At 45.3% G+C, this 72,089-nt stretch overlaps 1 long non-coding RNA gene across 1 annotated transcript; it reads left to right on the top strand.

The window, feature by feature from the left end:
- The first annotated feature begins 43,713 nt into the window (after nt 1-43,713).
- Nucleotides 43,714-45,180, top strand: LOC123148696 (uncharacterized). The gene is made up of 2 exons (XR_006474074.1): nt 43,714-43,941; nt 44,626-45,180. It is a non-coding gene; the product is annotated as an uncharacterized lncRNA (long non-coding RNA).
- The last annotated feature ends 26,909 nt before the right edge of the window (nt 45,181-72,089 follow it).

Raw genomic sequence — 72,089 nt, 5'->3', positions numbered from 1 at the left:
TTAATGATAATCCCACTATTTTGGAAGAGTGTCAACTTTACATACATGTGGATCATGTTAATAACATGTTATGTGGTAGCTATTTTGTTGAATTTTCTTATGATCCTACATGTAATTATTATGAGAGAGGAATATATGGTTGTAGAAACTTTCATGCTATTAAATTACCTCTCGCCATGTTGAGATTGCTATTGTCTCTTTCCGCTTCCTGGCATATGGTAGTTTTTGCTTGCCTTGATTTGTTTGCCTATAAGATACCTATGCATAGGAAGTATGTTAGACTTAGATGTGTTTGTCACGTGTTTTATGATGCTCTCTTTGTGCTTCAATTCTTGTCTTTCTTGTGAGCATCATTGAAATCTCAATGCCTAGCTAAAAAGGCTTTAAAGAAAAGCGCTTGTTGGGAGGCAACCCAATATTTATCCTTGCTGGTTAGCTAGCCTCTGTTTAGATGTGGTTTTATCTTTTAATTAGTGTTTGTGCCAAGTTGGACCTATTGGATCTTCTTGGATGATAGTTATTTAATCTTGCTGTAATTTCCAGAATCTTTGTGCTCAGTGCCCGAATTGTTAAAAATCACCAGAACGTGATAAAATACTGATTACAATTGCTGCTGATCAATAAACAAATTTTCCAGGTCGTCTAAGTTTTGTAGAATTCTTTGGGTTTCAGAAGTTTGCGTTAGTTACAGATTACTACAGACTGTTCTGTTTTTGACAGATTCTGTTTTGCGTGTGTTGTTTGCTTATTTTGATGAATCTATGGCTAGTAAAATAGTTTATAGTCCATAGATAAGTTGGAATACAGTAGGTTTAACACCAGTATAAATAAAGAATGAGTTCATTACAGTACTTTAAAGTAGTCTTTTGTTTTCTTTCTCTAACGGAGCTCACGAGATTTCTATTGAGTTTCGTGTTGTGAAGTTTTCAAGTTTTGGGTAAATTCTTTTGATGGATTATGGAACAAGGAGTGGCAAGAGCCTAAGCTTGGGGATGCCAATGGCACCCCCAAGATAATCCAAGGACACCAAAAAGTCAAAGCTTGGGGATGCCCCGGAAGGCATCCCCTCTTTCGTCTACTTCCATCGGTAATTTACTTGGAGCTATATTTTTATTCACCAACATGATATGTGTTTTGCTTGGAGCGTCATGTATTATTTGAGTCTTTGATTGTTAGTTTACCACAATCATCCTTGCTGTACACACCTTTTTAGAGAGCCATATATGAATTGAAATTTGATAGAATACTCTATGTGCTTCACTTATATCTTTTGAGCTTGATAGTTTGCTCATAGTGCTTCACTTATATCTTTTTGAGCGTGATAATTTTTGCTCTAGTGCTTCACTTAGATCTTTTAGAGCACGGTGGTGGATTTGTTTTAAATAAACTTGATCTCTCATGCTTCACCTAGATTATTTTGAGAGTCGTCAATAGCATGGTAATTTGCTTAATGTTAATATACTTGATGTTCAAGATATGTGAAACTTTCTTTTGAGTGCGTTGAATACTAAGATAAGTTTGATGCTTGATAATTGTTTTGGGATATGGAGGTAATATCAAACTCATGCTAGTTGAGTAGTTGTGAATTTGAGAAATGCTTGTGTTGAAGTTAGTAAATCCCGTAGCATGCACGTATGGTTAAAGTTGTGTAACAAATTTGAAGCATGAAGTGTACCTGGCTTGTGCATCCTTATGAGTGGCGGTCGGGGACGAGCGATGGTCTTTTCCTACCAATCTATCCCCCTAGGAGCATGCGCGTAGTACTTGATTTTTGATGACTTCCAAATTTTTGCAATAAGTATATGAGTTCTTTTGACTAATGTTGAGTCCATGGATTATACGCACTTTTACCTTTCCGCCATTGCTAGCCTCTTCGGTACCGTGCATTACCCTTTCTCACATTGAGAGTTGGCGCAAACTTCGCCGGTGCATCCAAACCCCGTGATATGATACGCTCTATCACACATAAACCTCCCTATATCTTCCTCAAAACAGCCACCATACCTACCTATTATGGCATTTCCATAGCCATTCCGAGATATATTGCCATGCAACTTTCCGCCATTCCGTTCATCATTATTATGACATACATTACTTTTGTCATATTGCCATTGCATGATCATGTAGTTGACATCGTATTTGTGGCAAAGCCACCATGCATTATTTTTCATACATGTCACTCTTGATTCATTGCACCATCCTGGTACACCGCCGGAGGCATTCATATAGAGTCATAACTTGTTCTAGTTTCGAGTTGTAATCCTTATGTTGTAATCAATGGAAGTGTGATGATCATCACTATTAGAGCATTGCCCAAATAAATAAATAAAAAGAGAGAAAGGCCAAAAAAAGGCCCAAAAAAGGGCAATGCTACTATCTCTTTTTCCACACTTGTGCTTCAAAGTAGCACCATGTTCTTCATGTAATGAGTCTCATATTTTGTGCTTCAAAGTAGCACCTCGTTCTTCATGTAGTGAGTCTCATATATTGTGCTTCAAAGTAGCACCATGTTTTTCATATAGTGAGTCTCATATGTTATCACTTTCATATACTAGTGGGAATTTTTCATTATAGAACTTGGCTTGTATATTCCTACGATGAGCTTCCTCAAATGCCCTAGGTCTTCATGAGCAAGCAAGTTGGATGCACACTCACTAGTTTTCTTTTGTTGAGCATTCATAGCTCTAGTGCATCCGTTGCATGGCAATCCCTACTCCTCATATTGACATCAATTGACGGGCATCTCCATAGCCCGTTGATTAGCCTCGTCAATGTGAGACCTTCTCCTTTTTTTGTCTTCTCCACACAATCCCCATCATCATATTCTATTCCACCCATAGTGCTATATCCATGGCTCACGCTCATGTATTGCGTGAAGGTTGAAAAAGTTTGAGATTATTTAAGTATGAAACAATTGCTTGGCTTGTCATCGGGGGTATAGAAGTTGGGAACATCTTTGTGTGACGAAAATGAAGCATAGCCTAACTATATGATTTTGTAGGGATGAACTTTCTTTGGCCATGTTATTTTGAGATGACATAATTATTTTGATTAGTATGCTTGAATTATTATTATTTTTATGTCAATATGAACTTTTGTCTTGAATCTTTCGGATCTGAATCATATCACAATTAAGAAGATTTACATTGAAATTGTGCCAAAGTATCACTCCACATCAAAAATTCTCTTTTTATCATTTACCTACTCGAGGTCGAGCAGGAATTAAGCTTGGGGATGTCTGATATGTCTCCAACGTATCTATAATTTTTGATTGCTCCATGCTACTTTATCTATTGTTTTGGACTATAATGGGCTTTATTTTCCACTTTTATATTATTTTTGGGACTAACCTATTAACTGGAGGCCCAACCAAGAATTGCTGGTTTTTGCCTATTTCAGTGTTTCGAAGAAACGGAATATCAAACGGAGTCCAAACGGAATGAAACCTTCGGGAACGTGATTTTCTCACCGAACGTGATCCACGAGACTTGGACCCTACTCCAAGGAGTGCCAGAGGCGGTCACGAGGGTGGGGGGCGCGCCCCTCACCCCTGGGCGCGCCCCCCTGCCTTGTGGGCCCCCTGACGCTCCACCGACATACTCCTTCCTCCTATATATACCTACGTACCCCCAACAGATCAGGGATGGAGCCAAAAACCTAATTCCAACATCTTGGGGCTGTTGGGGAACGTTGCAGAAAATTAAAATTTTTCCTACGGTTTCACCAAGATCCATCTATGAGTTCATCTAAGCAACGAGTCATGGGAGAGAGATTGCATCTACATACCACTTTGTAGATCGCGCGCGGAAGCGTTCAAGGGAATGGTGATGATGGAGTCGTACTCGTCGTGATTCAAATCACCGATGACCAAGTGCTGAACGGACAGCACCTCCGCGTTCAACACACGTACGGAACGGACGACGTCTCCTCCTTCTTGATCCAGCAAGGGGGAAAGAGAGGTTGATGATGATCCAGCAGCACAACGGCGTGGTGGTGGATGCAGCAGAACTCCAGCAGGGCTTCGTCAAGCTGCTGCGGGAGGAGGACGAGGTGTAGCAGGGGGAGGGAGGCGCCAATGCACAGGGTGCGGCTGCCCTCCCCCTTGCCCTCCTTTATATAGGCCCCCTGGGGGGCGCCGGACCTGGGAGATGCAATCTCCCAAGGGGGGTGGCGGCCAAGGGGGGTGGAGTGCCCCCCAAGGCAAGTGGTGCCCCCCCCAGCTAGGGTTTCCAACCCTAGGCGCAGGAGGGGCCCAAGGGTGGGCGCACCAGCCCACTAGGGGCTGGTTCCCCTCCCACTTCAGCCCACGGGGCCCTCCGGGCTAGGTGGCCCCACCCGGTGGACCCCCGGGACCCTTCCGGTGGTCCCGGTACAATACCGGGTGACCCCGAAAGTTTCCCGATGGCCGAAACAGCACTTCCTATATATAATTCTTTACCTCCGGACCATTCCGGAACTCCTCGTGATGTCCGGGATCTCATCCGGGACTCCGAACAACATTCCGTTTGCTGCATACTCATATTCATACAACCCTAGCGTCACCGAACCTTAAGTGTGTAGACCCTACGGGTTCGGGAGATATGCAGACATGACCGAGACGGCTCTCTGGTCAATAACCAACAGCGGGATTTGGATACCCATGTTGGCTCCCACATACTCCTCGATGATCTCATCGGATGAACCACGATGTCTAGGATTCAAGCAACCCCATATACTATTCCCTTTGTGAGTCGGTATGTTACTTGCCCGAGACTCGATCGTCGGTATCCCAATACCTCGTTCAGTCTCATTACCAGCAAGTCACTTTACTCGTACCATAATGCATGATCCCGTGACCAGACACTTGGTCACTCTGAGCTCATTATGATGATGCACTACCGAGTGGGCCCAGTGATACCTCTCCGTTATACGGAGTGACAAATCCCAGTCTCGATCCGTGTCAACCCAACAGACACTTTCGGAGATACCTGTAGTGCACCTTTATAGTCACCCAGTTACGTTGTGACGTTTGGTACACCCAAAGCACTCCTACGATATCCGGGAGTTACACGATCTCATGGCCTAAGGAAGAGATACTTGACATTGGAAAAGCTCTAGCAAAACGAACTACACGATCTTGTGCTATGCTTAGGATTGGGTCTTGTCCATCACATCATTCTCCTAATGATGTGATCCTGTTATCAACGACATCCAAATGTCCATAGTCAGGAAACCATGACTATCTGTTGATCAACGAGCTAGTCAACTAGAGGCTTACTAGGGACGTATTGTGGTCTATGTATGCACACGTGTATTACGATTTCCGGATAATACAATTATAGCATGAATAAAAGACAATTATCATGAACAAGGAAATATAATAATAATCCTTTTATTATTGCCTCTAGGGCATATTTCCAACAGTCTCCCACTTGCACTAGAGTCAATAATCTAGTTACATTGTGATGAATCGAACACCCATAGAGTTTTGGTGTTGATCATGTTTTGCTCGCGGAAGAGGTTTAGTCAACGGATCTGCGACATTCAGATCCGTATGTACTTTGCAAATATCTATGTCTCCATCTTGAACATTTTCACGGATGGAGTTGAAGCGACGCTTGATGTGCCTGGTCTTCTTGTGAAACCTGGGCTCCTTGGCAAGGGCAATAGCTCCAGTGTTGTCACAGAAGAGTTTGATCGGCCCCGACGCATTGGGTATGACTCCTAGGTCGGTGATGAACTCCTTCACCCATATTGCTTCATGCGCTGCCTCCGAGGCTGCCATGTACTCCGCTTCACATGTAGATCCTGCCACGACGCTCTGCTTGCAGCTGCACCAGCTTACTGCCCCACCATTCAACATATACATGTATCCGGTTTGTGACTTAGAGTCATCCAGATCTGTGTCGAAGCAAGCATCGACATAACCCTTTACGACGAGCTCTTCGTCACCTCCATAAACGAGAAACATGTCCTTTGTCCTTTTCAGGTACTTCAGGATATTCTTGACCGCTGTCCAGTGTTCCTTGCCGGGATTACTTTGGTACCTTCCTACCAAACTTACGTCAAGGTTTACATCAGGTCTGGTACACAGCATGGCATACATAATAGATCCTATGGCTGAGGCATAGGGGATGACACTCATCTCTTGTTTATCTTTTGCCGTGGTCGGGCATTGAGCCGAGCTCAATCTCACACCTTGCAATACAAGCAAGAACCCTTTCTTGGACTGATCCATTTTGAACTTCTTCAAAATCTTATCAAGGTATGTGCTTTGTGAAAGACCTATGAGGCGTCTCGATCTATCCCTATAGATCTTGATGCCTAATATGTAAGCAGCTTCTCCAAGGTCCTTCATTGAAAAACACTTATTCAAGTAGGCCTTAATGCTGTCCAAGAATTCTATATCATTTCCCATCAAAAGTATGTCATCTACATATAATATGAGAAATGCTACAGAGCTCCCACTCACTTTCTTGTAAACGCAGGCTTCTCCATAAGTCTGCATAAACCCAAACGCTTTGATCATCTCATCAAAGCGAATGTTCCAACTCCGAGATGCTTGCACCAGCCCATAAATGGATCGCTGGAGCTTGCATACTTTGTTAGCATTCTTAGGATCGACAAAACCTTCCGGCTGCATCATATACAGCTCTTCCTTAAGATAACCGTTAAGGAATGCCGTTTTGACGTCCATCTGCCATATCTCATAATCATAGTATGCGGCAATTGCTAACATGATTCGGACGGACTTAAGCTTCGCTACGGGAGAGAAAGTCTCATCGTAGTCAATCCCTTGAACTTGCCGATAACCCTTAGCGACAAGTCGAGCTTTATAGATGGTGACATTACCATCCGCGTCCGTCTTCTTCTTAAAGATCCATTTGTTTTCTATCGCTCGCCGATCATCGGGCAAGTCAGTCAAAGTCCATACTTTGTTTTCACACATGGATTCTATCTCGGATTGCATGGCTTCTAGCCATTTGTTGGAATCTGGGCCCGCCATCACTTCTTCATAGTTCGAAGGTTCACCGTTGTCTAACAACATGATTTCCAAGACAGGGTTGCCATACCACTCTTGTGTGGAACGTGTCCTTGTGGACCTACGAAGTTCAGTAGCAACTTGATCTGAAGTACCTTGATCATCATCATTAATTTCCTCTCCAGTCGGTGTAGGCACCACAGGAACATTTTCCTGAGCTGCACTACTTTCCGGTTCAAGAGGTAGTACTTCATCGAGTTCTACTTTCCTCCCACTTACTCCTTTCGAGAGAAACTCTTTTTTCCAGAAAGGATCCGTTCTTGGCAACAAAGATCTTGCCATCGGATCTCAAGTAGAAGGTATACCCAATGGTTTCCTTAGGGTATCCTATGAAGACGCATTTTTCCGACTTGGGTTCGAGCTTTTCAGGTTGTAGTTTCTTGACATAAGCATCGCATCCCCAAACTTTTAGAAACGACAGCTTAGGTTTCTTCCCAAACCATAATTCATACGGTGTCGTCTCAACGGATTTAGACGGTGCCCTATTTAAAGTGAATGTAGTTGTCTCTAGAGCGTATCCCCAAAATGATAGCGGTAAATCGGTAAGAGACGTCATAGATCGCACCATATCCAATAGAGTGCGATTATGACGTTCGGACACACCGTTACGCTGAGGTGTTCCAGGTGGCGTGAGTTGTGAAACGATTCCACATTTCCTTAAGTGTGTACCAAATTTGTGACTTAAATATTCTCCTCCACGATCCGATCGTAAGAATTTTATCTTTCGGTCATGTTGATTCTCTACTTCATTTTGAAATTCCTTGAACTTTTCAAAGGTCTCAGACTTGTGTTTCATCAAGTAGACATACCCATATCTACTCAAGTCATCAGTGAGAGTGAGAATATAATGATATCCTCCGCGAGCCTCAACGCTCATTGGACCACACACATCAGTATGTATGATTTCCAATAAGTTGGTTGCTCGCTCCATTGTTCCGGAGAATGGAGTCTTGGTCATTTTGCCCATGAGGCATGGTTCGCATGTGTCAAATGATTCATAATCGAGAGACTCTAAAAGTCCATCAGCATGGAGCTTCTTCATGCGCTTGACACCAATGTGACCAAGGCGGCAGTGCCACAAGTATGTGGGACTATCGTTATCAACTTTACATCTTTTGGTATTCACACTATGAATATGTGTAACATTACGTTCGAGATTCATTAAGAATAAACCATTGACCATCGGGGCATGACCATAAAACATATCTCTCATATAAATAGAACAACCATTATTCTCTAATTTAAATGAGTAGCCATCTCGTATTAAACGAGATCCAGATACAATGTTCATGCTCAAACTTGGCACTAAATAACAATTATTGAGGTTCATAACTAATCCCATGGGTAAATGTAGAGGTAGCGTGCCGACGGCGATCACATCGACCTTGGAACCATTCCCGACGCGCATCGTCACCTCGTCCTTCGCCAGTCTCCGCTTATTCCGCAGCTCCTGCTGTGAGTTACAAATATGAGCAACGGCACCGGTATCAAATACCCAGGAGTTACTACGAGTACTGGTAAGGTACACATCAATTACATGTATATCACATATACCTTTAGTGTTGCCGGCCTTCTTGTCCGCTAAGTATTTGGGGCAGTTCCGCTTCCAGTGACCCTTCCCTTTGCAATAAAAGCACTCAGTCTCAGGCTTGGGTCCATTCTTTGACTTCTTCCCGGCAACTGGCTTACCGGGCGCGGCAACATCTTTGCCGTCCTTCTTGAAGTTCTTCTTACCCTTGCCCTTCTTGAACTTAGTGGTCTTATTGACCATCAACACTTGATGTTCTTTCTTGATTTCAACCTCTACTGACTTCAGCATAGAAAATACTTCAGGAATGGTCTTCACCATCCCCTGCATATTGTAGTTCAGCACAAAGCTCTTGTAGCTTGGTGGGAGCGACTGAAGGATTCTGTCAATGACCGCCTCGTCCGGGAGGTTGATCTCCAGCTGGGACAGGCGGTTGTGCAACCCAGACATTTTGAGTATGTGCTCACTGACAGAACTGTTTTCCTCCATCTTACAACTATAGAACTTGTCGGAGACTTCATATCTCTTGACCCGGGCATGAGCTTGAAAAACCATTTTCAGCTCCTCGAACATCTCATATGCTCCGTGTCGCTCAAAACGCTTTTGGAGCCCAGGTTCTAAGCTGGAAAGCATGCCGCACTGAACGAGGGAGTAATCATCAGCACGTGATTGCCAAGTGTTCATAATGTCTTGGTTCTCTGGGATGGGTGCTTCACCTAGCGGTGCATCTAGGACATAATCTTTCTTGGCTGCTATGAGGATGATCCTCAGGTTCCGGACCTGGTCCAAATAGTTGCTGCCATCATCTTTCAGCTTGGTTTTCTCTAGGAACGCGTTGAAGTTCATGTTGACATGAGCGTTGGCCATTTGATCGACAAGACATATTTTGCAAAGGTTTTAGACTAAGTTCATGATAATTAAGTTCATCTAATCAAATTATTCAATGAACTCCCACTCAGATTGACATCCCTCTAGTCATCTAAGTGTTACACGATCCGAGTCGACTAGGCCGTGTCCGATCATCATGTGAGACAGACTAGTCATCATCGGTGAACATCTCCATGTTGATCGTATCTTCTATACGACTCATGTTCGACCTTTCGGTCTCTTGTGTTCCGAGGCCATGTCTGTACATGCTAGGCTCGTCAAGTTAACCCTAAGTGTTTCTGCATGTGTAAAACTATCTTACACCCGTTGTATGTGAACGTAAGGATCTATCACACCCGATCATCACGTGGTGCTTCGAAACGACGAACTTTAGCAACGGCGCACAGTTAGGGGGAACACTTTCTTGAAATTATTATAAGGGATCATCTTATTTACTACCGTCGTTCTAAGTAAACAAGATGCATAAACATAATAAACATCACATGCAATTATATAATAGTGACATGATATGGCCAATATCATATAGCTCCTTTGATCTCCATCTTCGGGGCTCCATGATCATCTTCGTCACCGGCATGACACCATGATCTCCATCATCATGATCTCCATCATCGTGTCTTCATGAAGTTGTCACGCCAACGACTACTTCTACTTCTATGGCTAACGCGTTTAGCAATAAAGTAAAGTAATTTACATGGCGTTCTTCAATGACACGCAGGTCATACAAAAATAAAGACAACTCCTATGGCTCCTGCCGGTTGTCATACTCATCGACATGCAAGTCGTGATTCCTATTACAAGAACATGATCTCATACATCACAATATATCATTCATCATTCATCACAACTTCTGGCCATATCACATCACATGACAATTGCTGCAAAAACAAGTTAGACGTCCTCTAATTGTTGTTGCATCTTTTACGTGGCTGCAATTGGGTTCTAGCAAGAACGTTTTCTTACCTACGAATAACCACAACGTGATTTTGTCAACTTCTATTTACCCTTCATAAGGACCCTTTTCATCTAATCCGCTCCAACTAAAGTAGGAGAGACAGACACCCGCTAGCCACCTTATGCAACTAGTTCATGTCAGTCGGTGGAACCTGTCTCACGTAAGCATACGTGTAAGGTCGGTCCGGGCCGCTTCATCCCACAATACCGCTGAAGCAAGAAAAGACTAGTAGCGGCAAGCAAGTTGACAAGATCTACGTCCACAACAAAATTGTGTTCTACTCGTGCAATAGAGAACTACGCATAGACCTAGCTCATGATGCCACAGTTGGGGAACGTTGCAGAAAATTAAAATTTTTCCTACGGTTTCACCAAGATCCATCTATGAGTTCATCTAAGCAACAAGTCATGGGAGAGAGATTGCATCTACATACCACTTTGTAGATCGCGCGCGGAAGCGTTCAAGGGAACGGTGATGATGGAGTCGTACTCGCCGTGATTCAAATCACCGATGACCAAGTGCTGAACGGACAACACCCCCGCGTTCAACACACGTACGGAACGGACGACGTTTCCTCCTTCTTGATCCAGCAAGGGGGGAGGATAGGTTGATGATGATCCAGCAGCACAACAACGTGGTGGTGGATGCAGCAGAACTCCAGCAGGGCTTCGCCAAGCTGCTGCGGGAGGAGGACGAGGTGTAGCAGGGGGAGGGAGGCGCCAATGCACAGGGTGCGGCTGCCCTCCCCCTTGCCCTCCTTTATATAGGCCCCTAGGGGGGCGCCGGCCCTGGGAAATGCAATCTCCCAAGGGGGGCGGCGGCCAAGGGGGGTGTAGTGCCCCCCAAGGCAAGTGGTGCGCCCCCCCCCCCCACCTAGGGTTTCCAACCCTAGGCGCAGGAGGGCCCGGGGGGGCGCACCAGCCCACTAGGGGCTGGTTCCCCTCCCACTTCAGCCCACGGGGCCCTCCAACATAGGTGGCCCCACCCGGTGGACCCCCGGGACCCTTCTGGTGGTCCCGGTACAATACCGGGTGACCCCGAAACTTTCCCGATGGCTGAAACAACACTTCCTATATATAATTCTTTACCTCCGGACCATTCCGCTACTCCTCGTGATGTCCGGGATCTCATCCGGGACTCCGAACAACATTCCGTTTGCTGCATACTCATATTCATACAACCCTAGCGTCACCGAACCTTAAGTGTGTAGACCCTACGGGTTCGGGAGATATGCAGACATGACCGAGACGGCTCTCCGGTCAATAACCAACAGCGGGATCTGGATACCCATGTTGGCTCCCACATACTCCTCGATGATCTCTTCGGATGAACCACGATGTCGAGGATTCAAGCAACCCCGTATACTATTCCCTTTGTCAGTCGGTATGTTACTTGCCCGAGACTCGATCGTCGGTATCCCAATGCCTCATTCAGTCTCATTACCGGCAAGTCACTTTAGTCGTACCGTAATGCATGATCCCGTGACCAGACACTTGGTCACTCTGAGCTCATTATGATGATGCACTACCGAGTGGGCCCAGTGATACCTCTCCGTTATACGGAGTGACAAATCCCAGTCTCGATCCGTGTCAACCCAACAGACACTTTCGGAGATACCTGTAGTGCACCTTTATAGTCACCCAGTTATGTTGTGACGTTTGGTACACCCAAAGCACTCCTACGGTATCCGGGAGTTACACGATCTCATGGTCTAAGGAAGAGATACTTGACATTGGAAAAATTCTAGCAAAACGAACTACACGATCTTGTGCTATGCTTAGGATTGGGTCTTGTCCATCACATCATTCTCCTAATGATGTGATCCCATTATCAACGACATCCAAATGTCCATAGTCAGGAAACCATGACTATCTGTTGATCAATGAGCTAGTCAACTAGAGGCTTACTAGGGACGTATTGTGGTCTATGTATTCACACGTGTATTACGATTTCCGGATAATACAATTATAGCATGAATAAAAGACAATTATCATGAACAAGGAAATATAATAATAATCCTTTTATTATTGCCTCTAGGGCATATTTCCAACAGGGGCATGTTCCGGAGCTCCGCCGGAGGGGGCATCCACCACGGAGGGCTTCTACATCATCACCATAGCCCCTCCGATGAAGTGTGAGTAGTTTACTTTAGACCTTCGGGTCCATAGTTAGTAGCTAGATGACTTCTTCTCTCTTTTTGGATCTCAATAGAATGTTCTCCCCCTCTCTCGTGGAGATCTATTCGATGTAATCTTCTTTTTGCAGTGTGTTTGTTGAGACCGATGAATTGTGGGTTTATGATCCAGCTTATCTATGGAAAATATTTGATTCTTCTCTGAATTCTTTTATGTATGATTAAGTTATCTTTGCAAGTCTCTTCGAATTATCCATTTGGTTTGGCCAACTAGATTGGTAGTTCTTGCAACGGGAGAAGTGCTTAGCTTTGGGTTCAATCTTACGGTGACCTTACCCAGTGACAGAAAGGGTTGCAAGGCACGTATTGTATTGTTGCCATCGAGCGTAACAAGATGGGGTATTTATCATATTGCATGAATTTATTCCTCTACATCATGTCATCTTGCTTAAGGTGTTACTCTATTTTTAACTTAATACTCTAGATGCATGCTGGATAGCGGTCGATGAGTGGAGTAATTGTAGTAGATGCAGAATCATTTCGGTCTACTTGTCACAGACGTGATGCCTATATACATGATCATTACCTGGATAACCTCATAACTATGCTCAATTCTGTCAATTGCTCAACAGTAATTTGTTCACCCATCGTAGAATATCTATGCTCTTGAGAGAAGCCACTAGTGAAACCTATGGCCCCCGGGTCTATTCTCATCATATTAATCTCCATCACTTCATTTACTTGCTTTGCTTTTACTTTTCACTTTGCATCTTTATACCAAAAATACCAAAAATATTATCTCTATCAGATCTCACTCTCGTAAGTGACCGTCAAGGGATTGACAACCCCTAATCACGTTGGTTGCGAGTAGCTATCATTTTGTGCAGGTACGAGGGACTTGCGCGTAGCCTCCTACTGGATTGATACCTTGGTTCTCAAAAACTGAGGGAAATACTTACGCTACTTTGCTGCATCATCCTCTCCTCTTCAGGGAAATCCAACGCAGTGCTCAAGAGGTAGCAGGTTGGCAGGAATCGAGACTGGGATTTGTCACTCCGTATGACGGAGAGGTATCTCTGGGCCCACTCGGTAATGCATCATCATAATGAGCTCAATGTGACTAAGTAGTTAGTCACGGGATCATGCATTACGGAACGAGTAAAGTGACTTTCCAGTAACGAGATTGAACGAGGTATTGGGATACCGACGATCGAATCTCGGGCAAGTAACGTGACAAAGGGAATTGTATACGGGATTGATTGAATCCCCGACATCGTGGTTCATCCGATGAGATCATCGTGGAACATGTGGGAGCCAACATGGGTATCCAGATCCCGCTGTTGGTTATTGGCCGGAGAGCTGTCCGGTCATGTCTACAGGATTCCCGAACCCGTACACTACTAGGAAAAAGCTTATAGACAGTCGCTTACTAGTAGCACGCTATATTTCCCCGCGCTACTGCTACTTACTAGTAGCGCGGTACATTTACCCGCGCTGCTAGTAAATATTACTGGTAGCGTGTGACAAAAAAATACACGCTACTACTAAATATCTCCAACTGTGCCACACGAACAAGCCGTAGTAGTAGCGCGGGTTGTAAAACATGCGCTACTACTATATGGATAGCCGTAGCGCAGGTGAAACACGCTCGCTACTACTAATACTTGCACACCAACCACCCCCGCGGATTCACTCCCACCCCACCCACCCACCCCCCCCCCCCCCCCCGCCTGTCTAAAAAAAGGGTTAATTATCCTTTTGCCCTCAGTGGTGTCTCTGTGCTCAGTTTTGCCCTCAGATGCAAATTGTGCTCAGTTTTGCCCCTAGTCCATGCACAGCTACTATGACGAGGCCAAACGGCCATATTTTGAGTCCATTCCGTCCGCCAGCGTTAGTGGTTGTGGGTCCAGAGCTTACACGTGGGACCGCGTGGACGTGGGTCCGGAGCTGACATGTAGGCCCGTGCAACTAAATCCCCAAATCATTCATAGCTCACTCTGCCCATCTGCTTCCCCGCCGACCAGCTGACCTGCGCTGCCGTTGGCACTTGTGCCGCGGCCAGCACCTGCCCCACCACCAGCTGCACACCTACTCCACCGCTACCTTTCTGCGCCTACGCTCCACGGCTACCTGCGCCACCCGCCACCTTCTTGTGACGCCACGGGTGGGGCGCCCGCCACCTGCTCGACCCGCGGCGCGGCCTCCTTCCGTGCGCCCGGCCGGAGCGCTCAAAGGTGGGGGGCTGCTGGAGCTATTTGAACTAGGAGGAAGAACCCTAGGGTGAAATGGAGAGCAGTGGCGACCCCAGAGTACTTGGCGAGGCTGGCATCGGGCCAGAGATCCGCCGCGTCCACGACTGGGTTCCCGAGGGGTAAGTCTTGCCTCCTGTTTAGATTGAGCTTAGTTGTGCATTTGAACACTCGATTCGAGTAGGTTTGCCCAATTAGTGTGCTGATTGCGTCTCTGTTTTTCGCCAGTTAGGATGGAGTTGCGGTTTGCTTTCTTGATGCACATTAGAAGGGACCGATACACGTTCGATGCAAAGGATCGGAAGAAATACCAAGGAGGTTTTGATTATCGGTTGCCAATGGCTAGTAATAGGAGTTTCAGACAATTTGGGGAGGTAATTTGTAGCCAATATCCTTGGGGTTTGCTTGATGAAGTGGTATACAAATACTATGACGGGGAAAAGAAATGGGTGATAGTTAGTACTGATGAAGAGCTAGCTACCATGTTTGTTAGGCATAAAGAGAAAGATAATTTTCATGTGAGGCTGCAAGTTGATGTGCTTGAGCAGGCATTTGGACCTAGGATGATGGGTGCAACATCTCGGGGAGAACCAAGTCGTCGTAATGGCATCTCTAGCCAGAACAGTTCAGTTGGTGCACGACGACGTGGTGGCTCGACAAGTGTAGGCAACAGCAATAGGGTCCCCCTTGAAGTGGAGCCTGATGACTACAATTCTGGGGTTGATGAAAAGAAGCTATATTCTGATGTTATTCGGAATTTACGACGGGCACCTCGGGCTGATAACCAAGATGAGGCTCACAATGCAGTCTGTGTGGATGATGACGCGGTGGGTGAGGACGAAGACCTTGCAGCTGTTGAATGGGACCCTTTGAACCCTCATTTGGAAGAAGGTATAGTTTTTGCATCCATGAATGAGTGTAGAAATGCACTTGTGACATACTTCATCAAGGTAGAACGTACTTTCAAAGTTGACAAGAGTGATCAAGTACGTTACAGAGTGCACTGTCCGACTGAGGCTTGTCCATGGAGGCTGCTCGCATCTAAAATGCGAAATAGCACTAATGTTCAGGTCAAAGTGAACCCTTTTAAGCACACATGCCAGGAATCAACCCTTAGAAAGGATACAATCAGTAGAGCCAAGTCAAGATGGGTGGCAGAAGAAGTAAAGAAGTGGGTGAAAGAAAACCAACAAGTGGGTCCAAAGGAATTGCAGAAGAACATCAAAGATAAATTCAAGATAGATTTACCATGCATGAGGTTGTTCAATGGTAAACAACATGCTATGGATTCTATTTATGGTAACTGGCAAGAAAGTTTCAATTGTTGTATTCATTCAAAGGTGAAGTGGAGAGGACAAGCCCAGGTAGTATTGTAGATATTGATCACCACACCGTGGAGTACACATTCAGGGGAGTGACAAAGACCAAGGAATGCTTTAGGAGGCTTTTTGTCTGCTTTGAGGCTTGTCGCCGGGGCTTTTTGGCAGGTTGCAGGCCTTATTTGGCTATTGATGCCACTTTTCTCACATGGAGGTTTAAAGGACAGTTAGTAGTAGCTTGTGCAGTTGATGCACACAGTTTTGTATTTCCGGTTGCCTATGGTGTGCTGGAGACAGAGTCTGAGGAGAGCTGGACTTGGTTTTTGCATAATCTGCGCCGGGCTATTGCACATCCCAATGGGTTGGTCATTCATACAGATGCCTGCAAAGGTTTAGAAGTGACCGTGGACAATGTGTTCCCTGGAGTAGAGCATAAGGAATGCATGCGTCACCTTGCTGCAAATTTCATGAAGAAATTCAAAGAAAGGTGTATACCGACAATTTATGGCCAACATCTTTGACTTGCAGTGTGAAGAAGCACAACTACCACTTGAGGCAGTTATACATGAATCCCAAAGTGAAAGAATACTTGGAAACACACCACTCCAAGTTATGGGCCAGAAGCCAATTCAGTGAACTGAGCAAAGTTGACTATGTGCACAATAATCTAGCAGAGTCTTTCAACTCAACAATCTGGAAACTAAAGGGTCATTATATGGTGGATTTGCTGGACAGGATAAGGATAGAATACATGCAGAAATTTCATTATCATGCAGGAATAGCTGAGGCAAAATTCATGGGCCACATTATCATCCCTACCGTGATGAATGAACTGATGCAGAAAAAAACATGCTTGGAAATGAACATGACTCTTTGCTCGGGTACCAAAGCAGAGATATCATATTTGGATAAAGAGAAGAGGGAATGGAGATATCCAGTGGATTTAGAAGCTAGAACTTGCAGTTGTAGGCAATGGCAGATAACTGGGTTGCCATGCATTCATGCCTTGTTTTTCATCACTTCTCTCCCAGGTCCAGCAGGGAACATTCAGCAGTATGTGCATGATTACTACTCTGTTGCAAGGTTCAAAGCCACATATGCTTATGCCTTGCCTGCTATGGAGGGAAAACAACAATAGGACATGGTGGACCCTGGATTCAAGCTTTGCGCTCCAGTTCTGAAGAGAGCAGCAGGTAGACCAAGGAAGAGTCGAATCAGACCTCGCAGCGAAGGAGCTGGACTTGGAGTGAGGAATCATAAGTGCACAAGATGTGGTGGGTCTGGTCATTTCGGTAAGTATTGTGATAACACAGTAGATCCAGCGTTCGGAGAGAGTTTCGATGAAGGCTTCAATGAAAATGTTGGTCAGCAGCAGGTTGCCTCAACAGATGATGAAAATGATGGACAGCAGCCGGTTGCATCAGATGAGGATTTTGACGAGGTTCGAAATGATGATGGTCAACAGCCGCATGATTTTGATGATGATCCAAGTGAGGCTCCAAATAGTGATCATGGTGATCCAAGTGAGGCTCCAAATAGTGATCATGGTGATCCAAGTGAGGCTCCAAATGATGATCGTGGTGATCCAAGTGAGGCTCCAAATGATGATCCTGGTGATCCAAGTGAGGCTCCAAATGATGATCCAAGTGAGGCTCCAAATGGTGACCAATCTTCTGTTGTTGTGAGTTCTGCTAGGTATGTAAATCTTGCAAGGGTCAAATACTATTGTACATTTATGGGTCACTTGACATGATCTCATTACCCTTTATGTTTTGCACAGCTCTATGATAGGTTTGAAGAAGATGCACAAGGTACCGACAACCAAGAGGAGAAGAGAAGAAGCAATGAGCATAAGGTGCACAAGGAGCAAAGTGATGGCAAGAAGCTCAAGGAACAGATAGAAGCCCGAACGCTATATGTGAATAATTATGAAACATTATGAATAATGTTGTATATCTGTTGGATGATGTTGGACCTATGTTAGAACTATGTTTGACATGATGTTTAAATCTGTTGGATGATGTTTGAATGAGCACATGGTTTTTCCTTTTTTTTGATTTTTTTGAATTTTGTTTTGCTCATTTGAATTCTGGTCAAACCTAACTTTGACCAAGATTTAAACAAGTCTAAAACATCAAAATGAAGAACTAAGCCTGGATCCTTCTTAGTCAATCCAAAATAAAGCTGTGGTGAGGTTTTTAAAATTTGCATGAAAAATGTGCTAAAATGAGGAGTCCAATGGTAGGGTAAACGACCTCATTTCTAAGCAAGGTTTTTTCGACCTTGTCTAAATTAGCCAAATAACTTTCCTAAACATACATTCTATATATACGGACTATGTGCGCTGGTTTTTCCATTTTTTGATTTTTTTTAAATTTGTTTTGCTCATTTGAATTTTGGTCAAACTTAACTTTGACCAAGATTTAAATAAGTGTAAAACATCAAAATGAAAAACTAAGCCTGGATCCTTCTTAGTCACTCTAAAATGAAGCTGTGGTGAGTTTTTTGAAATTTTCATGTTTATTTCCCCAAAACACTTCTCTTCACTTCATACAAAAGAGTTTGAGATACTCGAGATATCATACAATACACATGAAACTTATCGTTTAAATGTATGTAAGCCTTGTTTATCAACTTAAATCGTTAGTATATGACATAAGAAGACTATGTGCGCATGTTTTTTATTTTTCTGATTTTTATTTAATTTATTATGCTCATTTGAAATCTGGTCAAACATAGCTTTGACTGCTCCAAACCCCGCTAACCCTAGCGCTGAACCAGGACCGTTCATCTAACCCTAGCGCTGAACAAGGGTCGTCGATCTAACCCTTCTAGAAGGAATCTGCGGGGAGGAGGGGGGCGATCCGCGAGATGCAATCTGATTGGCTGGGAGATTCTTTTTTTAAAACAAATATCAGGCGCGCTGGATGGACCATTGGGCCGTCTCGTTGTCTGGGCCTGAGACCGCAGTAAATAGCCCGTCTCAGCCTTTCCAGGCCTTGCATGCATGCATGGGACGCGGCAACATGCATAGGCTGCGACGTGGGTTTGCATGCGTGGGAGGCTGCGATGTGCATAGGCTGCGACGTGCATGCATGCGAGCGAGGCGAGCCAGGCGTGCTAGGCGCGCTAGGCTAGCGAGGCCAGCTGGTGGTTCAACGAGTCAGATGCACCGTCCAGTCAAAGAGCTATGCAGTAATTCAAATGCACGCACACGCCCCATGCATGCATCGTTTTTGTGCAAAAATTTAAGAGTGCAAAGCGTAACGGATACACACACGCGTTCGGATTCACACATGCACCGTTCTCATCCTTTCTCTCTTCCTCTCCCACCCACAGACCTATAAATGGGGTGCCTATCTTCCTCTCCCACCCATAAGCCAGATCCGATCCATTCTCTCCAACTTCAAACACCCAATCGACCGAGCCCTCCCCAAGTGAGACCATGCAGTTCAACGGGCCGACCTTCAGCCATCCGCCTGTCGTGCCGGAGCTGCGCTACCCACCGGGCGTGCTCGTGGAGAGGGAGCTCCACGTGTGGGCTTTTTCAAGGTGGAGGGGTTCCGTCGAACTCACCCGTGCCTTCCTCAGAGCCGGCTATGCCCACCTCCCATGGGGCTCGCCAAGGATGTTCACCCTCAACGAGGTTCATGACAGTGGCAGCATCCTCCTACTGCTCACGGTAACCTTCACCAACCCTTTTGACGCACGCGAGCTCCTCGGCCAAGTCTTTTGGTGCGACTACGAGGCCATCTTCTTCACCGTCTACGACATCTACACCAACTACGAGAACATCTTTCCCACTCCAGCCGGGATGCACTCCCTTCCCTATGACGACGAGGAGGAGGTGTGAAGATGAAGATGGTGTTGAAGGGGCACGCGCGGCCAAAGTGGAAGGAGGAGATCAAGATGAAGACTGTTTTTTTTATTTGTTGCTTTTCTATGTCGTGTCGTGTCGTGTCGTGTCATGTTTCGTCATGTGTTTGTGAACTGTCCGTGAACTTATTATTGTAATGGTACTTGTGTTGCATCTTATCTAAGTTATTTATTAGGGTTTATTATGTGTGTTAAAAAATGTCCATGCCCAAGCATATAATTTCTTCCCTAAGCCAAGTCATGAAGCCCGAGAATTTGTGGTTTTCATTAATGAAAATCGGAGGGGGTGAGAAGCCCTCCGTTTTATTCAAAAAAAATAAGTCATGAACTAACATGCAAATTTATTCTGTTTAAATCCTAAACCAAGTGCCACTCTAACACTAAACCAAGTGCCACTCTAACCAAAACCACATGGCAGTGCAAACATACGTTTTCAACCTTCCAACCCTCCAAAATTTCAGTGCAAAACAAAGGAAAACCACTCTCACGTGTGTGCAAACATTCACGGTCTCACTATTTTTTTTGACAAATTTCGCAGTCTCACTATGTATACATTCTTTACCTACCCATGTCAAACTCTTGCCATCTGTCCTAGCGGTTACCAGCGCAGCCCTAAACACCACAAACCCACGCGGTCTTGGGTTCGAGTCCCCAGCTGCACCAATTTTTTGTGCATTTTCCACCCTTCATTTTTTAGACAAATTAGTTTTTACTCAATGTAATGCCCTTAAAAAATGTTCATTTATTTTGGCACTAGGTGTAAACATCTACCAGAGCTGAGGCACATTTTCCATGACATTTTGGTCTTTGATTTAAATCACGGTGTATTTGAATTGGATTACTTAAATTGCTATTAAATATTTAACAGCTCCAAAAAATTCTAACCTTAATTGTTTGGCTCTGGAATAATTCATTAGCTGCATTTCATTGATCAAAAGTTTCTGAATTCCTCATTTCTTCTACTTTTTTCAACATATTTAAATGTTGGTCACTTCTTCTCTTCTTTTTCAACATTTAAACAACTTTGACCAACATTTAAACTAGGTGAATTTCTCATACAATTTCAAGATTACAAATTCCTCCATAATTCATGCCTTTCCATACATTTTCAACATTACAACTAGTGCGATTACCATACCTACAAATGCCCAAAAGTATTTGCAAATGGGTATTGGTAGTGCTTGATCTTCAAGCTTCCTAACCTTCTTCTACAACATCCTAAGCTCAACAGCTAGCTCTCTGTCAGTGCGTGCTTCGCCCTCCATCTCTTCTTCTAGAGCTCGTGCTGTGGCCACTGCGGTTTGGGGCAGCATGCGCAACCATTCTTCATGCTCTTCTTGCAGTTCATTTATCAGAGTCTTGGCCAGAGCATCGACCCAAAGAAAGAAGCATGTCACCTGCATGAACACGGAACAGATCAACCAATTGCTCAAAGATCCCGACCACGAAAATGTTGCAATTGCCCCGATTCTTATCCCATTCTTGCTGCACACATAGAACGGACGATTGTGGTTCCTCGGTGTGTGAGAAACCCTCCGGTCAATGCTTGCCCAGCACTGCGGACAGACGAAGACAGGCATCTCCACACGCGTCCGGCTCTGCATCCGCGAGGTGGCGCGGGAGCTTGCAGAAGACATGGAGCTCGGAGCCGAACGAGATCTCAACACCGTCGCGCCCTCCACAGCTAGCTTCCCACCGCCGTTGTGCTCTTGCTCTCTCGTCGTGCTCTCTGTCGCCGTGGTCACCGCCGCTGTCGCCCTCTTATATAGCACACCCGCAACGGCTCTATGCTCAACGGCTCTCTGTTGGGTCCCGCAAGCCACGCGTGCAACGGTCTAAATAAAATTGGCCGCCTCTGCCGCCTGGTCCCACCTGTAAGGGCCGAGTCAAAACGTTGACCTGACGGAGACGCCAAAGTTCACAGAACGAGTCGGTGCACACGGACTGGGGGCAAAACTGAGCACAATTTGCATCTGAGGGCAAAACTGAGCAGATGGACACCACTAAGGGCAAAAGGATAATTAACCCCAAAAAACCACGCAGCCCGATCCAGAACCCCAACCTCCTCTCCTCTCCCAACCCACTCGTCACCGACCTCCCTTCCACCTCCTCTCCTCCGTCCGTCCGCCCCCATGCCCCCCACCGCATGCGCCACGCCGGCGGCTACGCGCCCACCGCTCCTCATCTCACGCCGCTGCCCGCCCCCCTCCGCCGCGCACGTGCCCGCCCGCCGTGGCGCCAGCTCCTCCTCCGCTACGGCATGCCGCTGCATCGCGGCCTCCTCCCTCGCGGCATCGGCTTCGGCATGGGACTGGACCTGCTGGGGTCGGCACTTCGCGGAGGTGGACCAGGCCGAGAGCTACGCGTCCGTGCTGCGCTTCCAGCTGGAGGAGGTCGTGGAGGCTGAGGACTTCGCCGAGGCTGCCGCCCTCAAGCGCGCCCTCCTTGATGCCACTACCGCCGACGCCGTCTCCCGCATCATGGCCAAGCTCAAGGTCCGCTCGCTCGCCGCCTCCTCACCGATTCCATCCCTGATTGTTAATACCCAGGGTTTGTCCCTGTCCCCTGCTCTATTCCACTCACCCGTTGTTTTGATCGACCCTCGCAGAGCGCCATCGAGGAGCAGCGCTACCAGGACGCCTCCAGGCTGACCAAGCTCGCTGGAACCAGCCTGGTGAGCCAAAATTAGCATCTGCAGTATATGTGAAATTGGCTAGTGATGATTCCTCTGTTGTTGGATCTAAATCTGCAGTATATGTGAAATTGGCTAGTGATGATAATTTGACAATACTTTCTATGCCATAAAAAGGGCATCAATGGTTCTCTGCCATAACAGAACAGTTCTAGCATGATTGACCATTCAAAGTTGGAGAATGAATAACAAAACACTGATTTTATTACAAAGCAACCAAATGAGGACCAAGCACTAGCTTCACATAACAAGCAAGGTAGCATAGTTTCCTCCAGGCCCAAACATCAGCTCTATTGTTCAGTTGATCCTTTTTCTTTGACAACACAGCATAGATGGACTAAGCGGCTGATACGAGCTTGGATTCGATCAACATGTCTTGTCAGATTACACAGTACATGTACTGTAGAATACAAAATTCAGAATTAAGATCTAGAATACAAACAGACAAAATATTAGAAAGGAATGGACAAAAGGGTATCTAGACAAGCACTAAATAGATTGGATTTTTAAGAATAAAGAAATTCAGGAACATTGCTAAAAGATATTGGATCAAACCATCTAAAAGGATATTTTTCAACATGTGTTCTCCACCAAATCAAAATATCAAAACTTTCCTCGGTGCTTTCGAAATTTTCCTCCAAATACATGTCCAGCTCTGACTTTGGTAGCGTGTAGGACCTCCTTCTTGACTTGTATTGAGCAAACTATTCTTCCTTCCTTCCTTCTATGAAAGATCGGGGGGAGAGTGGGTCTCCCCCGCGCACTCCCGTACGACAATGAAATTGTCGGCCAGGAACTCCGTTAAGCAGCACTGAAGATTTGCCAGTGGAGAAGATACAATCAATCCAAGACATCCATTTGTCATTGAAGCCCATGTGCTTCATGATATTAAGCATGGGAGCATGCTCGATCGTGTCGAAAGCTTTGGCGAAATCCAGCTTCAAAAGAATGATCTCTCGCTTTGAGGTTTGACATTGGTGAATATACTGGAAGGCCCAGGCGAGGCAGTCTTGGATCGTGCGACCTTTGATGAACCTGTATTGGTTTTTATGAACTATTTGCAGGATAACACGTTGTAACCGATTGGCTAGGAGTTTGGTAAGCAACTTCAGACAGCAGTTTAGGAGTGTGATTGGTCTATAGTCATTAACCGTCTCAGGTGAGTTGGTTTTTGGGATCAGAGTAATGAAACCATCATTTATGCTTGTCAAGTCCAAACTACCTTCATGAAATCGATCACAAAGAGCATAGAAGTCATGCTTGATCAAAGGCTAGCAGGCTTTCAGAAAAGCACCACTAAACCCATCTGGACCAGGAGCCCGGTCAGAAGGCATGTCTTTAATTACTTCATCAATTTCCGCATGCGTGAATCTATCAGTCAGGTGATCCAAGTTTGTATGACGTTGTATGATGTCAGGGAGACTGAACCGCATTTCAGTTGGTCGAGAAGTGCCTAGTCGATCAGTATAAGTTTGAAAAAGCAGAGCTTCTTTCTCATTGTGGTCATCAACAGTTTCTCCTGCATCATTTCTGAAACTTGCTATGTTGTTGCGTCTAAACCTTTCAGTGGCAACAACTTGGAAAAACTTTGTATTTTTGTCCCCAAACTTGATCCAGCGGATGGTTTAGCGTTTCTTCCAGTATATGTTTTGGTAATGAAGGAGGCGCAATAAGTGTTTCTTGAGAATGTTGCGGAAGTTCATCTCCGAGATTGTCAAAACTCTGTTGTTTTCAAGCTCATCTAAATGGGCCAAAGTTTCATTACAGTTGGTGATTGCAACAGTGAGACGAGAGATATTTTTGCTCCATTTTATGCTTCATATTATTATCCAATGATGTGTTGCCATCCTATGATGTCTGAGTAGATTTTCGTTGTCCTATCGGTGGTTGATGAATTGCTATGATTGATTTAATTTGCTTGTGGTATGTTGCTGTCCTTTGGTGCCCATCATATGAGAGCACGCGTGGATCACACCATAGGGTTAGTTGTATGTTGGTAGGACTATGTATTGGAGGGCAAGAGTGACAGAAGCTTCAACCTAGCATAGAAATTGATGCATACGGGATTGAAGGGGGACCAATATATCTTAATGCTATGGTTGGGTTTTACCTTAATGAACATTAGTAGTTGCGGATGCTTGCTAATAGTTCCAATCATAAGTACATAGAATTCCAAGTCAGGGATGACATGCTAGCAGTGGCCTCTCCAACATAAAACTTGTTATCGGTCTAGTAAAGTAGTCAATTGCTTAAGGGACAATTTCGCACCATCACTTTTCCACACTCGCTATATTTACTTTAGTTGTGTCCAAGGTTGGAAAAAGCGGTAGGCGTAAGCAAGGCGGTTGGCCTCTAGTGCCTAGGCGGTGCTTAAGCGCCCTAGGCGTGAACTAGGCGGTAATATAGTTTTACTATCAGGGTGTATTTGTGAGTATTATGTGTGTGTCGATATTAATTTAGGGCATTAAATAAGTTAATTGCAAGCTACTGCCATTGGAATATGGCCTGTTTGGCATATTAGTGCAATATGGCATGACTGCTTGCTTGGGTAGACAATTCCTTGCTTGCCCTGCCTAGACTTCCATTTATGCCCTAGGCGAGGCGTTTGGCCATCGCCTAGCGCCTAGGCGTGCCTAAGCGCCTCCTAGGCATTGCCATTTCCAACAGAGGTTGTGTCTTTACCTTAGCAGCCCCTAGTTTTATTTTCGTGCTCTTTACTTTCTTGCAAGCCTATCCGAAAACACCTACAAAGTACTTCTAGTTTCATACTTGTTCTAGGTAAAGCGAACATTAAGCGTGCGTAGAGTTGTATCGGTGGTCGATAGAACTTTAGGGAATATTTGTTCTACCTTTAGCTCCTCGTTGGGTTCGACGCTCTTACTTATCGAAAACTGTTGCGATCCCCTATACTTGTGGGTTATCAAGACCTTTTCTGGCGCCGTTGCCGGGGAGCAATAGCGTGGGGTGAATATTCTCGTGTGTGCTTGTTTGCTTTATCACTAAGTAATTTTTATTTGCTGTTCTTAGTTGTTCTCTATCTTTAGTTATGGATATGGAACACGAAATACCAAAAAAATTAGGTGTACTTACCACTCATGGAGATGGGGAACCTCCTAAAACCCTCGATGCTGGTTATGTGAAAGATATTATGTACTACTTTAATAATCCTGAGAAAACCCCATTCAATTATGTAATGGGAGTAACGTTGGATCAACGTGAATACTTTAGGGATTATCGCTTGACACAAAAAGGGAAACTATTATGGGATCAAATTCATATATTGAAGTGCTATGCTTGGCAACTATGCGTGGAATATCATTATACTTGTTGCTCTAGGATGAATTCTCCACACCTTCCCTTTTCATGCAAATTTAATGATAATGAAACCTTAGCTTCTTATGCTAGAGGTATATATGATTACTATGATGTGGAACAAATAGAAGAATTTGTTGCTTTTATGGGTGCTTATGAAATTGAAGCTATGTGTAAAGAGTTTGAGGATTTTGATGATGCTGTTTATAGATCTGAAAATTTAGCTATCCTCAAATATTGCTATGAGAATTATAAATACAATTATGAAATTAATGCACTTATTAAGAAAGTCTCTGCTGTCCAAGAAGAGACTAATATTTTGCAGGAATCTATGGAAGAAGAAATTGATGAAATATGAGCTCATTGGATGAAAAAGATGAGGAGGAGAGAGAAGAACAAAAGGAGGAAGAGTGGATTGATCACCCATGCTCACCTTCTAATGAGAGTAACTCTTCAACTCATACATTGTTTAATTCCCCTTCATGCTTACCGAAGGATGATTGCTATGATGACTGTTATGATCCCTTTGATTCTTTTGAAATATCCCTTTTTGATGATGCTTGCTATGCTTATGGACAAGATGCCAATATGAATTATGCTTATGGAGATGAACTTGCTATAGTTCCTTATGTTAAACATGAAATTATTGCTATTGCACCCACGCATGATAGTCCCATTATCTTTTTAAACTCTCCCGACTACACTATATCGGAGAAGTTTGCACTTATTAAGGATTATATTGATGGGTTGCCTTTTACCGTTGCACATGATGATTTTTATAGATATAATATGCATGTGCTTGCTGCTCCTACTTGCAATTATTATGAGAGAGGAACTATATCTCCACCTCTCTATGTTTTCAATACAATAAAATTGCAAGAAACTGCTTATACTATGCATTGGCCTTTACTTGGTGTGCATGAATTGTTCTTTTATGACATGCCGATGCATAGGAAGAGAGTTAGACTTCGTTTTTGCATGATATATGTTACTTTGTTCTCACTACTAAATTACAAATCATTGCTAATTAAAATTGGCTTTGATATACCTTGGGATCCGGGTGGATTCATTACTTGAGCACTATATGCCTAGCTTAATGGCTTTAAAGAAAGCGCTGCCAGGGAGACAACCCGGAAGTTTTAGAGAGTCATTTATTTCTGTTGAGTGATTTCATATAGTTTAAAAACAACAAAAATAAAGAGGGGAACCCAAAACTTTTTCAAAAAGGAAAGTGAAAGTGAGAAAGACAAGCATTGTTGAAGTTGGAGAGCTCCTTGAACTTTGTTCATGCTCACGGCAACTTTGTGAATCTTGATTACAGAAAATTTTCAACAAAAATAATTATCCCCTTGTACAATTCCATTGTATTATAAAAATAAAAATAATGTGCCAAGTTTTGCCTTTAGGATGTTTACAATGCTTGTTGGTTTGTGCGGTGCAGGACAGAAACTTTGGCTGTAGTGCGCGAATTTTAGTTTTTTACTGGAATGTCAAATGGTTCTGATTCTTTTTGCACTGTCTTGATGTACAAATTTTTATTTTTCCTAATTTTGCCAGAATTTTTCAAGTATCAGAAGTATGGTGAATGTTCAGATTGCTACAGACTGTTCTGTTTTAGACAGATTCTGTTTTTGATGCATAGTTTGCTTGTTTTGATGAAACTATCAATTTATATCAGTGGATTAAGCGATGAAAAAGTTATATTACAGTAGACACAATGCAAAAACAAAATATGAATTGGTTTGCAACAGTACTTAGAGTAGTGATTTGCTTTGTTATACTAACGGATCTTACCGAGTTTTCTGTTGAAGTTTTGTGTGGATGAAGTGTTTAATTGAGAAGGTTTCGATGTGAGAAGAAGGAAGAGAGGCAAGAGCTCAAGCTTGGGGATGCCCGAGGCACCCCAAGTAAATATTCAAGGAGACTCAAGTGTCTAATATTGGGGATGCTGGGGAGGCATCCCCTCTTTCTTCAACAAGTATCGGTATGTTTTCGGATTCGTTTCGTTCATGCATTATGTGCAAATCTTGGAGCGTCTTTGCTTTAGTTTTCTTTTTTTCTTTTATGCACCATGCTGGTATGAGATGGTCCTTGGTTGATTTATAGAATGCTCTATGCACTTCACTTATATCTTTTGAGTATGGCTTTATAGAATGCTTCATGTGCTTCACTTATATCATTTGAAGTTTGGATTGCCTGTTTCTCTTTACATAGACAACCGCCATTTGTAGAATGCTCTTTTGCTTCACTTATACTTGTTAGAGCGTGGGCATATCTTTTGTAGAAATAATTAAGCTCTCTTGCTTCACTTATATCTATTTAGAGAGATGACAGGAATTGGTCATTCACATGGTTAGTCATAAAATCCTACATAAACTTGTAGATCGTTGAATATGATATGTTTGATTGCTTGCAATAGTTTTGCGATTTAAAGATGGTGATATTAGAGTTATGCTAGTGGGTGGTTGTGGATTGTAGAGACACTTGTGTTGAGGTATGCAAGTCCCGTAGCATGCATGTATGGTAACCGTTGTGTGACAAATTTGAAGCATGGGGTGTTTCTTTGATTGCCTTCCTTATGAGTAGCGGTCGGGGACGAGCGATGGTATTTTCCTACCAATCTATTCCCCTAGGGGCATGCGTAGTAGTACTTTGCTTCGAGGGCTAATAAACTTTTGCAATAAGTATATGAGTTCTTTATGACTAATGTGAGTCCATGGATTATACGCACTTTTACCTTTCCATCATTGCTAGCCTCTTCGGTACCATGCATTGCCCTTTCTCACCTCGAGAGTTGGTGCAAACTTCGCCGGTGCATCCAAACCCCGTGATACGATACGCTCTGTCACACATAAGCCTCATTAATGGTAGCCTTGAGGAGGTCAGCGGCAAGGACAAAGATCGGGGGGAGAGCGGGTCTCCCCCGCGCACTCCCGTACGACAATGAAATTGTCGGCCAGGAACTCCGTTAAGCAGCACTGAAGATTTGCCAGTGGAGAAGATACAATCAATCCAAGACATCCATTTGTCATTGAAGCCCATGTGCTTCATGATATTAAGCATGGGAGCATGCTCGATCGTGTCGAAAGCTTTGGCGAAATCCAGCTTCAAAAGAATGATCTCTCGCTTTGAGGTTTGACATTGGTGAATATACTGGAAGGCCCAGGCGAGGCAGTCTTGGATCGTGCGACCTTTGATGAACCTGTATTGGTTTTTATGAACTATTTGCAGGATAACACGTTGTAACCGATTGGCTAGGAGTTTGGTAAGCAACTTCAGACAGCAGTTTAGGAGTGTGATTGGTCTATAGTCATTAACCGTCTCAGGTGAGTTGGTTTTTGGGATCAGAGTAATGAAACCATCATTTATGCTTGTCAAGTCCAAACTACCTTCATGAAATCGATCACAAAGAGCATAGAAGTCATGCTTGATCAAAGGCTAGCAGGCTTTCAGAAAAGCACCACTAAACCCATCCGGACCAGGAGCCCGGTCAGAAGGCATGTCTTTAATTACTTCATCAATTTCCGCATGCGTGAATCTATCAGTCAGGTGATCCAAGTTTGTATGACGTTGTATGATGTCAGGGAGACTGAACCGCATTTCAGTTGGTCGAGAAGTGCCTAGTCGATCAGTATAAGTTTGAAAAAGCAGAGCTTCTTTCTCATTGTGGTCATCAACAGTTTCTCCTGCATCATTTCTGAAACTTGCTATGTTGTTGCGTCTAAACCTTTCAGTGGCAACAACTTGGAAAAACTTTGTATTTTTGTCCCCAAACTTGATCCAGCGGATGGTTTAGCGTTTCTTCCAGTATATGTTTTGGTAATGAAGGAGGCGCAATAAGTGTTTCTTGAGAATGTTGCGGAAGTTCATCTCCGAGATTGTCAAAACTCTGTTGTTTTCAAGCTCATCTAAATGGGCCAAAGTTTCATTACAGTTGGTGATTGCAACAGTGAGACGAGAGATATTTTTGCTCCATTTTATGCTTCATATTATTATCCAATGATGTGTTGCCATCCTATGATGTCTGAGTAGATTTTCGTTGTCCTATCGGTGGTTGATGAATTGCTATGATTGATTTAATTTGCTTGTGGTATGTTGCTGTCCTTTGGTGCCCATCATATGAGAGCACGCGTGGATCACACCATAGGGTTAGTTGTATGTTGGTAGGACTATGTATTGGAGGGCAAGAGTGACAGAAGCTTCAACCTAGCATAGAAATTGATGCATACGGGATTGAAGGGGGACCAATATATCTTAATGCTATGGTTGGGTTTTACCTTAATGAACATTAGTAGTTGCGGATGCTTGCTAATAGTTCCAATCATAAGTGCATAGAATTCCAAGTCGGGGATGACATGCTAGCAGTGGCCTCTCCCACATAAAACTTGTTATCGGTCTAGTAAAGTAGTCAATTGCTTAAGGGACAATTTCGCCACACCTACCATCACTTTTCCACACTCGCTATATTTACTTTAGTTGTGTCTTTACCTTAGCAGCCCCTAGTTTTACTTTCATGCTCTTTACTTTCTTGCAAGCCTATCCGAAAACACCTACAAAGTACTTCTAGTTTCATACCTGTTCTAGGTAAAGCGAACGTTAAGCGTGCGTAGAGTTGTATCGGTGGTCGATAGAACTTTAGGGAATATTTGTTCTACCTTTAGCTCCTCGTTGGGTTTGACACTCTTACTTATCGAAAACTGTTGCGATCCCCTATACTTGTGGGTTATCAGCCGTCAGTCAGGTGTGTCTCTTTGAGGCTATCCAATGTGTTTCGTCGTAGCTACAGGCCGCGAGATCAGGCCGGGCAGGCGCCGCACATTGACGAGTGGTGCAATTTTTGGATTGGGCCATAACAACTTATGTAGGTAGTTGCTTATGTAACTGTGCGATAGAATGGAATTATACATGAGTTGCTGCTACAATGAGGAACGTAGTTGCTTATGTAACTGTGCAATAGAATGGAATTATACATGAGTTTCTGCTACAATGAGGAACTGGAGAAGATACGCCAACTGTGTGATAGAATGAATTTGGTTGATTTTATTTGTTTAATTCCTAATAAGTTAGTAGTGGCGTGGGGATAAAATGGCGCGCTACTAGTATTTAGGATACTAGTAGCGTTGGGACTATAGACACGCTACTACTATTTCATACTACTATTTCATTAGTAGTAGCGCGGTTCATAATAGCAGTAGCGTGGATTGAACCCTCGCTGCTACTAACAAAGTTAGTAGTAGCGCGGGTTCGACCCACGCTACTACTAACTTTTAGCTGTAGCGCGATACTAGTAGCGCGAGTACCCGCGCTACTAGTAGCCATTTTACCCGCGCTGCTAGTAGCCTTTTCCCTAGCAGTGGTAGGGTCTACACACTTAAGGTTCGGTGACGCTAGAGTTGTTATGGGAATTTGTATGCAGTTAACGAATGTTGTTCGGAGTCCCGGATGAGATCCTGGACGTCACGAGGAGTTCTGGAATGGTCCGGAGACAAAGATTTATATATGGGAAGTCCTTATTTGGTCACCGGAAGTGTTCGGGGGTATATCGGTATTGTACCGGGACCACCGAAAGGGTTCCAGGTGTCCACCGGGAGGGTCCACCTGCCTCGGAGGGCCCCATGGGCTGAATACGGAGGGGAACCAGTCCCTAAGTGGGCTGGGCTCCACCCCCCTAGGGCCCATGCGCCTAGGGTTGGGGGGGCCCCAAAGGGGGCGCCCCCTTGGCTTGAGGGGCAAGCCTCCCCCCTTGGCCGCCCCCTCTCTAGATCCATCTGGAGGGGGCCGCCCCCCCTCTCCCTTTCCCCTATAAATAGATAGGAGGTGGGAGGGCTGCCACACCCTTCCCCTGGCACAGCCCTCCGCCTCTCCAACTCCACCTCCTCGGTCGTAGTGCTTGGCGAAGCCCTGCCGGAGAACTGCAAGCTCCTCCACCACACTATCGTGTTGCCGGAGCTCTCCCTCAACTTCTCCTCTCCCCTTGATGGATTAATAAGGAGGAGACATCCCCGGGATTTACGTGTGTTGAACGCAGAGGCGCCGTCCATTCGGGGTTAGATCGGATCTTCCGCGATTTGAATCGTCGCGAGTACGACTCCCTCATCCGCGTTCTAGTGACGCTTCCGCTTAGCGATCTTCAAAGGTATGAAGATGCTCATCCTCTCCCTCTATTGTTTCTAGAATCTCCATAGATTGATCTTGGTGATGCGTAGAATTTTTTAATTATTGCTACGTTCCCCAACAAGTACTTGGGGCAGTCTCGCTTCCAGTGGCCATTTCCCTTGCAATAAAAGCACTGAGTCTCGGGCTTGGGTCCATTGTTTGGCTTCTTCCCGGCAACTGATTTACTGGGCGTGGCAAATCCCTTGCCGTCCTTCTTGAAGTTCTTTTTACCCTTGCCTTTTCTTAAAACTAGTGGTCTTATTCACCATCAACACTTGATGTTCCTTTTTGATTTCCACCTCCGCTGATTTCAGCATTGAATATAGCTCAGGAATGGACTTCCCCATCCCCTGCATATTGTAGTTCATCACAAAGCTCTTGTAGCTAGGTGGGAGTGACTGGAGGATCATGTCAATGACCGAGTCATCTGGGAGATTAACTCCCAACTGAGACAAACGGTTGTGTAACCCGGACATAGTGAGTATATGCTCACTCACAGAACTATTTTCCTCCATCTTACAAATGTAGAACTTGTCAGAGACTTCATATCTCTCGACCCGGGCATGAGCTTGGAACACCATTTTCAGCTCTTGGAACATCTCATATGCTTTGTGCTGCTCAAAACGCTTTTGGAGCCCCGGTTCTAAGCTGTAAAGCGTGCCGCACTGAACCAGGGAGTAATCATCACTTCGCAACTGTCGGGCGTTCATAACGTCTTGACTTTCTGGGAAAATGGGTGCTTCACCTAGCGGTGCTTCTAGGACATATGCTTTCTTGGCAGCTATGAGGATGATCCTCAAGTTCCGGACCCAGTCCGTATAGTTGCTACCATCGTCTTTCAGCTTGGTTTTCTCTAGGAACGCGTTGAAGTTGAGGGCAACATTAGCGTGGGCCATTGATCTACAAGACATATTGCAAAGATATTTTAGGCTATGTTCATGATAATTAAGTTCATGTAATCAAATTATTTAATGAACTCCCACTCGGATAGACATCCCTCTAGTCATCTAAGTGATACATGATCCGAGTCAACTAGACCGTGTCCGATCATCACGTGAGACGGACTAGTCATCATCGGTGAACATCTTCATGTTGATCATATCTACTATATGACTCATGTTCGACCTTTCGGTCTCTTGTGTTACGAGGCCATGTTTGTACATGCTAGGCTCGTCAAGTCAACCTGAGTGTTTTGCATGTGTAAATATGGCTTACACCCGTTGTATGCGAATGTTAGAATCTATCACACCCGATCATCATGTGGGGCGCACAGTTAGGGGGGACACTTTCTTGAAATTTTAATGAGGGATCATCTTATTTTTGGTACCATCGTTCTAAGCAAATAAGATGTAAACATGACAAACATCACATGCAAATCATAAAGTGACATGATATGGCCAATATCATCTTGCGCCTTTGATCTTCATCTTTGAGGCACGACAAGATCACCTTCGTCACCGGCATGACACCATGATCTCCACCATCGTGTCTTCATGAAGTTGTCTTGCCAACTATTACTTCTACTACTATGGCTAACGGTTAGCAATAAAGTAAAGTAATTACATGGCGTTTTCAATGACATGCAGGTCATACAACAAATTAAGACAACTCCTATGGCTCCTGCCGGTTGTCATACTCATCGACATGCAAGTCGTGATTCCTATTACAAGAACATGATCAATCTCATACATCACATATATCATTCATCACATTCTTTTGGCCATATCACATCACATAGCATACCCTGCAAAAACAAGTTGGATGTCCTCTAATTGTCGTTGCATGTTTTACGTGGTTGCTATGGGTTTCTAGCAAGAACGTTTCTTACCTACGCAAAAGCCACAACAGTGATATGGCAATTGCTATTTACCCTTCATAAGGACCCTTTTCATCGAATCCGATCCGACTAAAGTGGGAGAGACTGGCACCCGCTAGCCACCTTATGCAACAAGTGCATGTCAGTCGGTGGAACCTGTCTCACGTAAGTGTACGTGTAAGGTCGGTCCGGGCTGCTTCATCCCACGATGCCGCCAAATCAAGATAAGACCTGTAATGGTAAGCATATTGAACAAACCAACACCCACAACTACTTGTGTTCTACTCGTGCATAGAATCTACGCATAGACCTAGCTCATGACTGTTGGGTAACGTAGCAATAATTCAAAATTTTCCTACGAACACCAAGATCAATCTAGGACATTCTAGCAACAAGAGAGAGAGAGAGGATGTGAATCTTCATACCTTTGAAGATCGCTAAGCGGAAGCGTTGCTAGAACGCGGATGAGGGAGTCGTACTCGCGGCGATTCAAATCGCGGAAGATCCGATCTAATGCGAACGGACGGCGCCTCCGCGTTCAACACACGTACAGCCCGGGGACGTCTCCTCCTTCTTGATCCAGCAAGTGGAGAGGAGAAGTTGAGGAGAGCTCCGGCAACACGACGACGTGGTGGTGGAGCTTGCAGTTCTCCGGCAGGGCTTCGCCAAGCACTACGGAGGAGGAGGAGGTGTTGGGGAGGGAGAGGGCTGCACCAGGGGAAGGGTGCGGCAGCCCTCCCACCTCCCCTCTATTTATAGGGGCAAGGGATAGGGGGGACGGCCCCCTCCAGATGGATCTAGAGGGGGCGGCGACCAAGGGGGGAAGGCTTGCCCCCCAAGCCAAGGGGGCGAACCCTTTAGGGTTTCCCCCCCCCCCAACCCTAGGCGCATGGGCCCTAGGGGGGTTGGCGCCCAGCCCACTTAGGGGGTGGTTCCCCTCTGTATTCAGCCCATGGGGCCCTCCGGGGCAGGTGGACCCTCCCGGTGGACCCCCGAAACCCTTTCGGTGGTCCCGGTACAATATCGATATACCCCCGAACATTTCCGATGACCGAATAAGGACTTCCCATATACATAAATCTTTGTCTCCGGACCATTCTGGAACTCCTCGTGATGTCCAGGATCTCATCCGGGACTCCGAACAACATTCGGTAACCACATACTGATTCCCATAACAACTCTAGCGTCACCGAACCTTAAGTGTGTAGACCCTACGGGTTCGAGAATCATGCAGACATGACCAAGACAGCTCTCTGGCCAATAACCAACAGCGGGATCTGGATACCCATGTTGGATCCCACATGTTCCATGATGATCTCATCGGATGAACCACGATGTCGGGGATTCAATCAATCCCGTATACAATTCCCTTTGTCAATGGTATGTTACTTGCCAGAGATTCGATCATCGGTATCCCAATACCTCATACAATCTCGTTACCAGCAAGTCACTTTACTCATTCCGTAATGCATGATCCCGTGACTAACTACTTAGTCACACTGAGCTCATTACGATGATACATTACCGAGTGGGCCCAGAGATACCTCTCCGTCACACAGAGTGACAAATCCCAGTCTCGATTCGTGCCAACCCAACAGACACTTTCGGAGATACCTGTAGTGTACCTTTATAGCCACCCAGTTACGTTGTGACGCTTGGTACACCCAAAGCATTCCTACAGTATCCGAGAGTTGCACAATCTCATGGTCTAAGGAAATGGTACTTGACATTAGAAAAGCTTTTAGCAAACGAACTACACGATCTTGTTCTATGCTTAGGATTGGGTCTTGTCCATCACATCATTCTCCTAATGATGTGATCCCGTTATCAATGACATCTAATGTCCATGGTCAGGAAACCATAACCATCTATTGATCAACGAGCTAGTCAACTAGTGGCTCACTAGGGACATGTTGTGGTCTATGTATTCACACATGTATTACGGTTTCCGGTCAATACAATTATAGCATGAACAATAGAAAATTATCATGAACAAGGAAATACAATAATAACCATTTTATTATTGCCTCTAGGGCATATTTCCAACACACCTCCGCGTTCAGCACACATTCAGCTCGATGACGTCCTCGCCTTCTTGATCTAGCAAGAGGGGCGAAGTAGTAGATGAGTTCCGGCAGCACGACGACGTGGTGACGGTTGGTGATGAAGAGCAATCTCCGCAAGGCTTTGCCAAGCACTACAGAAACTAGACGGGGGTTAAACTAGAGGGGACGGGGTTGCTGGCACATGGCTTGGTGAATCTTGATGTCCCTTGGCTGCTAGCCCTGCCCCTCTATTTATATGTTGAACCTTGGGGTCGAAACTTGGAGTAAAATCCTCCTCAAAGTCGGTTTTGCCCGCAAGGAAGAGTCCTTCTCGGACTTCCAGGACCAGACGCCATGTGCCTCAGCGTCTGACCCAGGGCCAGACGCCAGGGTCTCCGGCGTTTGGCCCCCTGGCCTCCGCAAAACCCCTTTTGCACCGACTTAAAGACCTATGGGTCTTACCCCTTGGCCTAACCATATCATCGTACATATCAATCTTTACCTCCAGAACATTCCAGAGCTCCTCGTCATGTCCGTGATCTCATCCGGAACTCCAAAGAACATTCGGTTAACAGCATGCATAACTCATATAATACTATATCGTCAACGAACGTTAAGCGTGCGGACCCTACGGGTTTGAGAACTATGTAGACATGACTGAGACACCTCTCCGGTCAATAACCAATAGTGGAACCTAGATGCCCATATTAGCTCCTACATATTCTATGAAGATCTTTATCGATAGAACCTTTATGACAACATACGTAATTTCCTTTGTCTATCGGTATGTTATTTGCCCGAGATTCGATCGTCGGTATCTTCATACCTAGTTCAATCTCGTTACCGGCAAGTCTCTTTACTCGTTCCGTAATACATCACCTCGTGACTAACTCCTTAGTCGTTTGCTTGCAAGCTTATAATGTGTATTGACGAGAGGGCCTAGAGATACCTCTCCGATACTCGGAGTGACAAATCCTAATCTTGATCTATACCAACCCAACAAACACCTTCGGATATACATGTAGAGCATCTTTATAATCATCCAGTTATGTTGTGACGTTTGATAGCACATAAGGCATTCCTCCGGTATCCGGGAGTTGCATAATCTCATAGTCGAAGGAATATGTATTTGTCATGAAGAAAGCAATAGCAACAAAACTGAACGATCATTATGCTAAGCTAACGGATGGGTCTTGTCCATCACATCATTCTCCTAATGATGTGATCCCGTTATCAAATGACAACTCATGTCAACGGTTAGGATACCTTAACCATCTTTGATCAACGAGCTAGTCTAGTAGAGGCTCACTAGGGACACGGTGTTTGTTTATGTATTCACACATGTATTAAGGTTTTCGATCAATACAATTCTAGTATGAATAATAAACCTTTATCATGAATAAGGAAATATAAAATAACAACTTTATTATTGTCTCTAGGGCATATTTCCTTCAACCTCCGCCTTCTTCTGCGCAACTATCTCCAAGCCCAGGTCCATCTCGTCCTCCCCTCTTCAAAATTAAACACGAGTGGGTGCTCCTCCGGTTGCGCCACGTTACTTATGAGCTGTGTTGGGATTTTCACCGACAACCAAAAGAATGAAAACCAAACAGGAAAAAACAAATAGAGAAAATAGTTAAATAAGAAGAAAAAAATGAATGTATTTTATTTATTTTTAAAAATTATAAACATGTTTTTTTCTTAGAAAAATGAAAAAATATGAATTTTGGAATAGTTATTGAAACTTGTGAATTTATGAAAAAAGAAGAAGAAAACTAAAAAAATGAGTTCAAATTTTGAAAAATAGAAAAAGAAATACAAAAATAGAAACAACCAAAATAATGAAAAGCAAACAGGAAAAAAATATAGATAAAGTACACAAATAAAAAGAGAAAAAATGAACATATTTTATTTAAATATTTTTTTGATAAACATGATTTTTTTAGAAAAATTGAAAGGAGAGGAAAACCAATGAAAAGAGATGAAACAAAAAACAAAAAAAACATGAAGATTCCAAAACAGAACAAAAAAATGTATCCTAGCTACTTGGGCCGGCTCATCTGCGGTTTGTTCGTTGTTGAGGGTGGACTTGCAAGTAGGACAAAAAAAAGGTCGGCGCGAGTCGAGGGTGGACTTGCAAGTGGGATAAGAAAAGATTGAGCCCGGGTTGCAAGTTGACCATGGACTTGGAACTGGGACAAAAACAAGTAAAACCCTGGTTGCGAATCAAGGATGGACTTGCAAGCGGGGCTAAAATAACTCGGTCCCAATTGCGAGTCTAGAGCAAACTGCCCATTTGTAAAAAAACAAATCCAAATACGAAAACTCGCTGGGCTGGATGAAAACATAATGTTGCGGGCATGCTACAATCATTTATTCTTTTTTCTTAGAACTTACAACCCATTTGCTTCTTTACCAAGTACACGCATTTGCTGGGCTGACTAAACAGAGAAATGTTATAAAAAATAAAACTGGGCGGCACATTTTGTTTGGGCAAGAGACTTTCTTTAATAATTTACAGGATGGGTGAAAATAAGTCAAAACATATTTTCTTCGATTTTCTGCTAACCGGTGCCTGCAGGCCCGACTGGTAGGGCTCGCCCAGTTGCTCTACTCCTTTTTCTGTTAAGACAAATGGCCGCGCCGTAAAGGATTCGAACATGCATCCTCCTCCTCAACGGCTAGCTGGTGTAACCATCGCACTAACAAGAGCAGTCATGCTACCAATATAAACTATTCGTATTTTATTCGATCCTTTTTTAATTTCCTTTTTCCTTTTTTGGTTTTTCTTTTTTTTCTTTTTTCCTTGACCAGTGAATTGTCCGCAAATGCGTGATTTTTTTCAAATTAGTGAACTTTTTTTTGAATTCCTTGAACTTTATTTCAATCGATGAACTTTTTTCAAAATCCATGAACTTTTTCTCAATTTCGCGGATCCGTAGGCGTGCTCGGGGAGGTCGGGGACGGATTGGAGTGGTGGCAATCGACGACGGACGACGATGTACGCGGTGGAAACTAAGTCGATGGCGAGCGTACAGGGCGGCTCCGCTCGAATTTACGCTCTGGATGGATGTAGTCGACGGTGGAGATCCTCCTGGACTCGTCGGTGCAGAGAACGGTGGCCGGTGGCCGCGAGCTTGATGACGGCGCGGTGACGTCCCGCCCAGCCGTCGAGACAGATAGAGAGGGAGAAAGGGTGAGCGAGAGGGGGGCCGAGCACGGGGGCGAGGGTTTCGCGAAAGGGGTCGGGGGGCGGCCTTGTAGGGCGTCGAGGAGGGAGGATGGCCACCACGCAGCTGAGGCACTGCCATGGCAGCTAGATGCTCGCCACGACCCCCTCCTTGCCCTAGAGCGAGGAGGGAGGTGAGTGGGGCGTGGGCTCGGCTCCTCCCAGGCCACCTGGGCCATTTCCTATATGTTTTTCTTTTATAGTTTCTGTTTTGCATTTTAATTATACAACATATATGTTTTGTAAAGTAAGATACTTTGGTCCATAATTACAATGCCAATTTAGGCACTGCCACAAAATGGTTTGGGAGGCTCTTAAAATAGTTTGGGATTTTTATAAACATAAAATGCAATTAAATATTATATTAGCTCCCTGGTTTTACTTTCTTTTTGGGCATTAAATCATTTTATAAAATGTTGGTTTCTATATGGTAAATACTTAGTGAATTTTTGCAACTTATCGAACATTTTTTTTACTGATAGAAGAAATGATAATTTAACTTGCAACTTAATTTGAATTTTGACTTTGATTTTATTAAGTGGAAAATTTGCATAGTAATCATGATGACATGACCACCATTAGGGGAAGATTATTGTAGCATGATTCTCGGGGTGTTACAGTGAGAAAACTTATCGGTTAGTACTTCCTGCAGAGATAAGCCACTGATTGGAAGCAGAGATAAGCGACTGACAGGAAAGTAAGGCGGCAGTTGAGGCAATGAACCACCCAAAGTATTTGTGCAGTTCCAGAGAGGTATTAGTTTATTTTATCAATGCCAATCAGCTCAACACTCAAGGCATTGCTATGTATCATCGGTTGCAAAGATTTAATGTGAAAAAATAAAGGACTTTCTCATGATAGTAGCAAAACAGTAGCACGATACCAATAAAGATGACATCACACTAATCTGGATAAAGGCCTTAGGCCGGTATGAACCTGCACAAGGAAGCTTATTCAAGTAATTCCAGAAGAGAAGATAAAGCAATGACTAGAATCATTCAATAGTATATATATATTTGAGCATCAGTACAGACATAAGCGCTCATATACACGCGCATACACTCATCCCTATGAATGCACACACACACACCCTACCCCTATGAGCACCTCCGAGAGACTGAGCCGGCATATCATCTTGAGATTTACGAAGTCATCGTAGGCGCCTCGTCGTCGACAGGAACGTCTCCTCCCACTCAAAGCGCATCGCCGGAAATTCTGAAATAAATCCAGGAATAATGCGAGCACCAGGATTTGAACCCTGGTGGGTTGGGGATATCACTGTCCACCCAACCAACTCAACCACAGGTTGATTCGCCATTCAATAGTATATCCTTTCACTACAAATTTTGCTCTATTTTGCGACGCTTCACTTGTGTCATGTATAACCCTTTTTCTCACGGAAAATATACTGGTGACGTTTTCCGTCCATCACTCCCACTGTCACTGAAGTGCCGTCATAGAAAACAAAATTTTGACAGTACAACTTTTTTCGTCACGCGAGATCACATTTTAGGTGACGCTAAAAATGTCATCAATGGCCATCTTCGGTGATGGCTCAGAATGTCACGTACGATAGCCCAGTCTGTCGCCTAAGATCTTTTTGGTGACGATAATCCCGTCCTCGATGATCGGTTCGTAGGTTTGACCAGTCAGAGATTCTGACAGGTGGGGCGAGCAATTGCTGACGTGGCTTCTTCCATGTGGGTCCGTCATGAATTGTCTCGTCGATGGTCCCGTCAGTAATAACTCTCCGTTACTTTTGACCGGTCAATGCTGCTTTAGTTTCATTGCTCGCAACTCATTAGATCCTTGCGATGTAGTCTAGACGATGAACTTTAGCAATCCATGGGTTAGGATTGCCTGTGCAGGACGACGGTGATACGTCTCCAACGCATCTATAATTTTTGATTGTTCCATGCTATTATATTATCTGTTTTGGATGTTTAATGGTCTTTACTATGCACTTCTATATTATTTTTGGGACTAACCTATTAACCGGAGGCCCAGTGCAAATTGTTGTTTTTTTGCCTATTTCAGTGTTTCGCAGAAAAGGAGTATCAAACGGAGTCCAAACGGAATGAAACCTTCGGGAGAGTCGTTTTTGGAACAAACGCAATGCAGGAAACTTGGAGTGGATGTCAAGAAAGAAACAAGGAGGCCACGAGGCATGAGGGCACGCCCAGGGGGGTAGGCGCGCCCCCACCCTCATGGCCCCCTCGTGGCTCCCCTGACCGACTTCTTTTGCCTATATATACTCATATACCCTGAAAACATCCGAGAGCACCATGAAACCCTATTTCCACCGTCGCAACCTTCTGTACCCATGAGATCCCATCTTGAGGCCTTTTCCGGCGCTCCGCCGGAGGGGAATTGATCACGGAGGGATTCTACATCAACATCATAGCCTCTTCGATGAAGCGTGAGTAGTTTACCACAGACCTTCGGGTCCATAGTTATTAGCTAGATGGCTTCTTCTCTCTCTTTGATTCTCAATACAAAGTTCTCCTCGATCTTCTTAGAGATCTATTCGATGTAATTCTTTTTGCGGTGTGTTTGTCGAGATCCAATGAATTGTGGGTTTATGATAAAGATTATCTATGAACAATATTTGAATCTCTTCTGAATTCTTTTATGTATGATTTGTTATCTTTGCAAGTCTCTTCGAATTATCAGTTTGGTTTGGCCTACTAGATCGATCTTTCTTGCAATGGGAGAAGTGCTTAGCTTTGGGTTCAATCTTGCGGTGTCTTTTTCCAGTGACAGCAGGGGCAGCAAGGCACGTATTGTATTATTGCCATCGAGGATAAAAAGATGGGGTTTATATCATATTGCTTGAGTTTATCCCTCTACATCATGTCATCTTGCCTAATGCGTTACTCTGTTCTTATGAACTTAATACTCTAGATGCATGCTAGATAGCGGTCGATGTGTGGAGTAATAGTAGTAGATGCAGAATCGTTTAGATCTACTTGTCGCGAACGTGATGCCTATATACATGATCATGCCTAGATATTCTCATAACTATGCACTTTTCTATCAATTGCTCGACAATAATTTGTTCACCCACCGTAATACTTATGCTATCTTGAGAGAAGCCAGTAGTGAAACCTATTGCCCCCGGGTCTATTTTTCATCATATAAATTTCTGATCTACTTTATTTTGCAATCTTTACTTTTCAATCTATATCGTAAAAATACCAAAAGTATTTATCTTATTATCTCTACCAGATCTCACTTTTGCAAATGGCCGTGAAGGGATTGACAACCACTTTATCGTGTTGGTTGCAAGGTTCTTATTTGTTTGTGCAGGTACGAGGAATTTGAGTGTAGCCTCCTACTGGATTGATACCTTGGTTCTCAAAAACTGAGGGAAATACTTACGCTACTTTGCCGCATCACCCTTTCCTCTTCAAGTGAAAACCAACGCATGCTCAAGAGGTAGCAGACGGCGACATGCAGGAGGAGCGACGAAGACCGGGGGCTGTGCGGGATGAGCGCGTAGATCGGGTTGGGACCCCTGCGTAGTATGCGCGGCGGCTATGCGGAAGGGGAATTTTTGGTCTTTTTCCAGGGAATTAGACTGATTGGTTGGTGTTAGCGAACCGAATGCTCACCTTTACCTTTTTTTCATCATAATGATGATATATTGTTTTGGTATTAGTCAGATGGCAACTTTACCTTTTTTCCTTCTTCATCGTGATATATTGTAAGACATGTCATTTTTTTTCTTTTTTGTCCTGCACATGTTGATGGTGACATGGTGATTTTAAATGGTTTTATTCAATTCAATTATTTCAAATTATAGAACTAATTTAGGGATTTCATTGTACCGTTGGCATGGCAATTTTGTTTCCCACAATTACTGTAATCGCGAGAATGGCAACTTCTTTTTAGAAATATGAGTGGTACATTTGTTTAAAAAATGTGATAGTTTTACTCACTTTCTTTCTTTGTGACATAGGCATAGCGGTGCATAAATGATTTTTTTTCTTGACTATTTTCACAAATTAAGGCATTTTTTTATCTAATTATTTTATATATGATGATATTTTTGTTATATATGTCATGGCATTTTTGTTCAGCCACTGAAAGTCAAGTCAAAACATCACTTTTTAGACTTGGTATTAGTTCATAGCAAATTGGGCTTTTCTTAGGCCAACTGAGATAGTTATGACAACAACAAAGTAAGTATACTATAAAAAGAAGGGTTGTCTCCATCGTTCGCTCTAGGAGAACTATCTGTTCGTTGGTGCCTCCTCTCCTGGGGAACATTCTCTAGATATTCGCATCCAAGAACGGCAACAATAATGGGGGTGCCCATAGAGATATAGCCTGCGTGCGTGCGTGCGTTCATAAAGTGAGTGTATGTGTGTTCATAAAGTGAGTATATACGTGTGACTGTATGGTGTTTCAAAAGAAAAATCTCATGAAGGGAAAAGTAAAAAAAGAATTTCGCCGTGGCAGAAGCAAGCAAAGAGCGGGCCGGCCGGTTGTGGCAAGGCAGCAGGCAAAGAGAGAAGGTCGGGCCGGGCCGGGCCTTAGGCTATATACACGGGAGCCCACGCCCCAGCCGGTCGGTGGACGGACATTTTTTTTCTCCCCAACCAGCGAGGAAGAGGAAGAGGAAGCGGATCGAGTCGGCGAGAGCGAGGGCGAGGACGATGGCGGCGCTCCGGCTAGCGGTGAGGAGATTTTGCGACCGTGCGCTCGGGAGATCAGCGGTACTTGTCCTCTCCTACCTCCGACCCCTCTCCCTCTCCCTCTCCCTCTCTAGCGGCGTGGCAGCCAGATCAGATCTAGGGTTTGCCGTTTTGTTGTTCGAGTTGGGGCCAAAAACCTTGCGCAAATCTTAAGTTTTTTTACGAATTGGGGCCAAAAGCCCTCGATTACTGGCGGTTAGACATTGATCTGCTCTTCAGATCCGGCCATCGATTGTTGGAAACATTGATTCCGAGGATTTATGTACCTAATAACATGAAAAAAAGTTTTATTTCTTTCAGCATATGACCGCTTGCTCTCAACTTTGATAAGCTTTGTCATGATAAGTATATCCTAGTGTAGTAGACCTTGGTGGTTATACGAAATTGACGGTGAGGGAAAAAGAGACGAATTTCCCCTCCCTCCTGTCAGTCTAAGGTTTCCCGAGCAAGCAAGACTTACGTAGTGCCTGGTGTTTGTGGTTTGATTCCTACCAAGTACTCCGTACAGTATAATTGGCATGTGGTTGTTAGGGCCTTGCAAATTGTCTAGAGTGGCTACAAACAGGAGATAAAAGTATGAGTAAAGCCAGCTCAATTGAGACACTTTCATCTTCAAAATTTGGATAATGCCAGCTCAATTGGTATTTTCAATTGCTAGCTTGTCAACCTTTGCTAGTCTTACTTATGTTACGGTTTCTGTTGCAGGGCATTTACGAGCTCAAGGCTGCCAAGGAATTCCCCGACATTGATCCTGGGCATCTCAAGGCTGCCAGGAAATTCCCCAAACTTCGTGTCAAGGATGTTGATGCTACGGCTCTGAATGTCTTCAAGATTCTCAGGGAGAGTCCAGTCGATGGTCATAAAGATGTAACCCTTCGTGAAGTGCGCATGACACTCAAGACCTTGGCTGAGATTCAGGAAGAAGAATGAAGATGCGCTACTAGGAAGCAATATCGTCTCTTGCTCTAATATGAACTAGCTTTGCAGTATTGTAGTATTTGAATCTTTCCTATGTTGTCGCTCTGTGTCTTGATCTTCAAAACTGCTGGACGGATGTGATGTTTTGCTATTTTCTTGCTTCGCAAGGTTGAATCATCCTTTGATCTTGACATGCCCACCAGATTCGAGTGTAAGCTTTCGGGCTAGCGATAAGGGCGGCATGTACTTGGTATTCGTAAGATTTGCTGGATGCTTGTACTCAGTTTCCTTAAATTATAAAATACTATATGGTAATGGAATGGATCATTTGGAAAGAAAGAAGATTTGATTGGTGGTGCAAGCCATTGATGATCATATTTGTCAGTTTTCGTTTTTCCTTTTTTTGCTATGGAAGTCTCCCTCGTGCATCTTTGTGTGAGAAGGCAAATTCTGGTGCCTTCTCTAGCCAGATGTGCATCTTTGTGTGAGAAGGCAAATTCTGGTGCCTTCTCTAGCCAGATGAACAAATTTTGCAAGGACGCATCTTTGTGCCTTGTCTAGCCAGATGAACAAATTTTGCAAGGAGGTGCCTTTGTGTGAGAGGGCAGGCAAACTCTGCTGCCTTCTCTAGCCAGATGAACAAATTTTGCAAGGAGGTGTCTTTGTGTGAGGAAGTCTGGCGCATCTTTCCTTTGTTGCTTTGTAGGGGTGAATCATCCTCGATCTTCAAAGCTACTGTACTTGTGTAATGTTTGGATCTTCAAAGCTACTACCTTCTAGCCAGATGAACAAATAGGTAGCGATGTTGATACAGATATTGACTGTTGTCTTTCATGTGATTCAGATATTTTAGATTGGAGAAGCAGGATAATCAAATAAAACACACAGTACACTACCACTATATTGGAGTGTGTGGTTTCTTAGGTTAGAGTGAGGTGGACATTTGCTTATGATTTGCATGCACTAGCGTGAGGTGTAATTTCAATTCGTTTTCTACTGTGGCTAGTAATCGTTTTATGAAGCTACAACTGTCGTCAAAGATGAACAGAACTTAAACACGGCCGGCCAAAGGCGTCTGGATCGGCGCGATTTGCCATTACAGCATGGAGGACGCCAGACGGACGAGGATTCCCTGCCATACGGCACCCAGCCGTGCTCACTGACATGTGGGCCGTACATCAGAGGAGCTGGTGCCAGACATGGGTAACTATTACATATCGATTTATTATTTCTGAGTGATTTATTTATTTTTTGTGAAAGAGGATCTGCTTGCGTCGTATGAATTGTTTGCCACTAAATTAGTTCGTTGATCAAAATTTTGCCCACTGACATGTGGGCCCTCCGGGATCCTGGCCGACATGTCAGTGGGCCAACGGCAGCGGCCGTACGTCAGAGAAGCTGGTGCCAGACATGGGTAACTATTACATATCAATTTATTATTTTTGAGTGATTTATTTATTTTTTATGAAAGAGGATCTGCTTGCGTCATATGAATTGTTTGCCACTAAATTAGTTCGTTGATCAAAATTTTGCATGTTACTACTCTGTAGTACTATAAGATTGTTTAGATCACTAAAATAGCGATCTAAATGATCGTATATTAGCTTATAGAGGGAGTAGTATTTATAATACTTCAGGAGCTAATAAAACAACCTATTTTGGTGGAGAAGGCCAATTTGGCTCCGGGCTCAACTGCACCCGCTCCGATGAAAAAAATCGAAACAAATTCTAGAAAATTTCAAAAAAAATCTAATTTTTTGTGTGGTAGATAATTTGATGCGTGAGGTTCGCTGCAAATTTCAACTCGTTTGGACATTTGAGCAGCTCTCTGCAAAAAAGACAAATTGACCCGATTTGTCTTTTGTGCCGAGAGCTGCTTAGATATTTAAATGAGTTAAAATTTGGAGTGGACATCACGCATCAAATTATCTACCACACAAAAAAAATTAGATTTTTTTGAATTTTTCTAGTCTTTATTTTGAAATTTTTTCTGGCTCAGATGCGGATTTTCGATTTTGGTGTCCAAACTTAAATAGGTTGATTCCTGCTGGCGACCTGGATTCGTTGCCGCCGCTACTGTCAGTCGCATGCCGGGTAGGAGGAGATAGTGAGGCAGTTGCAGCTTGCCAGGAACACGGTGGTGCTCCTTTGTTTGAAGAGGACCAGTTTGATGATTCAGGCTCTGTCGTCCAAGGTGTGGGATTGCGACCATGTTTGTGACGGACCCGAATCATCGGCGAACGGGTTCAGACCAGCCGGGGGTGGAGGAAGTTTGCCGGGACGACATTGAGGGTGTCACTGACAGCAAGGGCGAAAGCGGCCTGGACAAGAAGGTGACATTGTATTTCTACTTTCTAGTGCCCGTCTCAATCCTCCTTACAAGCAACCAACAAGGGATGCACGAGCAACTGACCAAAGCACATAATAGCATTTCTAACCGATCCCTCCTTAGTGGAGTAAATTTGGTGATCATATTTGTCAGTTTTCATTTTTCTTTTTTGCTATGGGAGTCTCCTTACTTCCTCGTGCATTTTTGTGTGAGAAGGCAATCAGCCGCCCAATACCAATACATGGTAGATCAAAATGGGAATGGGCCGACCCGGCCCTGGCCCCGGCCCCGGCCCCATGGCCCCAACGCCAATATGTGAGGCCATGGGCCGACCCATTTCATCAGAATTTTGTGGCCCCATTGATCCATTGGACACATGAGGCCGACACAAAATTTAGCAAATGTTTACACATTCCAGAGGATTACAGTTTTTTGAACCAAATGTTTGCACCGTCCAACATTTGTAGCCTCGCCAAATTACTAACAAGTCCCCAAAAAATAGATGTCAGCAAATATGTACACAGTACAGGAAAATGACAAGGTCTAACCTTTTCACATTTAGTAAAATGGCGAGATCATGTTTCAAAGAGTATCAAGCTAAAGACCTCAGTCCAACAGATTCGAACAAGATCAAAAGATTACAAGTTTCAATGAACTTTAAGCTAAGGACCTCAATCCAACAGACTCAGACAAGATCAAAAGATTACAAGTTCAATATGCTAAACTTTTCACATCCAGTAGGTTATAAAGAAAGCTCTTGAGGTTTAACATGAATTGCTCCAACAAGCATCAATCCTCGATATCTGTATTTACAAAGAAATGTTACAAGAGTAATTCTGTGCACATCAACTAAATAGTATATTTATCCCTCAAAAAACTAAATAGTATATTTATGAACAGAGGAATATTCTTAGTAGCAAAGGCATGTTCCAGAAAACCAATTCATGATCAAGTTTGAAAGAAAATACACTTCTAAATATCCATCATACACTACCCGTCATCCACTCCGCAACAAAGATTAGAACAAAGAAATTATTCCCAATTCTCGTAAGCATATCAACAAGCAAGAATGGAAAAAGAAATATATATTAGAGATCAACAATAACTTGGGGAAATCAAAACTAACAACACTAGTTCTGTGTGTAAAACACTATATATTCATCTACACGATTGGGCTGCATCTTGCAAATAGTTCCCTGGAACAAACTGTAGATATGAAATCCCTCATTAAAAAGCAGACTTCATACTTTAAGTGTACTTTCATATACATGGCACTATATACATCAGAAGGTTTCTCATACCTTGTAAGTCCATTATAATGTCATGAACTGAAGCCAAGCTACGTTGAGTATTAGCTGCAGAAAAAATAAGAAACTTGTAAACTTTAAGCATTAATAAGAAACAAAGAAGAAACTTGTGTCGTATGGCTTTACCGGTGGCCCGTATCCAATCTTGTAAGCAAACAAGAGCTTCAAGTGTCGTTGCGGTCATTCGACTTCGAAAATTTGATAGGACTCTCTTCCCTGTGCTGAAGGCGGACTCGGATGCCACCGCAGAGGCAGGAGCCGCCAAGATATCTGCTGCCATGCGACTCAGCGTTGGGTATTCACCTGAGTTGGTCTGCCACCATGCAAGGATATTGAATTGATCACTTTGACGGATGGGTACCTTTGACAAGTACGAATCAAGTTCGGTAGAATCCAAATTTGTTGATCGAGCAGTGAGGGTGACATGCTGGTCCAATCAGCCATAGGATCTTCACCACTTACAGCCATGTCATCATCACCTCCTTGTGACATGGGATTTGAGCCATTGCCATTCAATTGGAGGTATTCCTTGAACAACCCTTGGAACACATTTTTTATTTTAGCAATCATTGTTGCAGCTTCGTTCCCGAACTCTAGGCCAAATCGGAACTCGATATATTTCAACTTGAATTGTGGGTCCAAAATCACTGGAATACAAAGGCTCAACCATGTCATCTTTCAATACCTTCTGAATTTTCTCTTCATATATTTGACCGTTGTACCCATCTCAGAATCCTCTTCATAATGTTGTTGCTCTAAGGTCAGCTTCACTTTCCACATTGCATGGAAATACAAGTTAGCAGTTGGATATTTTGTGCCGGATATCACATTATAGTGGCTCCATAAAATACCTTCAGTAGCCTGCAAACATCTTCGGCATTTTCCCCATCCTCAAAAGATGGCTTGAAGGTATATTGTTTATCTTGAATGGCCAAAGAGTCAAACACTCCGCGATACTCCTTTGCTATATCAATCATCATGTAGGTTGAGTTCCAGCGAGTTGGAACATCAAGACTTGGAGTTCTCCCACATGATACACCATGCTGCACAACGATTTCTTGAAATTTTTCCTTTCGACTTGGTGAGCTTCGAATATATTTAAGACTTTCACGCATCATGTTGTTCACCGGACCAAGGAAGTTCAATCCTGCTTGACATATCAGATTTATGACATGGGCGGCACAACGTTGGTGAAACAACTTGCCACTACCAGGTAACATCTTCTTAAGCAGGAGATGTTCCTTCAATAGCTTCATCATTGCACCATTGTTCGATGCATTGTCTAGCGTCACAGCAAAGAGATTATCTTCAATACTCCACTCTCTTATGAAATTCACCATGATGTTGAACATTGCAGCTCCTGTGTGCGGCGTCTCCATAGCTGCGAATTTCACTATCCTCTTCTGGGCTGTGATGAAAATGTACCCCACTGTCTGATTTGATGTCCATAGGTCCGTAGTCAAAGAAATCTTGGATTTGGAGTTTTGGAACATCCTTTGCAGAATTCTCTTCTCTTCCTTAAATGCTGTCATGCAGTCCTCCTTCACTGTTTTCTGCATATCATCTTAAAGCTAGGATTTATACTAGAGACAAATCTTCTAAATCCATCGTACTCGGCATGGCGGTAAAAGGAGGCCCATGGCGGTAACCGCTCGGTCGCATGGGAACAGGTGTGTACGCCCAAGTGGGCGTGCGGCCTTGGCATACCCAATCTATGATGGCTAAACCACGTGCTGCAGGCACGATGGCTATGGTTGCGCCGAACTGATCAGCGAAGACCATGGCGGGAGTTGGACATCCCTACGTCGGACGAGGCAAAGGCCATATATCAAGCGGCAGTGTTTGTGGATGTTGGCAGGGGCGATGAAGCCTTATTCTGGGAAGATAGATGGATAGGAGGGTGCAGAATCCAGGACCTAGCATCTGTGGTTTGAGATTGTCTATCTAGAGATGATCGGCACTGGCAACATTTATTTACATGATAATAGCAATATGATAGGAATACAACCAGTCAAAACGGAGTAGAACCGGAATCAGGACTTTATTTCAGCCATTCCATTTTTCCCAATTCCCCACTGGCTGGTTTAGGGTTCAAGTACAGTTTTTCACTACAATCTAGAATCACAATATATAAAAGATTAAGAAGTTAGCAAAATCACAATCAATGTGTGGCAGCATGACAGCGTAGAGTGAGCGAGACATGACACACAGAACCAGCCAGAACTAACTTGGCTCCAACACACTGGCTGCTGCTTATTATTATCGTGGGTTGAGGATGTCTTCAGATTACAAACGTATGGCAACAAAGATTGCAGTTAACAACAGTTTCAGTGATACACACGATTAAGGCACACGGATCCGCAGATGCTGCAAACAGGGTACAAACTTATGGAAATCGCAAAGAGGCGGCGCCGGCATCCCGGTGGTGGGGATGAGATCCGGCGACGCCTACGGATGAAGATGTTGCACCGTCTGCAAACCCATCTCGACCCCCCCCTCCCCTGGCTCGCTAGGTCTTGACATGCCTCGATGGGCGCATGCTCTCCCCCTCGACCCTGGCGGCCTCCGGCCTTTCCTACCCTCACTAGCTGTCCTCGGTCGGATTGATGTCGCTCTACCAGGCATCTCAACGGCTATGCCGACGGATGGCCCTCTGGCGGTGGCAATTTTTTGTCCAAAAGGACCCCCTGCCGAGATGAATTGACAAAAAAGACTACCTATGGATCAATTTGACAAAAAGGACCCCCTCAGCGGTGGCGGCAGGCGCGGCAGGTGACACGTGGCACCTGCTGCCACGCCAGGAGGCGGCGGGCCCTGCCGCCATCGCCAGAGGCGGCCACCCAGCCAAACGGCTTCTGCACAGTGCATTGCGCCGCGACGGAACGGGGCGGGCCAGGTAGGCCCTGCCGCCACCGCCGGAGGCGGCCACCCCTGCGCGGTCGCTGGCTGGGCGACAGGCCCTGCTGCACGCGGGCCTCACCATGGGCCTCGCCGCCACTCCCGGAGGTGGCCACCCCTGCCGACAGTTGCAGCTGGTGCTCGCTGACTACTGCACGGAAGGCGAGGTGCGGGCCCCGCCGCCACTGCTGCTGGTGGCATCTTCCTGCATGCCCGACAACGCATGCGCTGACGGTGCTGATTCCGACGCAGACAACCCTCATTCCCACGCGCGGGAATCTATGAATTTTGACACTTAGTACCGACACTCAGCAGGGCTGTGCACTGCTTTGGCGATGCTGCTGCCCGGGAATCACTCCGGCTTTTCCTTCTTTTGCCTCAGCGGATATGACGGCACTGCGGGAATCACTCACACACTGTGGGAACTGTTGTGCCGACACTACAGGGATGCTGCTGTTGGGGAACGTTGCAGAAAATAAAAAATTTCTACGCTTTCACCAAGATCAATCTATGAGTTCATCTAGCAACGAGAGAAAGGAGTGCATCTACATACCCTTGTAGATCGCGAGCGGAAGCGTTCAAGAGAACGGGGTTGAGGGAGTCGTACTCGTCGTGATCCAAATCACCGATGATCCTAGTGCTGAACGGACAGCACCTTCGTGTTCAACACACGTACGGTTGGGGAAGACGTCTCCTCCTTCTTGATCCAGCAAGGGGAAGGAGAGGTTGACGGAGATCCAGCAGCACGACGGCGTGGTGGTGGATGCAACAGCGATCTTGGCAGGGCTTCGCCGAGCTTCTACGAGAGGGAGAGGTGTAGCAAGGGGGAAGGGAGGCGCCAAGAGCATGGGTGCGGCTGCCCTCCCTCCCTCCCTTTATATAGGCCCACTAGGGGGGGGCGCCGGCCCTGGGAGATGCAATCTCCAGGGGGGCGGCGGCCAGGGGGGTGGCTTGCCCCCCAAGCCAGGTGGAGGCGCCCCCTCCCCTAGGGTTCCCAACCCTAGGCGCGGGGGGGGGGGGCAAGGGGGCGCACCAGCCCACCAGGGGCTGGTTCCCCTCCCACTTCAGCCCGTGGGGCCCTCCGGGATAGGTGGCCCCACCCAGCTACCTTCTGGATGACGTCGTTTCTTGTCCTTTGGAAGCCCGCCAACTTCTGCTTCAGCTTTTCCACCCTCTCTTTCTCAAGCTCCTGTTCAAGTTTCTGCCGTTCATCCTCAGGCAGATCCTCAAGTGTGACGGCGATGATGTTGTCGGGGTTGAGATCACTCCCGTCCTTGGGGTCGGTGCTCATTGTGTTCCTCTTCTTCTTCCCCAGCGGAGTCACCAATTGTATTGCTGTGCGAAATTGATCCACACAGCACCACAGAATCCTCACTTTCGTGGAGGTAAACCGACCGTTTTTCAATGCAAAACGGCAAAGATCAGCCAAACCCTAGGGTTGCTAGGGCTAGGCAGAAGCTACGAGCTAGGTGCTGGAAAGAAAAGAACGTAGGAGTAAAAAGTAACATAAGGTTGCAAAGGATCGATTGATTGCCCCTTTTCCAATCGGCCAAGGCCTATATATATAAGGCACACAGGACTTTGCGTTTAGGAGCAGGACTCCAGGTCCAAACTGAATAGGTTTTGGCCACTTTAAGTTGGTTGCCATGTATACAGAAAAACCTGCCTGCTAGCCATGTTCCCCTGCCATGTCTCGTACAGGGCTTCATTGGCCTATAATGGAAATAATAAAATATTCCGGCCAGGATGCTAATCATACCAGATAATAGAAGTTTTATACTAGTTGCCTTGTTCACTTGCGCCACCCTCCATCCAGATGTCTTCCCTTCTACTTTTGCCCCAAGGAAATAACTTGCTTTGCCTGACTTGGTGTCTCTGCACTGAACATTAGCATATACACTAATCTGGCAGATCAAATAAACTTGGTAGCCAAATTATACCTGCAACAGAGCCTTTCCTCGATCTCTTCCTATACTTCTTTGGTACTGGAAGTGAGCCTATCAAACTGTCCCCGACAACCGGCTCTAGTGTTGTCGAGCTCAGCATTGCACGACCCTCACGTTGTTGTTTCTCGGTTGAGGCGGCATCTGGAGGCGTGTCATGCGAGGATTGCATGAAGAAAGACTTCTTGCAATCAGCCTTAAGACGTTCCTACTCCGGCAATTCAGGTATCAACTCATCACGCTCAAAGCCTGAGTCATACTGCTGAGCCATCAATCCTCCATCCTCATAGCCGCCGGTATTGATATACCGTAGAGGGTCATCAGCCTCGTATTGCTTCTTCGATGGCGGCGACGTCATCATCCACTAATGGAGCCTCTTCCTCACGTCGTCCGCTATCACCCGACACGACATGCATCGCTAATTGGGTAGGTGGAGTGGTGGTGTTCATACGTTGCTGATGAGGGTTGGTCGTTGGTGTGCTCCCGGTCGTCTCCAGACGAAAGAGGCTCTTCGGCCACAACAGGACCCAACTCTTGCAATCGCCAAGGCATCGCGGTGTCTCGTCGTCATCTCCCCATAGTGGTACCAGAGGAGCCAAATTCTCGTGGCCAGCTTTGACACTGGCCATGTAAACCTTGAAGACGCCATGGGGCATCGGCCAACTGTGGAACGAGCATTCCTTCGGCTTCACTATCATCGTCTTTCCCACGTCCACCTTTTGGCCGCTGATGGTGCACAGGGTTTCGTCGGCCTGCGAAGACATGTTTGCGACGTCAGACATCCGAAAGGCAATGGACACGGACAAATTTTTCCTACTACCGGGTGTAGTTACTCCCACTTTTGTTTCATACGTTCTAGGTAGTACCTATCATATCGGAGAGTATGTACGCGTAATATGTAGTATATAAGAGTGTTTAGGTAGTATATATACTTCTTTTTGGTAGTATGTATTATATTTTGTGCATAATCTATTTCGTGTATAAATATGTACGTATTTCACAAAAACTATGAGCTCACTTGATTTTTTTTCATATAACTCACTTTGGAGTATCTTAGATATAGTATATGAATATACTAAAAATAATAAAGTAGAGTATATACTACCACATGGTAGTATATGAGAAATAGGTGTAACTACACCCAGTAGTAGGATACACACACACACACACACACACACACACACACACACACACCCCTTAAGAGTCTTATTCTGCTAATAGTAGCTTATTCTGCTAACACCTCTCTACGCACCGCCCCGCGAACCGAACCACCCCACCACCACTAACCAAACCGCAACAAAGCCCACCCCTAGCTCCTGCACGACACCCACCTCCCTCTTCCCACGATCCAAACCCCCACATCCCCCACCTTCTATCGGCGCCGCCGCCGCCGGTGCACCACCTCACCTTCTTCCACCTTTCCCGCCTCGCCCCCACCTTCCTCCACCGCGCCCACCCCAGCGAGCCCTGCCGCACCATGGCTCCACCACCCCCGACCTTTTACCCCGTCCAACCCCGTGCTGCCAGATCCCCGCCCCACCATGCCCCGCGCCTCCCCGGCTGCTGCTTGCGGCCCAACCCACCAACTAAGCCCGACCACCACCCCATCTCCAGTGCTCCCAGCCAGGGAACCTCCCACTGCCCCGACCCACCGCCGGCCCGGGCTCGTGCCGCCCCGCCGCCTCCCTCATCCTGGTTCCCCTCGCTGGCGCACCCCGGTGTTCGCCGGATCCAGGCACCTCCATCTTCCACAGTCTTGCCCCGCATCACCAACCCCAAGTTGTCCGGCGCTAGATTGGCGTTCGCTGAGATCGAGAGCCACCAGATCCCAGCATCCACCGTCGGTGCCGCCGCCCTCCAGCCTTTCCCCATGGCGCCCACCCTCCTGACCATCCAGTGCTATGCTGGATGGCCGGCGGCGCCCTCCCTTCCCTCCTGACCGGCGGGCACTGCGCTGGATTGACGGATCCCGTGCTGCTATGGAGCGACGGCCGTGTATGTGCCCGTGAATGGAGGATCCTGCGCTTGGAGGGGGCCGGTGGCCTTGCGTGTGCTCAAGAAGCCGGATCTCCCCCACGTCTGCCAGTGGAGATGGGGCCGCGGCCATGAAGCACGGAAAGCCGACCTGCTACATGGGCATCTCGCTCCTCAACACCAGGTGGCGCAGGGCCGACGTGCAGCTCGGCTGGCTCTGAAGATCTCCCTGCTCACCTCATGCAGTTCACTGGCGATGCCCCGCCCCCATTCTGCTGTTTGTTTTCGTCGCCGTCGAAGCTATCCGAACATTTCCTCTCTGTGTGATTCTTTTTTTCTCATTTTGGGTTCGTTGGAACCACTGGGCAGTTCGACTGGATGTGCCAAGCGGTTAGGCACAGCCTGCAGTGCTGCTCGGCAGGGCCTGAATACCTGCGTGTGCTTCGTCGCAACGGTGGTGGAGCCGATGCCGTGACCATGCAGTCCACAACGCGATGTGATGTGTATCGTGCTAAAAAAATGCACTCCACTAGCTTCGTTCTTGTACTATGTATTTCATTACTAACCATAAACATATATATGCAGTATATATGAAGTGCACTAGGGGGAAACCACAACTCTAGAGAAAAAAGAAAAAGGAAAATGCAGTGCACTTCGGTCTTTAAAAAAGTCCACTCCGAAGGACTTTGAAGTACACTTCATTTGAAAAAAATGTATTTGCAAAAAAGTTTACGTTGTGTTTGTTGAACAACTTTAAAATGCTAAAAAATAGTAGTGCGTTTCACTTTCAAAGAGTGTTGTGGTTTACTTTTAAGAGTGTTGCGGTTCACTTGGACGCAAAGTAAAAATCGCAGAAAAATACGGAAAATAAAAAAGTAATGCGGTTCAATTTCGGTAGCGTCGCGGTTCACTTTCTACCATTCTGAAGTGCGGAAAAATTATCGTGTAAACATAGAAAAACATAATGCGGTTCACTTCTCGATTGCGTTGCGGTTCACTTACAACCGATGTGAGGCGCGGTCTACTTCCACGCGTGGAAAAATTATGTCCGAATGAAAAGAAACCATGCAGTTCTCTGCCTGTCTGATGCAGTGCGATTTTTCTTCCGATGCAGTGCGGTTTTCAGTCGGATGAAGTACGCACGTCAATTTGAGTGTCGCGAAAAACAGAGTGTTCGTATTTCGATAAATTCAAAATTTCTCTTAAACCATAAAGAATTAGAGAGAGTGTTCTACATGAAAAAGTTGCACCTCATTGATATCTTTCCAACGGCATATTGTTTGAATCATTCCGACTAGCGTTTTGTAAAAATTTCACGAAAAACGGCCGCTCCCACTCGTCGTCCGCCGCACGATTTTCAAAATTAACTTAAAACCGTAAGGAATCTCAAAAACATTTCAACATACGAAAGTTGCGCCTTGTCCATAGTTTTCCAACGACATATTACATGCCTCGTTTCGACAAATGGTTCAAAAACTAGAGCAAAAACAGTACCAAAAATTGCAAAAATTTCAGAAAACGTAATTTCGCGATTTAATAAAATTGAAACTGCTCTTAAACCATAACTAATTAGAGAAAATAACACATATGAAAAAGATGCGCCTCGACGATATTTTTCCAACGGCGTATCATTTGCTTTATTCTGATGAGCGGTTTAGAAAAAATCACAAAAATACGCTCGCTGCCGCTCGTTGTTAGCCGCACCATTTTTAAAACTGCTCTTAAACCGCAAGGAATCTCGAAAAGTGTTCAACAGCTCGAAGTTGCGCCTAATCCATAGCTTTCCGACGATATATTATACGCCTTGTTCCAATAAACGGTTAAAAATCTAGAGCGAAAACAGTACCGGAAAAACACGACGTGCAGTTTTTTGCGACGGGAAGTTCACTCGTGTGAGTACTAGACGTGCACTTGCGTTGAGCGTGCAGTGCGGAAGTGTTATTAGAATACTTATTCTGCTATATTAGCAGAATAGACCAGCTGTATATATATTGATCCTGCAGTGAGCTGAAATGCTTGTTTTTTCACTGAGGACACATAAATGCATATTTTCACAATCACACCGTTGGATCATCTTATTATATTAAAGTGAGGCTCCCTTATTTATTTCATATTGTTTACTTACTTTTAAATCGTTAAATGTTTAGCAAGCCTTAACTAGTTCTTTGGCAAGCTATGATAAACATAGTTTTACCTATATATATATATATATATATATATATATATATATATATATATATATTCTGTTACTAGTAACAGAACGCCTATAGAGAACGGGATGAATTTCCTTCGAACCAGTACGCCCGTGCGAAAAAAAATTCAAATCACCCACTCAAGCGTCTGCAACCACCTCTCCCCACTCGCCGGCCTACCCCTCCACCCCGCGCGCCACCGGCCAACCTCCACCCCGCGCGCCCCCTGGCTAGCCTCCACCACGCGCGCCGCCGGCCAACGTCCGTCCCGCGCTCCCGCCGGCCACCCTCCACCCTGCGTGCCACCGGCCAACCTCCACCCCGTGCTCCTGCCGGCCACCCTCCACCCCGCGCACCCGCCGGCCACCCTCCACCCCGCGCGCCCGCCGGCCAACCTCCATCCCACACTCCCTCGGCTACCCTCCATCCCACACGCCCGCCGGCCAACCTCCACCCAGCGCGCCCCCTGGCTAGCCTCCACCCCGCGTGCCGCCGGCCAACGTCCGTCCCGCGCTCCCGCCGGCCACCCTCCACCCCGCGCCACCGGCCAACCTCCATCCCGCGCTCCTGCCGGCTACCCTCCACCCCGCGCGCCCGCCGGGCAACCTCCATCCCGCACGCCCTCGGCTATCCTCCACCCCACGCGCCCGCCGGCCATCCTCCACCCCGCGCACCCCCAGCCACCCTCTATCCCACATTCCCGCCGGCCTTCCTCCAGTCGCGCCACCCACCGGCCACCAACATCGCCCATCGCCTGCCTCCATCGTGTACGGGACTGGATATGCCCCTGGCACCTCTTCCTCCCCCTGCCCCTGCGCATGGAAGCTAGTGACTGGCGCCATTCGATGCTACTCTGCTCCATCAACTTCAACCACCGGCTCATGAGGTGCACGCCATGTGTTTGCTAAATTGACTCAGTGCAGTGGAGCACCATTTTTATCTTGTTTCATGTTCATTTGTAGGTAGCTCATTCTTGCCAAATGCTGTAGCTTAGATGACTACATAATTTTTATCGTGTGTGCTCTACCGTCGCGTGCTAGTCCAAGAATTCCTATCGTCACATAAGTCCATGTATTACTACCATGGGAGTTCAAAGAAATTCCTGTAACACGCGCCGTGCCCCGGCCCCATGTTCCGGCGTCGCACTCCACAGCCTCAGCTCACAGGATCTTCACCTCTGCCACCCAGGCCGTTCACCTCCGCCGCCGATGTCCGTTCAACGCCACCAGGAGAATCCTGTGCGTCAGCACCCCTGTCAACCCCGTGCAACTTTGTTCTCTCAACTTCAAAGAGGGTCAGTTCAGAACTTTGAACGCCTAGAGGTTGTTATGGCGCTGCTAGAAGGAGGGCACGAGAGGGCCGGCCGGGGGCCTTTTTGCCCACGGCCGGGCAAGAGGGAAGGGATTTCCTTCTTAATTCTTGCTTGATTAGATTGATACATCTCCTCTCTTTATATAGAGAGGTTTACTTGACTCCCAAGCAAGGCTTACTTGACCCCTAAGAAAGCGACCCTTATCTCTAATTAACCCTAAGACCAATGGGCCCATTAGGCCCATTACGTACTCTAACACTACACCCACCTGGACATGCAGCTTGTCCTCGAGCTGTAGCCTAACAAACTTATAATCATGACTCGACGCAACACCAACCTAACACCTAAAAACAAGCCTTTTACATCTCGGCTTGTGTTATTACTCTCAACCTGAAATAGACTAGGACGCTTTATTTTGGACGTACACGTGTACAACCACCTGGATCCCATGGACACCACCTAGACAAAAGGAGTGCATGTGTATGGCTGTTGGTCTACACCGCACATGGAAGAGTGGAGGGCTTGCGATGGAGAATGACGAGGAGGGGTGCGCCCCCCCAACTGCCGATGTCGCAGACTTTGAGGTCACTGCCCGCGGGGAAAACAACATGTCAGCCACTCGTGGGGGAAACCGCATGCCCAAGATCCCCGACACAGTGGACGAGATCGAGGTCCTTTGCACAGCGAAGGGCAACTTGGAGGAGCGGCAGCTGCACACCACGCATCTCCCGCACACGACACCCGCTAGGAGGCCGTGCGCAGCAGCCTGCAGCCTCACCGCTGCCGACACATGGCGGGTAGCGATCCAAGACGGAAGCGGTGACGGCAACGGCAGGGACTTGATCTGCTGGATGTGGATGCCCTGGGATGGCGGCGATGTTGATGGGAATGAGGTCGTCGCACTCCCATCGTAGGGCATCCCATACTGGGTGGCGGAGCTGACCGACGGTGGCTGCTGCAGCTGCAGCGGCTACTGTGCTGTCGCGCCGGGCAGTGGCAGCGGGTGCTGTGGCGGAGCACCGGGCGCGGCGGAGGCCGCCAGGAGCGGCGGCTGCCACTGCAGCCAGGGCTGGGCGGTGGTGGCGATGGATGGCGGCTGCAGCGGCCCGGAAAGCGCGGCGAAGGCCTCCTGGTGCGGCGGCTGCCACGGCAGCCACGGCGGCGCGGGGGCGACGATGGGCGGCGCAACCGGGTGCGGCCCGTAGGACCCGGCCAAGAACAGGTGGATCTCCTGGACCGCCTGGGTTAGATCCCGCAGCACCCCGTACACCTCCTCCCAGGTGAGGATGGTGGGGGCGGGCGCGAAAGAGGATCCCGACGCGGGCAGGAGCGGGCTGACGGTCGTGGTGGTCGCCGGAGGCGACAATGTGACCAGCAGTGGAAGAGACGGGCTTGGCGGCGGTGAAGACATGATCGAACCGAAGCTAGCTGATACCAAATTGTTATGGCGCTTCTAGAAGGAGGGTGCGAGAGGGCCGGCCGGGGGCCTTTTTGCCCACGGCCGGACAAGAGGAAAGGGATTTCCTTCTTAATTCTTGCTTGATTAGATTGATACATCTCCTCTCTTTATATAGAGAGGTTTACTTGACTCCCAAGCAAGGCTTACTTGACCCCGAAGCAAGCGACCCTTATCTCTAATTAACCCTAAGACTAATGGGCCCATTAGGCCCATTACGTACTCTAACAGAGGTTCAGTTCAGAACTTGGCCTGGTGATACATTTGGTTTCTTTTCTGCAGCTCACACAACCTAAATAACAGCTGATCATTTGTTAAATTTTTGGTTCAGCTTCACACTACGCAAGAGTGCATATTCTTCTGTTTGTAAGTTCTAATAATAGGTGGGTGGTTTTGCTAATTAGTTCAAGCTCAAATAACAAAATTCCTTGCTGGATTGCATCGTTCTTATCTTTTTTTTTGCTCGATTGATATCAGCCACTGCAAGTCCTTTTCTCCAGCCATGATAGAGATCCATTCAAATCAGTTGTTCTATGTTTACACATTCAGATATACTAGTTGATCTGCTGAAAGATATGATATGTGTACTGTTGATAATCTCAAACATGTTTTACTCAACTTTAGAAAACATGTAATATTGTTGTGGCTGCTTTGCAATGTCTCCAGCAGTCCTACTTCTCCATGATGACAAGGACGACGTCACCATGCGTGCACGCTCTCCTTTCTTTCTACTTCCAAGACGGTGAGGAGCTCCAGCAGGCGGCCGCCGGTGGGATCCGCAGACCAGCCCCCATCTTCCACCTCCCCTACTCTCCTCTTCAGCAGGAGCAACACAGTTAGGAGCTCAAAGTAAAATGAGGACGGCTGCAGTGATGCACCGTGCAGTTCGCCCGCTCCTATCCGACAAGTTCCCACCTTGCATTTTTGTGTGTGTAGAAGGCTAATCTAGTTCGCGTATTTGGTCTACTTGTTGTAAATCTGTCAGTTCAAGACAAGTGCCTTCTGATGCTAGAAATTAGGTCCTTTGTGAATATTGCTTGTTTTAGAAAGAAATAGACTTTGTAATTGCATCACATGGTGTACTGATCAACATAAACATGGTGTACTGAACAAAACATACACATTCTCTCTATTTAGCCGTGAGTAACACTTAAAAAACGTTTGATATGCACAACAATAAATTGAGTCTTTGATACAGGAATACACACACCCAATGCCACTGTAGATAGATAGATGGCCACCTCCTACCTGATGTCTTTAATTCAAAGCTCCAAACCCAATGTAAATTGCTCCTGCTGCTTAACAAAAAAAATCACTTATTTGGACTGAGGAATATACTACTTATTGCTATGATCTATTGAAGCCAAGATCCACTGCAGCATTCAAATCCCTTCAATTCACTTCTATCTCCCTTGATAAGTTCACTGTGTGTAATGGAAAAAACAAAAATATAATAGTTCAGTTCACTTCAACAAGTTGATATTGGATTATATTGGTTGCTTGCAAAATACTTTGTTGTTTGCCCATCGCTGTGGCCCTGCTCCCTAACCAACACCGCCGGCCAACAACATGGCCCTACGCCCTGACCATCGCCATGGCCCCTCCTTCTCGCGCTGCCGCATCATGCACTCACCATGCCGTGTGTGGCATCCTCCCGGCGAAGCTCCCGCGCTATGTCGCAGGCCAATTTTCTGGCGTCACCCTCCACCGCTCAGCGCACAGGACATTCACCTACGCCACCCCAAGCCGTACACCACTGCGAAGAGAGCCCGTTCAACTACGTGATAGAGAATTTTTATATTCATGTTCTCTGCAGCACAGGTAGCAGTGGGACTGACTGGGAGTGATCTCTGAACCATTTGATTAAGCGCCATGGTTTCCAACAATGGTAATGCTACTAGAAAGTGTTAGAGGCCATGAAGCCTCTTGGCTTCTCCAATAAGCAGGTTTGGCTAGTCCTGAAGCGCCTCCTCAAGTTGCTGAGTACGCGGTTCGTCGATGGACGCATCCTAGGAAGCCAAGCACGGTGTGTTTTGGCCTGCACCCAAAAGCTTTGGAGGCGATGTGTTGCCCTTAGTACTTTCTTAACAAATCCAGCAGTGTTGGTTCATATAGAACTTAAAATTACCTATCTGCCACGGGGATGTACTGCCGTCAGTCCTCTCTCAACAAATCTAGAAGTGCAGGTTCTTTGGTGCACCAAGTATTTTCGGCGCCGATGCTTGCTTATATATTTCTGCTTTCATGTATTAAACCTTACAGTCTGGTACTATTTCATGATAATATGTGAACTGAAAGAAAGGTTCAACTATTTGTTATTTTAGGAGTTTAATTTCTTATTCTAGTTTGTATTCTACTTCAGTTCAATTTTTAGTGTTATACATGCCCAAGACTAGAACTCTTGGATGATTACATTAGATGAGTTAATTAATTAACTATGTTTTCCAACCTCAGGTGCAACCTTGCCAGCAGCATGTTGACGGTTCCTCTGTTTCTCTTGTTGCTGCTCCAAGCCGCAACACCTCATGTCGTCATCATCTCTGCAGGGACACCGCTCCAACCTGTCCCCTATCGCAGCCCCACCACTCGTTGCCGATGCACTCCAACCCGAGGACCTCCATGATGGAGGTCGCCTCGCAGCCTATCGACGAGGTAACTCATCTTCCTTGTGCGTCCTTCGCCCACTGTGCACCCTGTTGCCCTCAACCTCCTTCCTCACAGGCATGCTACCCCAACTTTTATTTTGATTTTCAGTTTAACTTGTGTGTTCTTTTCAGTGTATTATGCTTTAAATGTGCAGAGTCCTGAGGCAAAATGATACATTTTATTTTGCTTTGCCGCAAGGGCATTGCTGAAACTTAACTTCTGTCTAAACCTATAACCATCCATTTCGAAATCAGATGCTACTTTACTTTGCCTGGATCCTGAATAAACACCACATGGATGGCTAAACTTATTTGCTCTAGTCATCCCTGGTGCCCTTGCTGAACTTATTTGCTCTAGTCATCCCTGGTGCCCTTGCTGAATAAACACCACTAGGAATAGAAAGCAAATAACTTCTGTCTAACTTATTTGCTCTAGTCGCCATTCCCTCCAGCGACGCGGCTCCTCCACCCCCATCTCACTGCTCTGGACGTCATCCCGGAACAACAAGGATGACTTGGTAGTCACTGGGATTCCCTGCAGTGGCCAAATCGCGCCGCTCATGATCTCCGCCCCCATCAGCTCCACTTCGTTAGAGCAATCAGTCCAGAGGAGGAGGTGTAGCTGGTCCACCCGATCTCCAACATCTTATTCCCCCTCCAAAAAATTTCTTTTTGATTTCTATTCTTTGTCATAGGTTCACTGCTATTACCTCGGTGCAAAAAGTGCCAAAAAGATCAGTTCGGACTTACTACATGCCCATATTGTACATAATATTTGCATTGTCTTAAATTTCTGGAAAACAAGCTTCCGTACAAAGATGGTTCAGTACAAGAAAAATGGGCCAGTCAGTTCATCCATATGCAAACCCTCGTAACGAAAACGTACCCATGGAGTTCCTGCCATGACGCCTTGACCTCCTGTTCAGCCATGGATTCTTGCCATCCACCACGCCATCAGGAACACGATTGGTGAGAAACACCTTTGTGCTCCTCCTCTCCTACTCTTCAGTTCACATACTGCCATCCATGAAGGCCATTTTTCTTGTAATCTAGATTTTGATCCAACTGAAAGTTCAGGAGTTCTTCGGGGGACTGCTCATAGATGCAAAAAAGAGACAGAGAGAGAGACAGACAGAGAGAGAGAGAGAGAGAGAGAGAGAGATATGCAGAAAAGAGACACACACACACAAAGAGAGGCTACTATAATTCACTTGGGGGATGCTTTGTTGTGCAGGATTTGGGGGGTGCCTAGTCTGGCAAGAGTTTTCAATTATAACATGTGTGATAGTGGCAATTTTCAAAAACTTTAATAGTTCATGTACATAAGAAAACATAAGTCCACTTTGTAAAAACAACAGTAGACGCAGAAAGTTCATTTTTGCTATATACGATTGGTAATGCCGATGTGTTCCTTTGTGGTTTAGATTTTTGGCAGTAAACTATGCAAACAATTTAAAAGTACTCAAGTCCAACTTGCAAACCAGTAGCAGTCCTATAGTGCAACATGCATCAAATTCAAAAAAAATAGCAAACCTGACTTGAAGCAAATTCGCATCTGGTTGTTTATTTCGTAGCTCATTGTTTCTAATATAAGCCAATGCTTCTATTCTAATCTAGTTGTTTATTTTGTAGCTCACTTTTTCTAATATAATGTTAAAAGTCCACTAGCTGAAAAATTCTCTGTGTTAGTGATCAGTACTAGTGCTCATCAGTACGACAAGCAGTAAAAGATGAGCAGTACAACAAGCAGTAAAAGATGACTTACACAAATACTAGTACTGATTAGTACTTTCTTAATGTTAAAGATGAGCAGTAAAAGATACAAGTTGCAGTTCCAGGGCAACCTGTCTCAGATCCTTTTCAGGTTCAGGTAATAAATGTTTGGTATTCTTATATACTTGCATTAGTTCAGACCCGCGGATACAATAAGTTGAGGGAAAACCCATACAAAAGTTCAAAGTTGAGAAACAGGGGTTCTTTCTTTCAATGTTCTCTAGTGTAAGCAGATTGGGTTTGCATGCATTTCATAGTTGGATGGCTACTGATCTCTATAAAACCTTGGAAGCAGTGCTTGCATTACTAGTCCAACCATACTAGGTAAAACTGAATGTACCTAGCCAGTTCAATAACATCATCTCCTTGTGCAAAAAGGTTGTTTAAAAGGTCGAACTGCCATCTGCTTCAGAATGTCGCACAAAAAATATTTATTTGTATTTGTCTTTTTCATGTTGAATTATTTGAAGTAAAACAAAAACAGCTCACTTTTGTGACTTTCATCATTTGAATATCTACATGTCTCATGTTCGAACTTTAAATTTGTTTAAAACTAAATTGATGGTGCTCTTGTTTCAGGGCCGAGGGAGAAGGCAGAACCTCTGGGTGCATGATGGAAAAAATTGCAAGTACTTTTTCTACTAGTGAGTTCTTGTTTAGATGTTCAGGATAGCAGGTGCATGATGGAAAATTGTGTATCATGTAGTTCTTGTTTAGATGCCGTGCAAGTTCAAAAATTGTCGATTTTGCCACTGGAGAGAACACGTTGGTTGCATTGTTTTTTCAGTGTGACGTCCCTTTGTATGTTAGGAGTATTGTTATTGTTGCTCTGCATGCAAATGAATTAGCTTGTCCTGCTAATATGAGGATGTTTGTGCCTGAGTCTTGAACTTTAAGAGGTCAAGGGAGATGAATAATTTCTGTCATATGAAAGTACAATAAGGTTGAATTAAAAATATTGATCAGTACGAGTGAAAAACAGTGATAAGTTTGGAATAAAAAGAAATTGCTAAGATGAGAATGTTTGTGCCTGAGTCTTGAACTTTAAGAGGTCAGGGGAGATGAATAATTTCTGTCATATGAAAGTACAAAAAGGTTTGAATTAAAAATATTGATCAGTACCAGTTAAAAACGGCAATCAGTTCGGAATAAAAAAGAAATTGCTAAGATGAGGATGTTTGTGCCCGAGTCTTGAACTTTAAGAGGTCAGGGGAGATGAATAATTTCTCTCATATGAAAGTACAAAAGGGTTTGAATTAAAAATATTGATCAGTACGAGTTAAAAACGGCGATCAGTTCGGAATAAAAAGAAATTGCTAAGATGAGGATGTTTGTGCCTGAGTCTTGAACTTTAAGAGGTCAGGGGAGATGAATAATTTCTGTCATATGAAAGTACAAAAATGTTTGAATTAAAATTATTGATCAGTACGAGTTAAAAACGGCGATCAGTTCGGAATAAAAAGAAATGGTCAGTTTGAATTAAAAAAAACACATAGAAATTCAAATTGTACAAGTTCAAAAAAAAGAAACCCCACGAAAATTTAAATGGTAAATGTACAAGTCGTAAAATAAGAGAAGTCCAGAACATCATTGCAAAAAAATGTCGAGTTAAAAGAAAACATGCAAAACATTTTCTTTTTGAAAAGAATAGTATTCAGTTCACGATATAAACCATGCAAGGTCATTGGATATGATACTGTAAACCGTTGAAAAGTAACGAGGAAAACCTTACCGGAAAAACAAAGTAAAAAACGAGTGTGAAAACGCGCTCAGCACAAAACCATAGGGAGACCAGTTCGAGTACTTTTTTTGCCGAACGGGAAAAGCAACCGTATTCAAAATTACTCCGTGAAAACTACCTCAATACAAACACACACATATATTAGTACGAGTACACTGTTTTTTAGAAGGAAAACAATACGATGGGTCTTTCGTATTTGTATTCTTTTTGAAGTAGAGAAGACGATCAGTTCGACGAGATGAAAATCGTCAGTACAACTTTGAAGACGATGGAAACTCCTGTATGATCCTGCTTTTTTCCTTTTATGAAGATGATGGCGGCACGGTTGGCGTCTGGAGTTTATCTTCAGACCGTTCATGATACGCAGCTTTGACCTTGTGGAAACGAGCCGGGTTATATGGAAAACAAGATCGAAAACCATGATCCAGTTTATTCCGACTCAATGTCACCAATACATGCGCGTTTCAGATGTCTGTACATTTCTATTCATTTCCACCAACACACACGCCTTTCAAATCTCTTAATTTAACAAGAGATTCTCTACCTAATAAGGACAATAAAAGGTTCAGTGTAAATCATTGCAACACGACATTATTTATTCATCAATTATCAACTTCAATGGTAAAAAGCCCAATGCCGCCATCGATCGCCCAGTCATTTTCCCCAAGCGTGGATGCACATACGCGCTTGATCGATCAGAGCTCAGATCCCGTCGAGTTCCAGAACTCATCCGGCTCAAGTAACGTCACCGCCTCTCCCTGCCTCTGCCCATGCGCGACGGGAACGCGGTGGCCGTCGTCCGGGCCGGTCAAGCAACGGCACCGCCTTTCCCTGCCCTTGGCCTTGCATCTGCGCGACGGGGACGCGGTGGCCGTCGTCTCACTGCGGCTGCGGCGGCGGAAGAGCAGCCGTGGAACCCTGCAGCTGTGCACCGTGCACGGGGACGATGGCGAGCTGCGCCCGCGTCCTGGTGAGCTCGCACTGCGTTGGCTGAATCTCCTCCTGCAGCTGGCTGATGATCCCGTCGCATCCATACACCGGGTCCTCCACCAGCCACTGCACCTCCATTGCCATCGTCTACGCCGCCTGAGCTCTCTCATCCACCGGCAAGCTCTACAAGTGGCAACCAAGTTTAAATGTCGAACCATGCAAGCACGAACTAGCTGATGGTTTGTCAATGGCGGCCAGAACGATTGATTACCAGAGGTCACGTACCTCGATCCTCGAGCAGCCTCGCGACTTTGCTGGCGCCAAAGGCCAGGTGGACGGCGGCGTAGCGGTGAGGGTTGCGACGCCGGGAAGTAGGGGGTGAGCACGCAGTTGGGGGTGCACCGCCGGCGCAGGTACTTGCACGCCACGCACCTCCCCGGGTTACTGTCGCTCCCTGGTCTTCCTCGTGCATTTCCACGTCGCCGGTGGTTGACGTGATGATCTAGTGCTAGATCCTGGTGTCGTGCATGCTTTGTGCTGGAGCCCGTCATCAATCAAACCCAAAAATCAAAGCATCGTGGCGGTCCATGGCGCTATCCGCGTTGAATTAGGCTGCCCTGCTCCTCCGCAGAACACACAGAAAAGATCAGTTCACCTCGGAAATTCATATCAGTCCAACGTCTCCCAGCTGTCAGTTCAAAAAGGGTAACAGAATAATATTCTGTTACGCGTAACAGAATAGCCCAGATGTATATATATATATACACACACACGAAGCCTCGGCGAGCACGCCAAAGACAGAGGACGGGCTCCTATGAATAGGTACAGAAGTAGGGGCGGGAGCAGGTGCGGTTGCGTGAGCAGGTGCTAGTGCAACTTTCACGGAGTTGCTCCCGACAAAGCTGGGAAGGGGAAAGTCCGCTGCCTCTTTATCTGGATGTTCCTTCGTCCAATTGATGACAACCGGAGTCAAGGCAGCAGACGAAGATGCCACTTCCTCTCTGCACGCAGCTACTGCTACTTTGACTGCCTCGTTCACCAACTCGGGTCGTATCGCTTCTTTGGTCTCAGCTGATTTCTTATCGACCGCAGTCTCAACCTTCTTGTCGATGTTCATTTTGTTTAACTTTCATCTCTGCTTTCTCTCCTCGGCATCCTCATGGTAGTACTTCCACGTGACGCTGTCTCCAACGGCGTGCACACATCCATACGACGGTCGGTTGTCCAGCGGGAGTCCTTTCATTACGCTCAAGGCCCGGTTGAAAGGAGTGTCTGTCGGTGTTCTGTGATCAGGGGTACCCAGACTTGCTTGCCTATGGCCCAACGCGTGGCCCCGTCGACGGCCCAATACGGCCCAGCTACAAGGCCCCACGAGCAAGGCCCTCGCGAGGGCCCCCCGGCCTCGTGAGGCGAACGACACCAAGACCTTCCAAGGGGCAACTCCTCGAGCCTGCCTCCTGAGGAGCGGAGATTTCTATGCAGGTATCCCGTCTCATGAGGCTCACGGTGACGTGAGCCATGACGACCAAGGCCAGGCGGGTGTCAGCGGGCGCAAATGACAGTTTCCTCTTTGGTGCTAAGGAGGCAAGGACCAGCGCGGGTTCCCGAGGGTTCCCCCAAAGGTTTCCATTCCGGTGAAATAAGACCAAGACCATGAGCTCAGCGGGATGAATTCATCACTGAGCCCACCACCGTGTCGTGGCCAGAAGCTTTGCAGGCGAAGACCACGTTTCGCCGGGATAAGATGTACCTCTTGTGCCCTTTCAAGTTGGTCGTTGTGGAATCCGTTTTCGCCTAAGCTATGAGGGAAGAGGACCAAGGCCACTATAAATATAGGCTAGTCTCCACCGTATAAAGGGATCGATCCAATTCTGGTCTTCTCTAGGCAGAACCGTTCTTACCCACTGAGCCCTCGCGAGGTCGCTCACCCATTGTACTAGTTCGTCCTCAACCTCCTCGTGAGGCCAATCCACCGCGAAGCAGGAGTAAGGTCTTACATCGCAAGGTGGCCCGAACCTGGGTAAACTGTCGTGTCCTTCCTTTCCCCGCTCGCACGAACTCGATGAGGCCAAGCCATGGAGTGATGAGCTTGAGGCTGCGGCTAGGCTAGATCTTCGTACATGCCCTAGAGTTCGAACCTTGTTGGGTCTGCGGAGCCCTGATTTCGACATTTGACGCGCCCATGGTAAATAGCGGATAGCGGGCTGGTAGTGGACTAGGGTCCGCGTAGCGGAATACGGATAGTGGGCGATATTGCGGATGCTATGTCCACGTAGCGGATTTGTAATAACACTTGATTATTGTGTATATTTCTAGATCATTAACAAAAACTAATGACATTTAATTTGAGCAATAGCGGACGCTACTGCGCTAGCGCTATTGCGGACGGAATAGCGGATGCTATCTTCGCCATTTGAAACTATGGCGCGCACCAGGTAGGGGCATGTCGAAACTCCTTTCCGCTTCGCTTCGTCTCTACTTCATCGCTTTCATGGCCGACGCCCGCCGAGTTCGCGCCGAGCGCCGGGCTGCTCGCGACGCCCAGACGGCGCTCGTGGGTCGCGGTGTTCCGCGCCGCTCCGCTTCTCCTGCAGCTAATGCTAATAATACAGGTACACAACGTCTAATAATACCATCTACTCCTTCTTTATAAAGATGTGGATCATTCCAAAAGTAATGTCTTAAATTACAGAAGAATTTTTTCTTTTGTTGGTATGTGAAGCTAGGTGGTATATATTTAGCAACAATGTAATTTGCATAGTCATCAAACCAAGGAGTATTATGAGAAACATTTATTGCAGCTAATTATTCATCAGGAAAACTATCATTAATAGGTTGTGGGTCATCAAGAATATTCTCTAACCTAGACAAGTTATCAGCTACGAGGTTCTCACCTCCTTTTCTATCGGTGATATGTAAGTCAAAATTCTTGTAGCAAAAGAACCCACCCAATAAGTCTAGGTTTAGCATCTTTCTTTTCCATAAGATATTTTATAGCAGCATGATCGGTGTGAACAATCACTTTAGAATCAACAATGTAAGATCTAAATTTATCACAAGCAAACATCACTGCTAAGAATTCTTTTTTAGTAGTAGCATAATTTCATTGAGCACTGTCTAGAGTTTTATTAGCATAATGAATAACATTTAATTTCTTATCAACTCTTTGTCATAAAACAGCACCAACAGCATAGCCACTAGCATCACACATAATTTCAAAAGGCAAGTTCCAATCAGGTGGTTGAACAACAGGTGCAGAAATTAGGTTTTTTTAAGTGTTTCAACGGCTTTTACACAATCATCATCAAAGACAAATGAAACATCCTTTTGTAAAAGATTTGAAAGAGGCCTAGAAATTTTAGAGAAGTCTTTAATAAACTTCCTATAGAAACCAGCATGACCGAGGAAACTACGAATACCTTTCACATCTTTAGGACATGGCATTTTCTCAATTGCATCAACTCTAGCTTTATCCACCTCAATACCTCGTTCAGGAATTTTATGTCCTAAGACAATATCTTCATTAACCATAAAGTGACACTTCTCCCAATTAAAGACGAGATTAGTTTGCTCACATCTCTGCAAAACTTGATCAAGTTTGCTCAAGCAATCAACAAAAGAAGTTCCGTAAACGAAAAAATCATCCATGAGAACCTCAATAGTCTTTTCACAAAAGTCAGAGAATACAATAGTCATGCATCTTTGAAAGTTAGCAGGTGCATTGCATAAACCAAAAGACATACGTCTATAAGCATAAGTTTCAAAAGGACAAGTAAAGGTGGTTTTCTCTTGATCAGGTTGTGAGACGGGTATTTGAGAAAAACCGGAATATCCATCAAGGAAACAAAAATGTGTGTCCTTTGAAAACCTTTCTAGCATTTGATCAATAAAAGGTAGAGGGTAATGATCCTTTCTAGTAGCTTTATTTAATTTTCTAAAATCAATTACCATTCTTTAGCCAGTGACAATTCTTTGTGGAATACATTCATTTTTATCATTAGGAATAACAGTAATACCTCCTTTTTTAGGGACACAATGAACGGGACTTACCCATCTACTATTAGCTATAGGATAGATTATACCTGCTTCCAGAAGCTTCAATATTTCAATTCTTACCACTTCTTTTATTTTAGAATTTAAACATCGTTGGTGATCAACAACGGGTTTAGCATCAGGCTCCATATTAATTTTGTGCTAACAGAGAGTGGGACTAATGCCCTTTAAATCATCAAGAGTATATCCAATAGCAGCTCGGTGCATCTTCAGAACCTTCAATCATCTTTCTTCTTCATGTTCTGAAAGGTTAGCACTAATAATAACAGGATATATTTTTTTCTCATCAAGATAAGCATATTTCAAAGTGTATAGTAATTGTTTTAATTCAAACACAGGATCACCTTTAGGTGGAGGAGGACCTACTAGAGTATCAATAGGCAAATTGTGTTTAAGCAGAGGACGTTGTTCAAGAAAATTTTATCTATTTCATTTCTTTCATGCAAATGCATATCATTTTCATGGTCTACCAAATATTGTTCCAGAGGATCAGTAGGAGGCACAGCAATAGAAGCAAGGCCGATTATTTCATCCTTACTAGACAATTCTTTCTTATGATGTTTTCTACTAAACTTGGAAAAATTAAACTCATGAGACTCATCACCAAAACTAACACCGGCAGTTTGTTTCTCATAATCTATTTTAGCATTAATGGTGTTCAAGAAATGTCTACCAAAGATAATGGGTCAAAAGTCATA

This window comes from Triticum aestivum, chromosome 1B (genome assembly GCF_018294505.1).
Source record: "Triticum aestivum cultivar Chinese Spring chromosome 1B, IWGSC CS RefSeq v2.1, whole genome shotgun sequence".
NCBI lineage: Eukaryota > Viridiplantae > Streptophyta > Magnoliopsida > Poales > Poaceae > Triticum > Triticum aestivum.
This window is presented reverse-complemented; position numbering and strand designations above follow the sequence as displayed.